The 68895-nt window shown below is 53.4% G+C and overlaps 4 protein-coding genes across 9 annotated transcripts; 1 reads left to right on the top strand and 3 right to left on the bottom strand.

Annotated features, from left to right (window-relative positions):
* Positions 1 to 1782: 1782 nt before the first annotated feature.
* MKNK1 (MAPK interacting serine/threonine kinase 1) lies at positions 1783 to 31394 on the bottom strand. 6 transcript variants are annotated; one of them, XM_029046783.2, is made up of 14 exons: positions 31324 to 31394; positions 23915 to 23997; positions 18529 to 18619; positions 18072 to 18173; positions 14240 to 14337; positions 13648 to 13727; positions 12466 to 12539; positions 10700 to 10804; positions 8436 to 8491; positions 7205 to 7300; positions 5768 to 5962; positions 5478 to 5642; positions 4277 to 4320; positions 1783 to 3170 (listed from the first exon to the last, which is right to left on the bottom strand). In XM_029046783.2, the coding sequence occupies exons 3-14, from the start codon at positions 18542 to 18544 to the stop codon at positions 2936 to 2938; spliced, it is 1266 nt and encodes a 421-aa protein (XP_028902616.1). In that variant the 5' UTR covers positions 18545 to 18619; positions 23915 to 23997; positions 31324 to 31394; the 3' UTR covers positions 1783 to 2935. The 6 variants fall into 6 exon arrangements, with proteins under 6 accessions (XP_028902616.1, XP_028902617.1, XP_028902613.1 ...); XM_029046784.2 differs by having other exon boundaries at positions 4277 to 4317; positions 18072 to 18176; XM_029046780.2 differs by having other exon boundaries at positions 18072 to 18176.
* Positions 31395 to 35321: 3927 nt separating this feature from the next.
* Positions 35322 to 53749, bottom strand: MOB3C (MOB kinase activator 3C). The gene is made up of 5 exons (XM_007661887.3): positions 53625 to 53749; positions 44428 to 44557; positions 41919 to 42411; positions 38127 to 38329; positions 35322 to 37516 (listed from the first exon to the last, which is right to left on the bottom strand). Exons 3-5 carry the CDS (start codon positions 42334 to 42336, stop codon positions 37487 to 37489), a joined length of 651 nt encoding a protein of 216 aa, XP_007660077.1. The 5' UTR covers positions 42337 to 42411; positions 44428 to 44557; positions 53625 to 53749; the 3' UTR covers positions 35322 to 37486.
* A 5001-nt stretch (positions 53750 to 58750) lies between these two features.
* ATPAF1 (ATP synthase mitochondrial F1 complex assembly factor 1) lies at positions 58751 to 65115 on the bottom strand. The gene is made up of 9 exons (XM_029083471.2): positions 64951 to 65115; positions 63806 to 63914; positions 62803 to 62853; positions 62287 to 62349; positions 62149 to 62199; positions 61909 to 61956; positions 61364 to 61459; positions 60332 to 60439; positions 58751 to 59843 (listed from the first exon to the last, which is right to left on the bottom strand). The coding sequence occupies exons 1-9, from the start codon at positions 65106 to 65108 to the stop codon at positions 59643 to 59645; spliced, it is 885 nt and encodes a 294-aa protein (XP_028939304.1). The 5' UTR covers positions 65109 to 65115; the 3' UTR covers positions 58751 to 59642.
* Positions 65116 to 67260: 2145 nt separating this feature from the next.
* On the top strand, positions 67261 to 68696 carry TEX38 (testis expressed 38). Its single transcript, XM_029083472.1, has 2 exons — positions 67261 to 67379; positions 68099 to 68696. The coding sequence occupies exons 1-2, from the start codon at positions 67364 to 67366 to the stop codon at positions 68611 to 68613; spliced, it is 531 nt and encodes a 176-aa protein (XP_028939305.1). The 5' UTR covers positions 67261 to 67363; the 3' UTR covers positions 68614 to 68696.
* The last annotated feature ends 199 nt before the right edge of the window (positions 68697 to 68895 follow it).

Consider the following 68895-nt stretch of genomic DNA (forward strand, 5'->3'; position numbering starts at 1 on the left):
GTGGAGATTGGGTTCCCTCAGAGACAAAGGTGGAGGAGGTGTCAGCAGCACTGGATTATTCATGCCGGCAACAGGAGCCCAGAGGCAAGACACCCTCCTCTCCCACCCTCCCGCCAGGCCTCTCCTCTGGCTGACCCTCGAGGATGGACTCATCCTTGGCATGGCCAGTGGGGTCCTGAGATGGTGAAGGGGTCTGCGTGCGGCAGTGCTGGACAGACATCACTGCGTGGTTTAGGTCCAGGCTGCTCTGAGGCAGGGGCATGGATCCGGTGACCTCAGGAAACCACTCTTGTCCAAGCTTGGATCCTCTGTGGCATTTAGAACAGTGCCTGACAGGTTAGTACGTGCTTAGTAAAGATGATTAAAAAGAAAAACAAAGATACACACATACATAAACTATCTCTGTATTTTGTGTTTGAAGAAGACTCCGTCGGCGGCAAAGTTCACCAACCAATAGTATTTACTGAGCTCAGAGCACCGGACTCAGCGCTTTGGAGAATATGATAGAATTCAAAAACATGGTTCTTGCCCTCAGGAAGCTTATAACGTAGCACTGAATTGCCCAGTCTCTGAATCCCAAGCTCTGACTAAGCTGTAAGCTTCTAGAGGGCAGATATCTTGTCTTTCAATCCTTACGTGTTCTCCCAAGTGCCGAGTTTGGTACTCAGCACACCAAAGGTGGTTAATCAATACTATTCGCTGACGGACCATGTCATCCCAGCAGCCAGCATTAGCATCACACGTGAAAGGATTAAGGCTCATTCTCTCATTTGTTGCTGGGATTTTTTCCCCATCTCGTTCCCATTAGAGCTATATAGTTCATGGATGCTTGTCTCTTCAGGTAAGATTGTGGGTGTGCATTTAAAACCATTACTTCACTCTCCCAGGCTATCGTCCCCTCCCAAATGCCCTGGTGCCAACCACAATTCCATCTTTCCCTCCCCACTTCCTCTTCCACCCTCCCAGGACACCCTTCCTCATGTTTGTCCCCCTCCTAGCTCCCCCAACCACCTCGCTAATGGTCAGGTTCTCTGGTTGCCGTGGCAACAGGTTGCCGTGGAAGCCAACCTAGAAACTGAGTCTGGCAGGCATCTTTGAAGGGGTCTGGGCGGCGAAGATGCTCGTGATGCTGCAAATTACTCATTATTGATCACTCTCCTTCCTCATGGAGGGAAAGGGGAAAGAATAAATAGAGGCCAGTCCCGACCTCCATCCTCCCCGGCCCCCAAATCTCCACCATCTCCATTTCTGGGTCTTTCCAGGCCCAGCCTGAGGGGAAACTCAGGGCACAGCTGGTTGCCGGACCTGTATCCTGTGACTTTGAGTCAAAAAACCACAAAAAGATAATAATAATAGTACTTGTCGAGCACCTACTATGTGCTGAGCACTGTTCTAAGGACAGGGGTAGATACAACTTAGTCAGGTTGGAAGCAGTCTCTGTCCCACCATTTTAATTCCCATTTTACAATGAGGTCACTGAGGCTTAGTGAAGTGACTCGCCCAAGGTCACAGAGCAGACAAATGGCAGAACCGAGATTAGGACCTAGGTTCTTTCCGACTCCCAGGCCCGTGCTCTATTCACGAAGCCGTCCTGCTGGGGGCCTGACCAAACAAGCCGGTCATCTGTGACCAGGATGGCACGGTCCCCTGACTAATCCCCTGGGGGTCTTGACCCCTCTGGACTGCTCCTGACGGTGCTTGACAAACAGTAAGCATTTAAATATAATAATAATAATTGTAATCATAATCATAACGGTGATAATCATAACAGAAATCCCCCAATGAGAACTTATATCATTTTTATTAAAACCAGCACGGTCTGTATTCATCCAACTGTTTCAAGGTATAAAAGTCATAAATACGTGAGGTGCACGAGAGGGCGAACTCCACCCCCAGCCCTACCGGTCACTGCCAGGTCAGCAGTGGCCGGGGCCCGGGGAAGAGGTCGGACATCAGCCCTTACGTGGACTGATGCGGTTGGGGGAGGACGCGCTCGCCCACTCTGGCTCCATCTTGCCTCTTTGAGGTCAGCAGATCCGCGACACCATGGCGGCCCAAGGCTCTGAGTCGGCCTGGACCTGCAAACCTTAAAATGGGCTGAGGTAAAATTCACGATTCCCTCTTCCAAGGTTGCGGGGGCAGGGGCGGGGGTGGGGGGGGTGCCACGACAGAGCCGCCCCCACAGCGTTCCTTCTCAGACCCTGCTTTTCCCTCCTGCGCATCTGAGTTCCGCTACCGGTTTCCTCAAGCTACATTTTAACCGGCTCGAACAGCAAGAGGGAAGCCACACGAAACGCTGGGAAGATCGGGTGCGCTCGGGGAACATTTTAGGGGTGGAAAAGTTTTGAAGTGTGAATTTTTAAAAATCTGCTCCAGATGCAGACTTCAGAGGGGGATTAAAAATTCACTCCAGCAGCGGCAACACAGAAAACGTGTCGGGAGAGACCACCCCCCACTCTCCACCCCACCTGGAAACAGCCGGCTAAATACCCGCCTCCTTCGTGGGGTCGGTCAATGGGTCTCTCCCCCGACACCTCCCGGGGGTGAGGTGGTTTCCAAGCCTCCTCCAGTCTCCCTGAGTCGGACAGGGCTGAGCCCTGAGGTGGACAGTGGACAGGTGAGGGTGGGATGGCCATTGTCCCGGGGCCAGCAGCCACTCCGCATAAGCAGCCACACCTCTGTGACAGTTCCGGAAGGAGGGAGCATAGGGGAGGGACTATGCCCTAGCAGGTGGGGGTGCATCACCCTGGCCCAAACAATTCCCGGGGTAGATGGTCACTCTCCCCGCTCCGGAGATCCCCAACTTGGTGGAGGGGGGGAATCGCAGGCCTGGGGTCCGGATGGGAAAAGAGAAACGCTCCCTCAGGCCCGCTCTCCGTTCAGACTGTCCGAAGGGGTGGAAGGTAGGGTCCCCTCACCCGAGCCAGGCCAGGGGTCAGAGGTCCGCCTGGTCGGTGGCCCCCGGGCCCCCGTTGCGACTGGCCTGGGCCAGGGCCCGACGTTTGGCTAGCCTGGACTTGGAGGGCGGGGAGAGCTTCACGGCGCAGAGCCCCGCTACGAGGAAGCTGTCCTGCTCCTCATTCTGTTCCTGTTCCTCGTGCTGAGACAGCTGCCGGTTCAGGGCAATGGCCTCGGCGGCAAACAGCGTCAGGTCTTTGGTGCTGCTGTTCCTGTGGGGCAGGGCCGGGGTGGGGGAGGGGGAGAGGAGGAGGGAAAGAAGTGTGAGGAGTTGGGAAGGGGAGGAAAAGGGGAAGGGGAGGGAAAGAGGAGAGGAAGAGGGAGGGCAGGGGGAAGAGAAAGGAGAAGGGGGAGGGAAAGGGAGGGGAAGAAAGAAGAAGAGAAGCAATGGGAGAAGAGGGAAAGAGGAGGAAATGGAGAAAATGGAGGAGGAGGAGCGGGGAGAAGGGAAAGAGGAGGAAAAGGACAGGAGAGGAGGGAATGGAGGAGGAGGGGAGGGAAGAGGGGAGACAATCTGGTTGACAGGAGCTCAACCCAAACAAGTTCCCTCCTCACTACCCCAGTAGGTACTCATGCCTTTCTACTTTGACATCATGTCTGGAAGATGCTCCACTCTAGATTTAAGTTCTTTGTGGACAGAGAACACTTCCTCCAATTCTGTTGTATTCTCTCAAGCGTTTAGTATAGTGCTCTGCACAAAGTAAGCACTCTATAAATACCATTGCTTGCTTGTGAGACCTTTCCCAGGAGAACATTAGCTAGAGGAGAGCTACTTCTCAGTTCGGGGTCCTGGAGTAGTGGGATTCCCCCTACTCCAACCGGCTCACTCTTCCATTTTTCCTTCACCCTTGGAAACCCATAAGCCCTGGGGTCACCCTGTCTCCCCACCAAAGCTCTGCAGAAACAAAGCTCCAAAGAAGCAGCGAGGCCTAGTTGAAAGAGCCCAAGCCTGAGAGTCAGAGGACCTGGGTTCTAATCCCCGTTCTGCTATTTGTCCGCTGGGTGATTTTGAGCACGTCACTTCACTTCTGTCTGCCTCAGTGACCTCATCTGTTAAATGGGGATGAAGACTGTGAGGTCTACGTGGGTCAGGGACTGTGTCTGACCCAATTATTATGTATCTACCTCAGTGTTTAGTAAACTGACTGACACAGAGTAAGCACTCAGCAAATATCACAATTATGAAAGCCATAGGTGGACAGATCTTGGGGAGATTTCTAGGGATGAGGGAGTTACTGTAGGGGTTGAGTGTGGTCCCAGGGTGTGTGGGGGGGGGGGGCGGGTGGCGGGGGAAATCGGGGGAGAAGACGGATCTTACCTTTGGAGGACTTGGGGGGTGGGTAAGCCCCGCTCAGGGGCCTGCTGCAATTGAATGGAAAAGAGTTTCGATTAGTCTTCTGGTCTCTCTATAAACCAAGATGGCTAGAGAAGCAGCATGGCTTAGTGGGTAGAGCAGAGGCCTGGGAGTCAGAAAGACCTGAGTTCTAATTCCGACTCTACCAGTGTCTGCTGTGTGACCTTGGGCAAGTCACTTCACTTCTCTGGACCTCAGCTGCCTCATCTGTAAAATGGGGATTAAGACTGTGAGCTCCATGTGGGACAGGGACCGTGTCCTACCTGATTAACCCATTTCTACCCCAGAGCTCAGAACAGTGCTCGGCATATAGTAAGCACTTAACAAGTACTATTGAGAAGCAGCGTGGCTCAGTGGAAAGAACCCAGGCTTGGGAGTCAGAGGTCATGAGTTCGAATTCCGGCTCTGCCACTTGGAAGCAGTGTTACTGTGGGCAAGTCACTTCACTTCTCTGGGCCTCAGTTACCTCATCTGTAAAATGGGGATTAACTGTGAGCCTCATGTGGGACAACCTGATTACCCTGTATCTACCCCAGCGCTTAGAACAGTGCTCGGCACATAGTAAGCACTTAACAAATACCAACATTATTATTATGATGATTATCATCATTATTATTACTAAGAGACTCCTCTACTCGGCTCACAGTTTTCGTTCCCATTTTTAAGATGAGGTCACTGAGGCAGAGAGAAGTGAAGTGACTTGGGAACCCGGGTGGAACAGGTACTGTTATGACCCAATTATCTTAGCTTGGCATCCAGTATATGCTGAGCAGATAACATACAATTATAAGGGGCACCTTCAGATTCTGAGGGGGTTTGGTTCAATCTGTCACTGGATTCCCCACTTCCTGAGAAGAGGGTGGTTCGGCCCAGAAGCGTGGCCTCCTAATAGCACCTGTTTCCTGACCTCCTGCCAAAGGTCAGCAAGGGGACAAGGAGGAGGCCCCGGGCATCCTGCCCAATGGGCCCACAGGTGCTCTGCAAAATGCAAGTGGGTGCCTCCTAGAAGCAGTTGGTCCCCCCACTCCTCTGAGGACCGGGCCCAAACCCGCTCTTGGTGGCTACCGACCGACCACTGAGGGCACCAGGCCTCGGGAAAGGCGGGGGGGGTCCAGCAGGCCAACGCTCGTGGCCGACCGTGGGACAGCGGCCCGAGACGACTTACCCCCTGGACCCAGGGGTGCAGGAGGACCTGGGCGGCACTGAGCCGTTGCTTGGCATCTCGGACGAGCAGCCGGGAGATGAGGTCCTTGGCCTCCTGGGAGATGTGTGCCCAATCTTTGTCCGGAAACTCGTACTTGCCCTCCTGGATGCTCTCAAACAGCTGGTTCTGGATTGGGGGGAGGAAGAGCGGGGTCACCCTGCATTCCCGAGTCCCTGCCCATCACACCCTGCAGGCCACCCTCCCCGCTCAGTCCTCCGCCGCTCCCCCCAGCCCACCCCGCGGGCCCTCACCTGGCACACCCTGCAGACCTCCCCCCGGTCCCAGCCACAGTCGGTGCCGCAGTTGCCCACGAAGGGCGGGTAGCCGCTAAGCATGATGTACAGGATGACGCCCAGGCTCCACAGGTCGCAGCGCTTGTCGTAGAAGGTGGCCTCCTCCGTGAAGACCTCCACCACCTCGGGGGCCATGTACTCTGCCGAGCCGCACTGGTTTGGGAGTGGGAGAGGAGGGGCCAGAAGGACAGATCCAAAGCCAGGAGAGAGGAACAGCAGTGAGGAGGGGCGATTGGAGTAGGGAGGAGGAGGAGGACAAGGCCGGAAGTCTAAAAATGAAACTTGAGTAGCCATCTCCCCCACTAGACTGGAAACTCCCCGAGGGGAGATACTATGAGCACGGGCCTGGGAGTCAGAAGGATCTGGGTTTTAATCCCGGCTTCGCCACCTGTCTGCTGTTTGACTTTGGGCAAGTCACTTAATTTCTCTGTGCCTCAGTTCCCTCATCTGCCAAATGGGGATTAAGACCTTGAGCCCGTGTGGGACAGGGACTGTGTCCAACCCGATTAGCTTGTATCCACCCCAGCGCTTAGTACAGTGCCTGGCACATAGTAAGCACTTAACAAATACCACAGTTATTATTTTTATTACTAATTCAACTGTACTCTCCCAAGCACTCAGTAGAGTGCCTTGCACACAGTGGACTCTAAGATCCCCCGAGGGCAAGGATCAGGTCTACTACTTCTGTTGGACTCTCCCAAGTGCTCCTCACAGAGTATTAAGCTCCTTGAGGGTACGGTAACTCTACTGTATTCTCCCAAGGGCCCTGTTCACGGCTCTGCCCAAGGAAGGCGCTCAGTAAATACCGTCCATCGATGGATCACACAGAAAGCACAATCTCTTGTGCTCCGCCTTTCTGTTCGGGTTTGATATTCCTTGTCTTGGGTGGGGGTGGGGCGGTGAAAACTAATGGGGGCAAAGGTGGCGATTACTCAATGCTTCCTCCGCGCCAAGAAACAAGATCAGATTGGCTCCGGTCCCACAGTCTACGATGGAGAGAGAACGAGGACGCGCCCTCCTTTTACACCTGAGGAAACTGAGGCCCGGAGGGGTTAAGCTTGCTATCTAGGGGGCATCTCATCTGTAAAATGGGAGATAGGACTGTGAGCCCCACGTGGGACAATGTGATAACCTTGCATCTACCTCAGTGCTTAGAACAGTGCTTGGTGCCAACAGTATTATTATCATCTCCCCAATAATGACCAGGGGACAGTCTGTTGTGGAGTCTAAAATCAGGGCCGGGACTCTCACACCTTCACTTGAAGGATTCCGGTTGATCCCTGGACGTAAGCCGGGTGTCCCTCAGGGCCCCCCCGCCACACTAGTGCATAACCGGGGTAATTGGGTGGTCTGGGAGGGGTGCGGCGGGGGGAAGCAGAAGTCAAGTTTCCCTACCGGTGTGGTGAGCTCGGGGGTGGTTATAGGAGTGCATGCATTGTTCAGTTTCACGCCGCTGCCTAGATCGAAGTCACAGATTTTCACCGGGGACACCTGCAAACGAAAATGAGTGGTCGCGAACGTTGCAGGCCTCGGGGCCCGCCGGCAACCGCCGAGACTGGAGAAACCACGGGCTTGGGATGGCTACCAACTCTATCGGAAATGCCCTTTCCCTACCTCTGCACGCTGTAAGCACACAATAAATACCACTAATGGATTGACTAGTTTGTGTGTGGGTGTAAGCTCGTTGAGGACGGGGAATGTGTCTGTTTATTGTTATACTGTACTCTTCCACGCGCTTAGTACAGTGCACTGCACACAGTAAGGGCTCAATAAATGTGACTAAGATCTTAGCCTGCTTCCCTGGAAGATGGCCAGGTCTAATGTAGATCTCGCCTGGATTGAAAAACACATAGGGAAGGGGCTGGAGAACAGGAGCAGAAGGAGAAAATAGGCATGAATCCAGAACCTACTTAGTGTGAAATCCCCAGCCGTAAAACTCTCAATCACTGGCATTTGTTGAACGCTTATTATGTGCGTAGTACCGTACTATTGTATATTCCAAGCGCTTAGTACAGTGCTCTGCACATAGTAAGCACTCAATAAATACTATTGAATGAATGACTGAAGCTTGGGAGAGTACAATATAACAGAATTAGCAGACATCGTCCCTGCCCGTTACAAGCTTAAAGTCTAGAGGGAGAGACAGACATTAATATGAATAAATATTTCATAATATATAAAGATATGTACATAAGTGCCATGGGGTAGGGGGTGGGGTGATTATCAAATGTCCAAAGGACACAGATCTAAGCACACAGATGACACGGAGGGAGAAGGAGCCAGGGAAAAGAAGACTTAATCAGGGAAGGCCTCTTGGAGGAGATGTGACCTTAGTAATGCTTTGAAGGTGGGGAGAATGATGGTCTGGTGTATACGGAGGAGGAGGGAGTTCCAGGTTAGGGGGAGGATGGGGGAAAGGGGTCAGAGGCGAGATGGGGGCACAGTAAATAAGCTGGCACTAGAAGGGCGGATTGTGAGGTTGAAATAGTAAGGAGCAAAATCCAGGCGGACTCCTAAATTCCTTGAGGACAGGGATCATGTTAACTGGCTCCACTGTATTGTCCTCTCCCAAGGGCTGTGCACCATGTTCTGTTTACAGCAAGCGCTCGAACAAAAGCACTGTTACCTTCTCTGGAGATTCGCACAATATGTTTTCTGGCTTCAGGTCTCGGTGAGCAATGCCTTGAAATGAGATGGAACACGAAAGGTTAAACGTGTTCAGCGCTCCACACGCAATTACATTTTTTATTTCTATTTATTTATTTATTTTAACTGCTGCGGCTCCCAGATTAATTCCCAATTATGGCGCATTTAAAAATTCATTTCAAAAATTAATGAGCTACAGGAAAGCAAAGTTCCAGGGACTGAACAGGAAAAACCCAGTCGATTCAGCATGTTATTTTCAAGGAGGGGGTGGGAAAAAGGGACTGGAAAAGTTGGGCAAGGCCAAGGAAACTAGACAACCTCACACACACATACAAACACATTCACCCAACCCCCCCGAACCAATCTGTGTGGAAGACTCAACTGGAAAACAGAACCGACCCAGATGAAGAGGACTACTGTCATCCAATCAATCAATCGTGCTCATTAAGTGCTTATTTAATGTGTGCTGGGGACTGCACTAAGCGCTCAGGAAAATACAATGTAACAGAGTCTGGAGACGTGTTCCCTGCCCACAATGGGCTTACAGTCCAAAGTGCTCAGGGGGATTCATTTCTTCACAGGAAAGACTCAGAACCACAAATATTAATCCTCACTTCCTGACCAGGAAGCCAGTTAGAAGAATATATTGGATCATCAATAGCCCATAGATAAAGGAACCAATATCAGCTCCCCCTTAGCCCTGAAAATAATAATAATAATGTTATTTGTTTAGTGCTTACCTTATGTTTTTTTTAAGCACTGGGGAAGATTCAAATTACTCAGGTTAGACACAGTTCCTGCCCCACAGGAGGATCGCAGTCTATGTAGGATGGTACTGAATCCCAATTTTACAGTTGGGGAAACTGAGATACAGAGAAGGGAAGTGACTTGCCCAAAGTCACCCAGCAGCTAAGTGGAGGCACTGGAATTAGAACCCATGTCCCCTGACTCCCAAACCCATGCTCTTTCTACTAGATCTCGCTGCTCCTTAATCCCCAATGAAGAACTTTGCTCTTTTCTAGGTGGCTGAGGGGCTGGAGAAGCAGCATGGCTTAGTGGATAGAACACAGGCCTGAAAGTCAGAAGGCCCTAGGTTCTAACCCCGGCTCTGCCACATGTCTGCTTTGTGACCTCGGCAAGTCGCTTCACTTCTCTGAGCCTCGGTTTCCTCCGCTGTAAAATAAGGGTTAAGGCTGTTTGCCCCGTATCTGCCCCAGAGCTTAAAACAGTGCCTGACACATAGTAAGCACTTAAATACCATTTAAAAAAAAAAAAGGAAACTCTCCGCACTCCACCTCAGGTTGCTGAGCGGGGCGATATCTCACTGTGCTTTGCCAAAAATACTAGCGGCAACCAGATTCTGTCAGGGCCTCGCCAATGATCTGCCCGAAATCCTGCAGGCCCGAAGCCAATCGCCCAGCTACGGGTGCGGCCACTTCCAAGGGGCAAATGTTCATAACCTTGAGCCCCTGAGTGACTTCTCCCAGGATGAGTTTGACCTGGGGCGAATGCACAGGGCTTAAAAACATAGATTCGTCTCCCAGGCTGGCTGACGCCAGCCCGATCCATCTTTTCAGCGGGAAGCCGTCTGGAGCAATTCTGCCTGCCCTCATTTGTCATCACCTGAGTTTCCCCAGCCCTCGGTGGCCTGCCTGCCGGATGGACAGACGGCGGACGGGGGTTAAATGGGCCTTCGGGATCCCTAAGGTATTTACATCTCCCGCCCCTTTCAGGGCATTTCTGGGGGAAAAAAACAACAACAATCCAACGTCCTCGGCTATCCACCTCCAGCAATGTGTGGCCCAGTTCTGAGGGCTGCTACCTCCACTCTGCCAGTGGGGGAAGGAAGGGAGGAGGGAAGGAAAGAGAGAAATGGGGGGATGAAGGGGGAAAGGGAATGGGGAAGGAGGGAAGGGAAGGAGGGAAGAAGGGAGGGAAAGAAGGAAGGAAAGAGGGAGAAAAGGAAGAAGTGAGGGAAAGGTGGAAAGAAAGGAGGGAGAGAAGGAAGGAGAAAAAGAAGGAAGGAGGAGGAAAGAAGGAGGGAGGGAAATAGGGAGGGAAGGAGGAAAGGAAGGAGGAAGGGAGGGAAGGAGAGGGGATGGAAGGGGGAAAAGGAGGAAGGTCTTGCAGGCCCATCGTCCCCGTGCCCGCTCCTCCTCGATCCGCCCCCCCGGAAGAAACCCTGCCTCTGCCTCCCCTCCAGCAGCCACAGACGGTGACTCTAAGGAAGGACCAGCCGCTCACCTTTCGTGTGAAGAAAGTTTAAGGCAGAAGCAACATCTCTGACCACCCTGCTGGCTTCCCGTTCGTTGAAGTGCTTTCGCTTTTGAATATGGGCCAAAATGGAGCCTGTGGTTGGGAGAAGAGAGGAAAGGAGAAAAGAAACTCTTTCATCAGCCAATTTATCAACAGTACCGAACACCTTCTGGGCGCAGCGAATCTAAGCGTTTGGGAAAGTACAAAAGAATTAGTAGACCAATTCCCGACTCTCAGTGAGCTAACAATCCAGTGGGAGAGTAAGTTATAGAGAGGAGGATGTAATAGAGCATGGAAGATATGTCCACGTCTACTAAATCTGTTATTTTGCACTCACCCAAGCATTTAGTACGGTGCTCTGCATGCAATAAGAACTTAATAAATACAATTGATCGAGTGATATAGGACTTTAGAGAAAGACTATCTGGGCTAAAACTCAATGAAATTTTTGAGATGGGGAATCTGAGGGAAAAGAAGAGCCCTTTAGGTTGCACGAAGTACTGACGGACTCTCATCAGGGTGACTAGACTAAAAGCTCCTTGTGGGCAAGGATATATCTACCAACTTGATTGTACCGTGCTCGCCCAAACACTTAGAAGAGTGTTTGGCATACAGTAAGCACTCAATAAACACCACTAATTGAGAGGGATATTTCCAGGAGGGGAGGATATGTTCAAGGCATCTAAAGAGGGACCACCCCGATCTTGTCAGGGGCGGGGAAATGCTTATCCTCAGGGTCCTGAAGTCCCATGACCCTTTGGGATCAGGGGGAATGGGAATACTCATGGTCCCAGCCCTGATCCTGGAGTCGCACTCCCCTCTGATCAGATGGAGGCTAGCCAACGTGCTAATGGCTAAAAGTCTCTTCCTTTTTTTTTTATGGTATTTGTTAAGCGCTTGCTACGTGTCAAAGACTGATCCAAGCACTGCAATAGATTCAAGTCAATTAGGTTGGACCCAGTCCCTGTCCCACATGGGGCTCACAGGAGGAAGAAGAGGTGAAATGAGGCACAGAAAAGTGATTTGCTTCAAGTCACACAGAAAGCAACAGGCAGATCCAGGATAGACCCTAGGTCATCAGACTCCCAGGTCCATGCTCTTTCCGCTAGGCCATGCTGCCTCCCTTTCCTAATTGACGTGGCTTTTAATGCCCACATTACCAACCCTTCCCCTAAATGAATTCAGAGGAATGGTGAACCTATCAAGGCGAGAGATGACGGCTATAAATGGAGACTTGAATTGGTCTGTGTTTTTTTTTAATGGTATTTGTTCAGTGTTTGCTATGGGCCAGGCACTGTAATAAGCGCTGGGGTAGATAGAAGCTAATCGGGCTGGACACAGTCCACGTCTCGCATGGATCACAGTCATAATCCCCCTTTTCAGATGTGGTAACTGAGGCCCAGGGATGAAAAGTGACTTGTCAAGGTCACACAGCAGACAAGTGGCAGAGCCAGGATTAGAATCCGGGTCCTCTGACTCCCAAGCCCATGTTTTAAACACTAGGCCACGCTGCTTCTTAACTATTCTGGGAAAGACACCCTCTCCAAAGGGACCTCTTTTCAGCTTCCCCTCTAACCTCCCCAGCCCAACTACTCCCGCCCCATCTCCTTAAATTAAGGCCTGGCTTTCCGGTTGTTTTTGAAAGTCCTTCAGCTTTTTGAATAGCTTAAATTTCTTAGGAGTCTTCTGGGCTCATGGCGGCTTACACATTAAATCTTAATATAGCAAACGTCAACACAGAGTTCACCCAGTACCTCCTTGCAATTTCTCAAAGACGAGGTAAAACCGCAAGTCGTCTTCAAAGAATTCTATTAACTCCAAAATGTTCCTTAGAGAGGAGAAAATGGGGAAGTATGGGGGGAAGGGGGGGATGACAAGGAGGGGGGAAATGGGTTAGCCTTTATTTATATTCATAGAAACACCCCGCGAGAGTAAAGCATTTGTCAGGAATGTATTTTGGGGGGGAGGGAGTAGCCAGGGAGGAAATCAAGGAGGGAGGTGCAGGCTCTGGAGATGTTTGAAACAGGTCACCCTTTCCAAACAGCCTCCAGAGCTTCCCATAAGGCCGTGCTGTCCAAGCCGGGCCTCAGATCCAAAGGTAGAGCTATCAAAAAAATAAAAATAAAAAAATCTGCTAATATTAAACCGAAGGGAGAATAAACCCTGCAGTCGGCTGTAACCGATTGAGGTTAATAATATGGAATAATGTGTGTATCCTGGAGGCGCGTATAAAAATAATTAGTTGCCCTCCGTTTCTCCCATAAATCAGAGGGCAGCATTTACATTGCCGGGGGGAGTGGGAACATCTGTCACAGAGACGGGAGGCCGGGCGGGTGGGTAGGAGGCCGGGTGTGAGGGAAGATCAGAGGACAGGTGAGATGGAGGCTAAGCAGGTGAGAGGGAGGGAGACCAGATGCGGGGGGGGCCAGGAAGGGCAGTGGGGGAGGCCGGGCAGCCTCCTCTGGGCAATACGACACTGCTTGGCGAACTGGGGTCTTGGCCGCTGCAAGCCCTTATGGCTTCCCCAGGTGGGACCCCCCCCAGCTTTTGCTTCTCCCCTCAACACCAGGAGACGGGGCACCCCGAGCCCCAGTCGGCCCAGAGCTTCTCAAACTCTGACGTCGGTCCCGAAGGGGGCCGCCGGTCGGCCCAGAGTGTCCTCCGAAGCGGGCCGTCGTCGCCTCGCCTCAGCTGGCATTTCCCTCAGGTGGGCTTGTAGAGCAAGGAAAGCTCGGGGGCGGCGAGCCCCAGCCCCGAGGAGGGCTTCAACAAACAGGATTTAAAGGCTACCCTACCCGTGAAACCTGTCTGCTTCCTCCTTCTTGCTAACTTGGGCCTGGGTCTCGAGGGGGCGGGGAGCGAGGAATCCCCTCACCCCCACCTGGTGGGACAAGAGTCCTCCTCTCCGAGGAAGACGGGGAACCGTCAGTACGCACTTGTTGCCCTGGCACTGGTACAACGTTTCCACCTCTCGGAACACCCGGCTCCGACTGTGCCCGGCTTGTTTCTCAATGATCTGTGGGAGGCGGGACGAGAGACAGACGGTAATTCAACCCCACCCCGAGCTGAGGACCAGCTGGGAAACAGCATGGCCTAGGGGATAATGCACGGGCCTGGGAGTCGGAAGGACCTGTGTTCTAAAATCCCAACTCTACCATCTGTCTGCTGGTGTGACCTCGGGCAAGTCACTTCACTCCTTTGTGCCTCAGTTCTCTCATCTGTAAAATGGGGAGACTGTGAGCCCCAAGTGGGGCAGGGATCGTGGACAACTGATTTACTTTTATCTACCCCAGCACTTACAACAGCGCTTGGCACATAGTAAGCCCTTAACAAGTACAATGATTATATTATTATTATTATTACTAGAGCGATCAAACACCGTCCCGGCCCAGGGCCCTCCCCGCAAGGTCACACAACAGACAAGCGGCGGAGCTCTTCTTAAGAGCCTCCCGCCTGCCAAGCACTGCGCTACACGCTGGGAGTCATCTCCAGGTGCCCATGTCGGACCCAGTCGAGACCGGTTCTCACCTTGACCGCGTATTCTCTGCCGTTGTGGAGGCTCACGGCTCCTTGAACCCTGGCGTAGGCTCCTTCCCCCAGCAGCTCCGAGGTCAGCTTGTATAAATCTATCAGAGAGAAGGACGGTGGGGAAGGCTCCATCATCCGTCCCTTCTCTGGAAACGGAGGCCCTTCCGCCCTTGTGGAACTCAGCCCCGAGAGGAGGCAGGTCGACTCCTCACATCTGGCAAGGAAACTGAGCCCCAGAGGGCAAACGGTAGCCATTAATGGGACTCACACTGGAGTTTCCAGACGCCTTCTTCCTCCCACTAATTCCGGGTGTTATCGGTGAGTAAAGTCAATAGCTGCTGGGTGGAAACAAGTACCCCGGAAACCCGGAATTCCAGTCCATCCTTTCCCAAATAAAGCCTCAATCCAGGTTGGAATCCTCAAGGAAGATTTATGGATTTGGATATCGCCCTGTCCTCTCCTCCCCTGGCGTTTAATGAAAAAATACCTCAGGCTGACATATCCCCACATTGAGAAATACTCAGATTTTTATAACTCAGGCACGAGAAACGTTGCTAAGGCACAGGCCGTTCTAGAACAGCAAACAACCAGTCGTTTACGTCGGCAGAGCAAAACCCGAACCTAGTCTAAAATCTGGGTTTTTTACCCCCCACCCCACCTTCTCTACTTCGCACAACCTGACAGTTTAGGGGGATTAAAACAATCAGTTTAAAAAGAGAAAGTTCCTAAGCTTTTCGACTTCATTACTGCCGCGTCCGTCTGTGGTTTAAGAGAATCTGTGTAATTCCCAGCAGACGTCTGGCCACGGGGAGCAAACGGGACCCATCTGACTGAGAAATTACCTGTTGCCTCATGACATCTGAGGCACCTACAATCAGCTGCTCTCCCACTACATCTGGCTCACCCACTTTCCTCCCTTCCCATGACACCCCAGCTCACACCCTTCCTTCTCCCAAGCCCTCCGACTCGCTGGGCCTCTACCTCCTTTCTCCCTCGGTCAACCTCTTGCCCTCCCTCCCGGAACTCCCTCCCCCTCCCCTTGCGGCAGACCGCGGCTCTCCCTGTCTTCAAAGCCCCTCGGAGAGCACACGTCCTCCAGGAGGCCTTCCCTGATTTAGCTCTCATCTCCCCCGGTTTCTGCCACCTCCAACACCTCCACACCACTTGAGCATTTGGGTGCTCAAACCTCACGTCAGGCAGAACTGGAGATCTGCCACGCCTGAGGGCAGACAGTCAGTCAATTGTATTTATTGAATGCTCACTGTGTGCAGAGCGCTGTACTAAGCGCTTGGGAGAGTACAATATAGCAGACATATTCCCTGCCCACAATGAGCTTCCAGTTTAGAGGGGGAGGCAGAACTCGTGCCTAAGCACGGAGAAGACTAAGTTCGTAGAGGGAAGGGAATGTGTCTATTGTTATAATGTATTCTTCCAAACCCTTAGTACAGTTCTCTGCACACAGTAAGTGCTCAATAAATATGATTGAAGATGAGCCCCCTTAAGCACGCTTTGAGAGATCTTCCTCAACTCAGACTGTGCCTGACCTGATTACCAACACCCAGCACAGAGTTCGTGCTTAACAAATTCCACAGTGATTATTATAGGTGCCACAGTTTCTGGATCCCACTATTATCCCCATTAAGAAGGTATTTCTGAAGTACTCTGGGCTAAGCACTGGGGTAGATCCCAGATGACTGGATCAAGAGGCCTTCCCTGATTAAGTCCTCGTTTTCTCTTGTCCCACTCCCTTCTGCATCTCCCTCCCACTTGGGATGCGGTCCCCTTATTCACCTCTCCCTCAGCCCCACAGTACTTCTTCAATAGTATTTATTGAGCGCTTACTGTGTGCAGAGCACTGTACAAAGCACTTGCAATGTACAGTTCGGCAACAGATAGAGACAGTCCCTGCCCATCGACGGGCTCACAGTCTAAACATCCATATCAGTCATTTAATAATAATAATAATAATGTTGGTATTTGTTAAGCGCTTACTATGTGCCGAGCACTGTTCTAAGCGCTGGGGTAGACATAGGGGAATCAGGTTGTCCCACGTGGGGCTCACAGTCTTCATCCCCATTTTACAGATGAGGGAACTGAGGCACAGAGGCACAGATTTATTTCTTTAATGTCTGTCTCCCCTTCTAGGCTATAAGTACGTTGTGGGCCGGAAACGTGTCTACCAATCTATTCTATTGGACTTCCCAAGTGTGTTAGTACAGTGCTCTGCGCACAGTCATTGCTAATAAATACAATTATTTTAATAGCATCTGTTAAGTGCTTACTATGTGCCAGGTATTGTTCCAAGCGCTGGGGTAGTTACAAGATAATCGGGTCGGACAGAGCTCCTGACCCATGTGGGACTCACAGTCTTAATCCCCGTTTTAAAGATGAGGTAACTGAGGCCCAGAGAAGCGAAGCGACTTGCCCAGGGTCACACAGCAGACGAGTGGCAGAGCTGGGACTAGAACCCAGGTCCTTCTGACTCCCGAGCTCTAACACTAGGCCAAACTGCTTCTCGTGATTGATTGACTGGACACATTCCCTGCCCCAAATCGAGCTCGCAAACTCAGGGGGTGAGGAACAGCTCTCTGTACTGTGTCAGCCTTCTCTCCGATGTCCCTTCCTCCTCTCTCGCCCCGCTCCGGTCTATTCTTCACTCCGCTGCCCAGCTCATCTTCCTGCAGAAACGCTCTGGGCCTGTCACTCCCCTTCTTAAAAACCTCCAGTGGTTGCCTATCAACCTCCGCTCAAAACAAAAACTCCTCACTCTAGGCTTCAAGGCTCTCCGTCACCTTGCCCCTTCCTACCTCTCCTCCCTTCTCTCTTTCTACCGCCCACCCCGCACGCTCCGCTCCTCCGCCGCCCACCTCCTCACCGTCCCTCGGTCTCGCCTATCCTGCCGTCGACCCCCGGGCCACGTCCTCCCGCGCTCCTGGAACGCCCTCCCTCCTCACCTCCGACAATCTAATTCTCTTCCCCTCTTCAAATCTCTACTTAAAGCTCACCTCCTCCAAGAGGCCTTCCCAGACTGAGCTCCTCCCTTTTTCCCTCTGCTCCCTCTACCACCCCCCTTCACCTCTCCGCAGCTAAACCTTCTCCCCCCTTTCCCTCTCCTCCTCCCCCTCTCCCGTCCCACCCCCTCAGCACTGTACTCGTCCGCTCAACTCTACATATCTACATCACCGTATTTATTTTGTTTAATGAGATGTACATCACTCTGATTCTATTTATTTGCCATTGTTTTTATGAGATGTTCTTCCCCTTGACTCTATTTATTGCCATTGTTCTTGTCTGCCCGTCTCCCCCGATTAGACTGTAAGCCTGTCAAAGGGCAGGGACTGTCTCTATCTATTGACGATTTGTATATTCCAAGAGCTTAGTACAGTGCTCTGCACATAGTAAGCGCTCAATAAATACTATTGAATGAATGTTCTGACAGACTGAAAAATGGGGAAACTGAGGCCCACAGAAGACCTCCCTGGCCCAGGGTGACCCAGCAAGCTGAAGGGACTAGAAGCCAGCTCCCCTAACTGGCCGCCCCAAGCGATTCTCCCAAGATGAGCCAAGCCGTTTTGCGGCATCTTGACCGTAAGCTCGTTGTGACTAGGGAATTTGTCTGCTTATTATTCTATTGCCTTTCCCAAGCGCTTAATACAGTGCTCAGCACACGACAAGTGTTCAGTAAATACAACTGAAAGAATGCTATGCTCGACTAGTTTGTGGAAGGCTCTAACTGCCCATCCCCGACACCCTCTCGCCCACGGCATGGATCCTCTCACCCACGAGACGGGACTGGCTTCTCGGGCTCCTCCTGGCCGGGGGCTTGACCAACCTTCAAACTTTCCGGGAAAGGTGTCAGCGGGCCGGGTTCGACGTTTCTTCTTCTTCCTCTTGCCGCCATCGGCGATGGACAGGGGCTGGCTGCTCCCCATATCTGATGGGGTGGGCAAACACAATGTCGGTCACCGCTCGCTGCTCCAGATGGCACCCGGGGGGGGGGGGTGTGCCCAGACCCTCACCCACCTACACACAATCCCTTGGTTTGGACCAAGAGGCAAAATAATTACGGCGGTATTTGGTAAGCACTTACTATATCCCCCCCCCAGCCCCCCATCACTTATGCCCACAGCTGTCATTTATTGATTTCTATTAATGTCTGTTTGACCCTCTAGACTGGAAAGTGGGGGAACTTGGACCCCGGCTCCCAGAAAATGGGGAGATGATGTTGCAATTCCTGGGCAGGGGAGCGCACCTGGCGGTCAGGTGACGGGGAGGGGAGGTACGGTTACCTGATCTATTTTGCATGGATTTCAACGGAGGGGAGGGGGCAGGGAACACCGAGGTGGCTGAAGATTTTCCCCCGGAAACGGACGTCTGCGGCTAGAAAGGAGAAAAGGGGAAGAGAAATTAGATGCTCCATTTGGTCAGTCGGTCGATCCTATTTATTGAGCGCTTATTGTGGGCAGAGCACTGTTCTAAGCATATGGGAGAGGCCAATACAACAATAAGACACATTTCCTGCCCACAACAAGCCTATGGTCTAGAGGGGATCTGGTGTGATCACTCTTCTTCCACACGAGACCATTTCCCACCAGCCCGATTTCTCCTTTCCTTCTCCTGCTCAAGCCGACGTAGAAGTTGTCCTCGTCATCACGTACTGAGGGCCTCTGAGTGCTACAGAAAGCAGCATGGTCTAGTGGAAAGAGCCTGGGAGTCAGAGGACGTGAGTTCTAATCCCAGCCCTGCCACATGTCCGTGGTGTGACCTTGGACAAATCACTTCACGTCTCCATGCCTCAGTTCCCCTGTCTGTAAAATGGGGAGGAAGACTGTTAGCCCCACCTGAGGCAAGGACCGTGTCCAACCTGATTAGTTTGTGTCTACCCCAGCACTTGGAACAGTAAGTGCTTAACAAATCAGTCAGGTGCTCAATAAATGCTACTGATGACCCATTAGGTGAATTGATAATAATTTATTGATTGGTGTTCCTGGTGTCAATCAATCTACTCTATTTATTGAGCACTTACTCCGTGCAGAGCACTGTAAAATGGGGAATAAGGCTTTGAGCCGAATGTGGAACAGGGACTGTGTCCAACCCGATTTGCTTGTATCTACCCCAGCGCTCTGTACAGTGCCTGGCACATAGTAAGCACTTAACAGATACCTTAGTTATTATTACTACTGCTAAGCGCTCGGGAAAATACAACAGAATTAGCAGATATGCCCCCATAAAAAAAAGAAAATTTAAAAAAATCCCAAACCAACTAGCTGAGAGAACACAAGATGAGAGAAATAATAATAACAATAATATAATAATGATAATCATAATGTTAATAATGTTGGTATTTGTTAAGCGCTTACTATGTGCCGAGCACTGTTCTAAGCGCTGGGGTAGACACAGGGGGAATCAGGTTGTCCCACGTGGGGCTCACAGTCTTCATCCCCATTTTACAGATGAGGTAACTGAGGCCCCGAGAAGTTAAGTGACTTGCCCAAAGTCACACAGCTGACAAGTGGCCGAGCTGGGATTCGAACCCATGACCTCTGACTCCAAAGCCCATGCTCTTTCCACTGAGCCACGCTGCTTCCTAATCAGGAACACATAAACAGAAAAGTGGTGACAGAGCCAAGCGAACAGGATCATAAAGGTGAGTGAACTCCTCCTTGGAGAGTCCCCAGTGCATACCATAGACCAGCCATGCGTACCTCAGGAACACTCATTAATAAATGAATGAACCTCAATCACTATCCTAGCATCCCCAGTGTACACAATGTACACACCCCAGGAACACCAATTAAAAGTAATAAACAACTATTAATCCCCTAGAGTCCCCAATGTACACGATATACTAAACAGACAGGCTCCAGGAACACCAATTAAGATGAATAAATGACAATACCCCAAGGTCCTCGGTGCCACAACATACAAAATATGCACTCTCCAGGAATATCAAATAATAAACAAATACCCACTGAACAGACCAAACACAGAAACCAAGCATACACCATGTGCACCCTTTATTCACCCCCTCTCAGCCCCACAGCACTTACGTACAGGTCCGTAATTTATTTATTTTAATATGTCTCCCCCTCTAGACTGTAAGTTTGATTTGGGCAGGGAACGTGCCTACCAACTCAGTTATAATGTACTCCCCCAAGCACTTAGAACAGTGCTCTGCACATAGTAAGTGCTCATTAAATAACATTGATGAACACCAGGAACGCCAATTAATAAATACTAATTCACTTAACTGATCATCAGTAGCATTTATCGAGCCTCTGTGTGTCGAGCACTGTGCTAAACACTTGGGAGAGTTCTCAGGGAATGACCCCTGCTCTCGAGAAGTTTACAATCTACACTCCACAGGCACCTCGGTAATATTAATCCCGGCTCCACCACGTGCCTGCTGTGTGACTCTGGGCAAGTCACTTCTCTGTGCCTCAGTTTCCTTCTCTCTGGTTTTATTTATTTGTATTCATTCAATTGTATTTATTGGGCACTTACCGTGTGTCCGTCTTCCCCTCAAGACTGTAAGCTCGTCGTGGGCAGGGAATGTGTCTTAGTACGTTGCTCTGTACACAGTAAATGCTAAATAAATACGACTGATTTACATCTGTAAAATGGGGATGAAGACTTGAAGCCCCATCTGGAACATGGACTGCGTCCAACTTGATTAGCTTGTATCCACCCCAGTGCTTAGTACAGTGTCTGGCACATGGTAAGTGCTTAACAAAGGCCATTAAAAAAATACTATTGGCTTGGCTGGAAAACCTCTTGTTCTGCAAATACTTGGGCTCAAAAGGCTAATGGATTACCCCAGAGAAAAGGCCAGTGTTCAAGCCACAGAGCAATACAAAAACTCATTTCAGAGGAAAAAATAGCTCTCTCCTAATAATAATAGTAACAGTATTGTTAAATGCTTACTATGTGCCGAGTACTGTTCTAAGCACTGGGGTAAATAATAATAATAATGTTGGTATTTGTTAAGCACTTACTATGTGCCAAGCACTGTTCTAAGCGCTGGAGTAGATAATAATGTTGGTATTTGTTAAGCGCTTACTATGTGCAGAGCACTGTTCTAAGCACTGGGGTAGATACAGGGTAATCAGGTTGTCCCATGTGAGGCTCACAGTTAATCCCCATTTTACAGATGAGGTAACTGAGGCCCAGAGAAGTGAAGTGACTTGCCCACAGTCACCCAGCTGACAAGTGGCGGAGTTGGGATTTGAACCCATGACCTCTGACTCCCAAGCCCGGGATCTTTCCACTGAGCCACGCTGCTTCTCTATCACTATTATTATTATATTTGCTATTTTATATTTATTATAAATATATTAAAATGAAAGTTAATCATGTCGCAGAGCCAGAATTAGAATCCAGGTCCTTCTGACTACCAGGCCCTGGTCCTATCCAGTAAGCCTCACTGCTTTCCTCTCCCTTTAGGGCACCATCACACGACTCCAGACCACAAACGGTTGGTTTAGAGGGGGAACGGGGAGCTGCTATTTCATCACTGAAGGAGCACTTCTCTGGCTATTTTCTGGGGAAATGTGAAATCTCTGGCCAACTGCCTATCCCCAGCCGGGGTCAGAAGGACTGAAATCCACTAGGTCACCCTGTTTTTCTAATCTTGAATCTCCCCCGGCTGTTAGTATGGTGCTTGGTTCACAGTAAACGCTTATTGGTGGTTGGAGCACCGATCTGGGAGTCAGAAGGACCTGGGTTCTGCAACTTGTCTGCCATGTGATCTTGGGTAAGTCATTTCATTTCTCTGGACCTCAGTTACCTCATCTGTAAAATGGGGATTAAGACTGTGAGCCCCGAGTGGGACCACCTGATTACCTTGTATCTACCCTAGCACTTAGAACAGTGCTTGGCACATAGTAAGCGTTTAACAAATACCATCATCATCATCATCTACCCCAGCACTTAGAACAGCGCCTGGCACAATGGAAGTGCTTAACAAATACCTTAAAAAGAAAAACCTGCTCTCCTTTCTGCTTAGACTGTGAACTTGGTATGGGACATGGACTGCATCCCAACTGCTTCAGGGAACATACCAACTCTGTTGCATTGTACTCTTCCAAGCGCTTAGCACACTGCTCTGCACACAGTAAATACCACTGATCGACTGTATCTGCCCCCAGAGCTTACTGCAATGCTTGGCACATAGTAAATCCTTAACAAATACCACAATTATCCTTATTATTATTATAATAATTACCCAAGGATGTCCTAATGCCCTGGGAGACTTAATGAGAGGGTTGTTTATTCTGGGAAGGGTTTTCTTCCTCTTGATTCACCATATTCCTGGTTGGTAATTCTAGGCCTGGGTGTTCCCTTTAATTAGCCGTACAGCGATTGGCACATAGTGAGCACTTAAATACCATTTTGAATTTTTTTTTCTAATGGCATTTGTTAAGTGCTTACTATGTGTCAGATGCTGTTCTAAGCACTGGGGCAGGAAAAACTGTACTAGGTTGCACACAGTCCCTCTCCCACATGGGGCTTACAGTCTAATAAGAGGGAGACCAAGTGACCCCATTTTACAGTTGAGGTAACTGAGCCCCAGAGAAGTGAAATGGGTGGAGCTGGGATTAGAACCCAGGTCCTTCTAACCTCCAGGACCATGCTCTCTCCACTGGGCCATGCTGTCTCCCAAGATCGAACATGCCCCAATGACCGATATAATGTCGGCAACTTCAGCCTGCCTTTTTGACTTCGAAAGCTTTAGACTTGAAAAGGCAAGGAGTTTTCGGCTCAGACCGCTAAAGTTGCCTGCCTGGGCTTTAGAAGAGCCGGTCATTTACTCCAATCATTCCAAATCTGAATTTTAGCCGGGGACTAAAAGACAGAGCAGAATCTGTTGAGTGAAGAGGAGCTGCCACATACTGTAGAGAAAAATAAAATCCCTGCAGAGGTGATGAATGTTGGCCTTCGGGCTTGTAAGCTGCTGAAAGGCAAGAATCCCAAGTACGGCGCTTGGCATCCAGTGGGTGCTCTAAAAATACTGCTGATGCTAGAAGCTAAATTAAGTTCTGAGGAAAATCAAAATTATGGAAAGAAGTAACATCGTCTGTTGACTGTAAGATCCCCTGTAGACTATGATTAAATACCGTTTATAGATTGATTGATTGATGACTTCTAGAGCTACTCATACCTTTACCGAATCTCAAAGCCCATCGAAACCCTGCAAGACGCCCCCAAATTCAATAATAAAACACATTTTCTGCTCCGATTTTTCTCATTCCCCCGCCAAACATACAACCGGCCACGCCGGTTGAGATCACAGAACAACTTTTCCTGGAACAAAATGAACTAGATGTTTCAAACAGGAAAAAAAAACTTCAAGATTGTCATGACCCAGATATTACGATCCAAAAGTCAGGGTTTTCAGGGAAATTACGAAAAACAATAATAACAATACAAACAACTAACCTTCCCTAGAGTTTCCAGCTAGAAGAAAAAGCCAAGCAATAACAAGAATTCTTTTCCAAGTCGAGAGACGGAAGCAACAGGGTGTGTCTATTCCCTGTCTATCTCTTCTTCCCCGTCTCCCTCCCTCTTTTGCTCCTTTTCCCTTCCTCTCCCGTTTGATCCTCCTCCCTTCCTCTCCGTCTCCCTCCAGCCCGTCTTCCAGAGTCAGGGTAGGTTCCAGTGGTTTAGATATTTTACCTTCAAAGCCCAGCAGACAATCTTAGTTCTGCAATTTGGTCTTGCTTCACCCAGACTGGCATCTGAATGTGATAAAGCATTTCCTGGAACAGAAAGACAACGTCAGTCGTATTTACTGAGCGCTTACTGGGTGCAGAGCACTGTCTTAAGAGCTTGGGAGAGCACAATATAACAATAAACAGACTCATTCCCTGCCCACAACAGGCTCACAGTCAACATGTTCCCCTCTGTTGAATGACCGGAGCCGCTTGGGCTAGGACGATCCTCCCACCTTCCCTGCCCATGCTTCTACATTCAATGTGGCTTAGTGGCTAGAACCCGGGCCTGGGAGTCAGAAGGACCTGGGTTCTAATCCTGGGCCCGTCACCTGTCTGCTGTGTGACCTCGGGCAAAGTCACTTAACATCTCTGGGCCTCGGTGACCTCATCTATAAAATGGGGATTAAGAGTGTGAGCCCCATGGGGAACAGGGACTGTGTCCAACCTGATTAATTTCTATCTACCGCAGCGCTTAGAACAGGGTTGGACACACAGTAAGCGCTTAGCAAGTACCATAATTATTATTATTTGCCAGAGCACGTCTAAGAGGTCCCATTTCAGCAGAGCAGAGGGAGGAAAGGAAGTTGGATTTCAGCCTCGGCTGAAACAGGGCTAAGTTTTGTAACCACCAGCCAAGTTCTGCTCAGTTGTTCATCTTGTGACATCCGCTGTCCCGGGTCATAAAGCCGCTACCCAGCCGGAGATGATCAGGCTAAAAAGCCTCTTGACCCTTGGCTTCTCTCAAAAACCCACACGCTTGCAATCAATCATTTGTATTTACTGAGCACTTACTGTGTGCAGAGCACGATACTAAGCACTTGGGAGAGTACAACATAATGGAGTTGGCAGACACATTCCCTGCCCACAACGTGCTTACAATTAGTCGGTGGTATTTATTGAGTACTTACCATGTGCAGAGCATGGTACTAAGCGCCTGAGAGAGTACAAAGAGAGTTTGTAGACATGTTCCCTGCCCTTAATGAGCTTACAATCAATGAGTGGGTGGTATTGAGTGCTTACTGGGTGCAGACCACTGTACTAAGTGCTTGGGAGAGTACAAGTTTAGACACCGCTCCCTGCCCATGATGAGTTGACAATCCAAAAGTTGGTGGTATTTATTGAGCACATATTGTGTGCAGAGCACTGTTATATGCTCCTGGGAGAGTACAATACATCCAAGGTGGTAGACACATTCTCTGCCCGCAGCTTGCTAGGATTTTTTTCTTTTACTTTTGAATCAGTCCAAGGGCTTTTCATTTCCAACTGCTCAGGAAACAAGCTTTCCTACAAGCTTGGATTCTCTCTAGCGCAGGAGGAAGGCTTTATATTAAAAAAAACCAAACCACATACACACAACAAAAAACCCCGTAATTCTTCTTGTTTTTCAATGGCTGATTTGCAATATACTGCCTTTGCGTTGGTCTAGTCAGAGTCCCTGCCCAGAGTGTGGTACGCCTGTTCTCTCCGCCTCAGGAACAACCTCCCTCCTCATATCCGACAGACAGTGACTCTCCTCCCCCTCAAAGCCTCACTGAAGTGACACCTCCTCCAAGAGGCCTTCCCTAAGCCCCCCATTTCCTCTTCTCCCACTCCCTTCTGTGACACCCGACTCACTCCCTTTATTCATCCCCCCCTTCCAGTCTCACAGCACTTACGTCTCTTTACGCCATTTATTTATTTCTATTAATGTCTGCCTCCCCCTCTAGACTCTAAGCTCATTGCAACCAGGGAATGAGTCTGTTCAGTGTTTTATTGTATTCTCCCAAGTGCTTAGTACAGTGCTCTGCACACAGTAAGTGCTCAATAAATCTGATTGAATGAATGAATGAACCAGTTGACTAAGTAAGGGTCCATGGGAGATGAATTTAATTCAAGACCGTAGAGCTTCAGAGAAGACGTACATCCATTAATAACCTTCTGTGTCAGCTGCATTTTACCCTGAAGTGACACTGAGCTTTCTGGTTTTGAAAAGAGAGTCAGTAAATTGATTGATTTACGGAGCACTTACTGTGTGCAGAGCACTGTACTAAGCACCTGGTACACTAGAATATAACAGACACATTCCTTGTCCATAACGAGCTTCCAGTCTAGAGGGGGAGGGCGGCATTAATATAAATCAATAAATGACAGATATGGACAGAAGTGCTGTGGAGCTGCGAGGGAGGATGAGTAAAGGGAAAGAGTCAGGGTGACGAGGAAGGGAGTGGAAGAAGAGGAAAAGAGGGCTTAGCCGGGGCAGGCCTGTTGGAGGAGATGTACCTTCAATAAGGCTTTGAAGGGTGGAAGAGTAATTGTTTATCCATTCATTCAATCGTATTTATTGAGTGCTTACTGGTGTGCAAAGCACTGTACTAAGCGCTTGAATACTGTACTAATCGTCAAGAGTAAACGAAAACTCCTTCCACTGACAAGCGGGAACAGGTATATCATGAAGCCTTCCTGCTGACAGAGAAATTCCAAGGCCATCGGCACTACCACCTCCCTAGGATATCTTCGAGAGGAAACTGATTCATCTTCTTTCATACAGCTTAATGCTAAATTACGCACACAGAAATGTGTTGAAATGATATATCTGACCTCATTTTGGGCAGGAAACGTTTCTGCCAATTCTGCTGCGGTGTACTCTCCCGAGGGCTGAGCAGGGTGCTCTGTAATAATAATAATAATGTTGGTATTTGTTAAGCACTTACTATGTGCAGAGCACTGTTCTAAGGGCTGGGGTAGACACAGGGGAATCAGGTTGTCCCACGTGGGGCTCCCAGTCTTAATCCCCATTTTACAGATGAGGTCACTGAGGCACAGAGAAGTTAAGTGACTTGCCCAAAGTCACACAGCTGACAAGTGGCAGAGCTGGGATTCGAACTCATGACCTCTGACTCCAAAGCCCGGGCTCTTTCCACTGAGCCACGCTGCTTCTCATAGTACATAGTACATAGTACATAGTACTGAACATAGTACGCGTTCAATAAATACCGTTGATCGAGTCCAGGCTGCTCGGGGCGGTGGTTGGCGAGGCCGAGGGGCTCAGCCACGACAGCTATCGGTGGCCTGGGGCTGGCCAGGTGACCCTGTATCCCTGTCCTGCGGCCCCTCCCTCCACACCAAGTTAATTCCCAAATACCCCTCGATCCCACTTCACCCTGCTTCTCCCTCCCGCGACAGATCGGCCAAACCAGACGCCCGTCGCCATCATCCAAATCCTCTTAAGAAGCCGACTCCTCCGGGAGGCCTTCCCTGATTAACCCTCCTCCTCCCCGTCACACCTCATCATATTAGCCAGGTGATTAGTGCTCAGGAGAAGATGCATCTACCCAGTGGCTTACTTAATTCACTAATCCATGGTGAGCTTACTGTGTGCAGATCACTTACTAAGAGCTTGGGTGAGTGCAATAAAACACATGTTCCCTGCCCACAAGGAGTCAGGGGGCGAGGAATAGATACTAAAATAAATCAATTAGGGATACGTACAAAAGTGCGGGCTGAGGGGGGCCAGCAAATATCAGGTGCTTAAAGGGCTCAGATCCAAGTAAATAGGCGACATGGAATGGGGAGGGAATATGGGAAATTAGGGCTTAGTCAGGGAAGGCCTCTTGGAGGAGATGGGATTTTATCGGTTGAATCTAATTTTTCCTCCTTAACCTAATGCCTGCTTGTCTCCCTCATCAGCTCCTTGAAGGCAGAGGCTGTTTTTGACTTGAAGTAGCATGGTCTAGTGGGTGGAGCAAGTGCCTGAAAGTCAGAAGGACCTAGGTTCTAATTCCAGCTCCGCCACTTGTCCGCTGTGTGACCTTGGGCAAGTCACTTCGCTTCTCTGTGCCTCAGGTCCCTCATCTATAGAACGGGGATTGAAGCTGTGAGCCCCACGTGGGACCGTGCCCAACCTGATTAGCTTTCATCTACCCCAGCGCTTAGTTGAGTGCCTGGTACATTGTAAGAACAAATACCACTAAAAAAAACCAGCATCAAGCGCCTAGGCACTTCTGTTCACTCCTCCAGGGAATCTGACAGTTTAAATTTGGAGCCTGAGCTCAAAATAGGACGGCAGCAAGGAGCGAAGTGCAAGGGTGCCGATTTCCAGGAGCACAGGCAGCTGACTGACTCCCAAAGAAATTGGAACAGGCCGGCCCCGGCTTCCAAAGAAACCGAGCTTCAGAAAAAGCAGGCTCCGGTTCGCCCTCGGTGAGGTACTGCAAGAGGGTTGAGCCCATATTGACCCTCGAGATCAGGGTCACGAGGGAGAGAAAGTCTTGCCGTTCCTAAGATAGAAGCAGCATGGTTCAGTGGAAAGAGCCCAGGCTTGGGAGTCAGAGGTCGTGGGTTCGAATGCCGGCTCTGCCACTTGGCAGCTGTGTGACTGTGGGCAAGTCATTTCACTTCTCTGTGCCTCAGTGACCTCATCTGTAAAATGGGGATTAAGACTGTGAGCCTCACATGGGACAACCTGATCACCCTGTATCCACCCCAGCGCTTAGAACAGTGCTCTGCACATAGTAAGCGCTTAACAAATACCAACATTATTATTATTACTCTGGCCTTGCTTGTGGCTCCAGCCTGGAAGGATCAGGTCTTCCCTCAAACTGCACATCTCCCCCGACCTCGATAAAGACCACTTCCTCCCTCACCCTGACGAACGGTGGGTAACCTCCTCTAGGGTCCTGGTTCTTAGATGTGCTAAGATGGAGCAGGAAGTGGGGTTTGGTTATGTCAAACCCCCATACCGCAGGTCGTCTTGGGCCCTGCATCTGAGGGCGAAGGAGGCCAAGCTGGAGCAGAGACAGAGAAGAACAGACGTGCCCATGCCAATCAGTTCTATTTTTTTTATGGCATTTGTTAAGCACTTACTATGTGCCAAACACTGTTCTAAATGCTGAGGTAGATACAAGTGAATTCAATAGGACACAGTCCCTGTCCCGCAGTCTAAGTAGGGGGGACAACAAGAGAACTGAGGCCCAGAGAGGTGACTTACCCAAGGTCACACGCAAGCATTTGGCAGAGCCGGAATTAGAACCCAGATTCTCTGACCCCCACCCAGGCGTTTGCTCTTTCCACTAGGCAAAGCTGCTCTTTGAACTCTTACCGTGTGCAGAGCACTGTACTAAGTGCTCTGCTAGTCACCTTCTTCATTAACCTGAAGAGTTCTCCCTCCCTTTTAGGCTGTGAGCCTAATGGGTGAGGAGCGGGGCTGACTCGGATCAGAAAATCGTCCCTGCCTCCCCAGTGCTAGGGGAGGCAGGGAGGTCCGGCTGAAGAACCCAGACCCGGGAGTCAGGCGACGCAGGTTCCAGGTCCGATCCCGCCTGCCCATCACCCCGGTGCCTCCATTTCCTCACCTGTTAAATGGGGATTAACTTCCTGTCCTTCCTGCCCCTTAAACAGCCCCATGGCAGACAGGGACTGTGTCCAACCTGTTTATCTGCTCTTTTCTGCAGCGCTTGACACCTAGTAACCACTGATTAAATACATTAACCCAGTACAAAGAGCCTGAAGCCTGGTTTCCTTTAACTCTTGAAGAAACTGCCCCGAGGGGCATTACTGAACCCCAGGAAAATATTTGTTGATGTCGGGGACGCTGATGAAGCAGGGGGGAATAAAGAATAAGGACCTGGGCACTAGACGAGAGGACGCTCACCAGCTTGGTCTTCAATGAGAACATCTGACTCACTGCTCACCAAAGAAGAGGGTCAAACCTCACACTTGGCTAGCTTTGAAGTGGAATTGGGGACCTGGGGGCCACTTGGTACCTGGTACTGGATTAACTAGGATAAATGTGGTACTTGTTAAGCGCTTACTCTATGCCAAGCGCTGTACTACACGCTGGGGCAGATTCCAGGAATCAGGTTCCACCTGGGGCTCACGGAGGGAGAACAGGTATTGAATCCCCATTTGGCAGAATGAGAGAATTGAGGCTCAGAGAAGTTAAGTGACTTGCCCAAGGCCACACAGCAGATAAGTGGAGGAGCCGGGATCAGAATCCAGGTCCTTCTGGGTCTATCCAATAGGCCACACTGCTTCTATTGATCTAGATACACTGTCCCAGTGGAAAGGGCCTGGGATTGGGAATTAGGAGACTGCGCCTCAGTGACCTCAACTGTAAAATGGGAATTAAGGCCGTGAACCTTAAAGGACAAGGACTCTGTCCCCCCCTAATGAGCTGGTATCTACCCCAGCATTTAGTAGAATGCCTAGCATATATTAAGTGTTTAATACCACGAAAAAACAGGATGTTCAGGGCCACTCCTGGGTAGAATAGTGTCCTAGGCACCATACTATGTACTAGTCAGAAGGAAAAGATAAAAACTCTGCCCATTTAGGGCTTGCAATCTAATGGGGTTAGTCAGTGGACACAACCAGTGTCCCATTGCTGAGGTGAATGCCCCAGTCCTGCCCCCGACCCACCTACCAAGGTGAATGTGGCCTAAGGGAAAGTGCACTTGTTTCCCTCCACACTTTTTTAATGGTATTTGTTAAGCACTTACTATGTGCCAGGCACTGTTCAAAGCACTGGGGCAGATACAATATAATCAGGGTTGACACATCCCGAATCCCACATGGGACTCAGTCTAAAGAGGAGGGAAGAGAGGCATCAAATTCCCATTTTACAGATGAGAAAACAGAGGCCCAATGAAGTCACTCGCCCAAGGTCACACAGCAGGCAAGTGGCAGAACGGAATTAGAACCCAGGTCCCCTTGAGTGCCAGGCACTGTACTAAGCACGGGGATAGATATAAGCTAATCAGGTTGGACACTGTCCTTGTTCCACATGGGGCTCACAGTCTCAATCCCCATTTAGCAGATGGGGTAAGTGGGGCACAGAGAAGTGAAGTGACTTGCCCGAGGTCACACGGCAGCAAGTGGTGGAGCTACAAGTATAGCCTAGTGGATAGAGTATGGGCCTGGGAGTCAGAAGATCATGGGTTCTAATCCCTCCTCCACCACTTGTTTGCTGTGTGGCTTTGGGCAAGTCACTTGCCTTCTCTGTGCCTCAGTTACCTCATCTGTAAAATGGGGATGAAGCTCATGAGCCCTCTGCGGGACAGGAACCGTGTCTTGTATCCACCCCAGTGCTTAGTACAGTGCCTGACATGTAGTAAGTGCTTAATAATAATTATTATGTTAGAATTAGAACCCAGTTCCTCCTGAAACCCAGGCCTTGGCTCTAACCATTAGGCCTGCTGCTCCACCAAATAAAGAGTCCCCCTCCCCACCATGGGGGGAAGAAGACATTGCTTCACCCTCCCCTCTTTGGAGGTCACTGCCAGGAGTAAGGGGCCTTGGCAACCCCCATCCCTCCCCCAGGAGCAGGGCCGAGATGCGGGAGAATCACCCGCCCAGCGCGGAAGGATACGAATGGTGGCCTCAGCGCCCCTTTACCTCAGTGACAGCTCGACCGACTGGACCGCATCACCAGCCTCCCGGATCGCTCCGCCGACAACGCGGAAGCGGCCGGGAGGGAAGGAGATGGAGGGGGGAGGGGGCGGAGGGGGCGGAGGGAGGAGGGGCCGCGCCTGCGCCGTGCGTCCCGCACGCGCCTCCCCGAAGGGCGGGAGAGGGCGCTCGGAGCTTCGCGCAGGCGCGGTAGCGTCCTCCAGAGACGATGATGCTAAAATGGAGGGGGCTGGGAAATGTGGCCTAGTGGTGACTGACACTTTCATCTCCCTTCAGTTCAAACCCAGCCCAGACTGAGGGAGACGGGCGGGCCAGGAAACCCAGGGAACTTCCAAGCCACTTCCCCCAATATAAGGGGGAATCCAGCAGGACCGATTTTTAAGTGGCCCTATCAAATTTTCTCTCATCTCACCCTAGTTTTGGGGGGCTTATTAAGCAGGTACTATGTCCCAGACACTGTATTAAGCGCTGGGGTAGAGAGAAGCAACGTGGCTCAGTGGAAAGAGCCCGGGCTTGGGAGTCAGAGGTCATGGGTTTGAAACCCCGCTCTGCCACTTAGCTGTGTGACTGTGGGCAAGTCACTTCTCTGAGCCTCAGTTCCTTCATCTGTAAAATGGGCATTAAGACTTTTAACCCCTGTACCCCCCCCAGTGCTTAGAACAGTGCTTTGCACATAGTAAGCACTTAACAAATACCATTATTATTATGATTACAAGCTAATCAGATTGGACACAAGCCATATCACACCTGGGGCTCACAGCGATAATCCCCATTTTACAGGGAACTGAGGCCCATAGAAGTGAAGTGACTTGCCCAGTGACACACAGGATTAGGGGCCCATGTCCCTCTGACTTCCAGGTCTGTGCTCTGGCTCTGCCACTTGTTTTCTGCATGACCTTGGGCAAGTCACTTAATTCCTTTGTGCCTCAGTTACCTCATCTGTAAAATGGGGATTAAGACTTCGAGCCCCATATGGGACCTGGACTGTGTCTGATCTGATTAGCTTATATCTACCCTAGCGTTTATTACACAGTACCTGGCACATAGTAAACATTTAACAGATACCATTAAAAAAAAAAAAGTTCAAGTGACTTGCCCAAGGTCACACAGCGGGCCAGGAGCACAATTGGGGTTAAAAAGTCAGGCCTCCAAATCCTGTATTCTTTCTACTAGACCACACTGCCTGTTCCAGCTGTGTGACCTCCAGCAAATCACTTAACATCTCTGAGCCTAAATCTACTCATTTGTAGATGGAGATAATAAAGCTGCCTCTCCCCAACTCACAGTGATGTTGTGAGAACAAAAATGAGATAAGTGCTTTGGGAATAAAAGTGCTGTGTACAAATCAGAGTATTATTTAAGGGAGAGTGAATCTGCTACCTTCAAATGAAATCAAGAAATCCCTTCTGAAACTCCCTTTACTTTCCCGGGCTTGACACTAACCGAACAATTAACTGTCATTTGACAAGGTGCTAACTCTGAAGTGTGGAGGGAGAACTCTATTTTGCAATCAGCTTCATGACCTGATTGATTCCTTTAATGACTCCTAAGTTCCTTAGCTCTCCCGAGGCATCAGAGAAATCAACATTTCTCTCAACTTGGGGCAGAAATTGAATTAGACAGAAGGAACAGGTAATTAGCGAAATTAGGTTTGTTTTTCAGGCACTTGTTCTCATTGTCCTTGCTGTTGAGCTCATTGTTTTCTGTTTTTGTTTTCCTTCTGGATCTTTGCCTCCAGCTGAGAAACCAGAATCAACTCAGCTGAGACCGCTTTGGTTTTTCATTCATTCAATAGTATTTATTGAGCGCTTACTATGTGCAGAGCACTGTACTAAGCTCTTGGAATGTACAATTCGGCAAAGATAGAGATAATCCCTGCCCAATGATGGGTTCACAGTCTATTATTTTGTTTCGATGGCATTTCTTAAGCACATACTATGTGCCAGGGACTGTTCTAAGCGCTGGGGTAGATACAAGGATATCAGGTCAGACAGAGTCCATGTCCCACATAGGGCTCACAGTCTTAATCCCCATTTTCCAGATGAGGTAACTGAGGCACAGAGAAGTGAAGTAATGTGCCCAAGGCCACACAGCAGACAAGTGGGGTAGATGAGATTAGAAATTAGGTTTTTCTGACCCCCGGAGCCTGTGCTCTAGCCACTAGGCAGCAAGGATTGAGAAAAGTGACAAGCTGTTTGGTTTATCATGATCCTTTTAATGCCACAGCACCCCCAAATCTCCAGGGTTATTTCTTCTCTCTAATGACCCCTCCCCATTCTCCCAAGCACCTTTGCAGCTCAAATCTTTTTAACCCCAAATTCTCAGATGTGTTCCCCCCACCCGTCTTTGACTCCTACATCCTTCTCCCCTCCTTCATCTCTCTCCCTCGTACCCAATCCTGGAAAAACAGTTGGAAAGACTTGGGAGGCAAAGGGCCTTTGGTTTTCATCCCTCAGACACCTGTTTCCACAGTCCAATCAATCTGATATTTACGGAGCATCTCCTTTGGGCAAAAAAGTGCTGTTTGGGGTACCTACTGTGTGCCGAGTGCTGTACTGGATGCCTCCTGTTTGCAGAGTACTCTAGAGGGTGCAAAACCCTGGACTGAATGCCAATTGTGAGCAGAGAACTATACTAAGCTAATAGGAGACGGCAAGTAGTTGACAGATGTGATCCCTTTCCTCAAGGAATTTACAGTCTAGCCGGGGAGACAGTCATGGCATAATTTACAGACAGGAGGAGGAAGGCCGGGACATGTAGTGAACGACATAATCCCAATGTGATCTGGATTCCCGCGGTCGCTTTCATCTACGCTTCTCCAAGCGCTTCTCCAAAGGTAATTAAAGCGCATTTGTCTTTCAGCCTCATGGTTAGTCATCATTATTATAATTGTACTCCCCACATCAACCCCTAAATGTGGGAGAGGAAACCAAAAGCTGGAAAATTCCCTCCCTGGAGAATTTTCAGTGAACATCCTGACCACATTCCTCAACCCACAGGGGAAACTAAGGTACGGGGGAAGAGACTTTATGCTCCCAGAAATGTGGATTCTGGACAGGCATCTTTGCAGAGATGAAAGCCGGGGGTGGGGATGGTCAAGGCGAGGGAGAGATGAACCCAAGATGTTTTTTCCCCTCTTGTCCTTCCCTCAGGGTCTCCCTCCTATGTGGGCCGAGGCCACAGAATTTTTTTTGTCTCCTCGGGCTACTTGCACATTAATAATCAATTGTATTTACTGAGTGCTTACTGGGTGCAGAACACGGTACTAAGTGCTTGGGAGAGTCCAAGAACAATGCTTGATGCGTAGTAAGCGCTTAATAAATACCATTATTATTATTATTACAACAGAGTGGGTAGACATGTACCCTGCCTACAAGGAGTTGGCAGTCTAGAGGGGGAGATGGACTTTAAAATAAATTACAGATATGTACACAAATGCCAGGGGGCCGAAGGTGGGTTGACTAAAAGGTACGAATCAAAGTGTTAGGGAGGCGCAAAAGGGAGAGAGAATAGGGGCAAAGAGGGTTTAATTTGGGAGAGCTCTTGGAGGAGATGTGATTTTAAGTTTATGATACTCTCCCAAGTGCTCAGGACAGTTCTCTGCACTTAATAGACTATAAACCCCTGAGAGCAGAGATCACGTCTACTAACTGTAGTACTAACTCAGTGGTACTCTAAGTGCTCAGTACAGTGCTCTGCCGTCAGGAGGCCCTCAATAAATATGACCCGTGAGTCAGTTGTCTGCCGTGGAAGGCGTTGGGCAAGGTGTTTCTCTTCTCTGGACCTCAGTTTACCCATCTGTAAAAGGGGAATAGGATAGCTATTCCCTCCCTGCCACGACCAGTCGCTCCATAAACGCTATCTGCTAAAAATCTACCCTGCCCAGAACACTGTTCTAAGTGCTTGGGAGAGGAGAACAGAGGCAAAAGACAGGTTCCCTGCCCTCAAAGAGTTTACCATGGAATGGATTTTCGAATCGAGGGAGCAGGGAGAAGGACAAGGATATAAAAAGAGTAGGGCAAGTGGGTCAGGATAAAGTGACAGAATCAACAACTGAATATACATCCTACCCCATGGCCGAAAGTGGGTGTATTTACCTGTCGGGGGTGAGGGTGGCTGCAGGCCCCAGGGGATACACTCTGCCTGGACCCCACTGAAATCAGAACCCATCCATCGACCCCGCCCTCCGCATCCCCACCCCTGGGACTTTAATCGGACAGCACCCAAAAACCTACCCACGCCTTCGACTCCGCCAAGGGCAGCATGGGGCCTCACCTCGTCTGTTCTCTGGCTTTAAAAAAATACATCTCAGCATAATCAAAATAGATTCTCCCTCCTGCCCCCCACCCCCAACCCGGAATAAGTCCTGGAGCACCAATCAGAGCCGCGACACAGTGGGGCAGGGACGGCACAGTCAAAAGAACGTGGACCCTGCACTGGCTGCCAGAGGGATCGCCACACGGGTGCCACGGTGGCTCAGAAACAAGGCCGTCGGCTCAGCCCGAGTCTTGAGGCTCAGAAGGGTTTGGCTTCCATCACTTCTCCAGAGGGACGCGTCTCCGGGCCGAGTCCTGAGGAAGACTACGTAGCCACGGTGGGGCAGGTGTCGCCGGAAGGAGGAGTGGGAGGCCTGGTGGTGGTATGGGCAGGGATGGGCCGGGGACCGAGGCCCCAGAGCGAAAGGGGAGTCCTGTCTAGGTTATCATGGTACCGCTGTAGTTCTGCTGCACTGCAGCTGCAGACTCTTGCTGGCTTCTAGAATAAGCGTGCATGCGGCCTGTGGGAACCGAGGCCGGACGTGTGTCCCGTGCTCCTGCCGGTCCACCTACGGCCGGGGCCCAACACCCAGCGGTCTCCCCTTCCCCGATTCGGTCAGTCAGCCAGCCCAGAGCCAGGCAGGGACCCAGTCCTTGCCACAGGAATGGATCGAGATGGCAATTCCTTCCTCAGGGCCGGCTTTGATTCTGGAATCTGCCGATCCCAGGATCCAGAGGGAACACTCCCGAGGGCGGGATCGGTCCTGGGGGGAAGGTAGACGGAGGTCTCTTGTGAGGGAAACGGGGATCCCTTCTCTCGGCCTCGAGATATCTTCACGCAGCCCTGAAATCGAGGACCAGGGAGGAACCACTTGGCCAGGGGGCGGCCCAACAGTCACTGCTTTATCCGGTGGCGTCTCAACAGCCCACAGGGGGGACTGTTGGAGTGTAGTCTCATCAATGCCAAGTGGTTTTTCCTCCCTCCACAGACGTTCAGGTGGCAAAACAGGAGCCAGAGAGGTTTGGGCCAAGCCTGACCTCTTCCCTGACGCTCAGATGGAAGATTGAACTCTCTCTGGGAGACGGGTGACTCAGGAAGCCAAGGCACTGTCTTCCCAGAGTTACAAGAAACAGGAGAGATTCTTCCTCTGGCTGGAGATGGTTAGGGGCAACTCTGACTGGAGGCAGGGGGAGATACAAAATGACCTCTCTAAGGTCCCCACCCGCCCCAGGATTTGGCAAGTTGCTCGGAGCTCGGCTCCAGGGGATGGAGCTGGACCGTTCAGAAACCACCCCATTGGGCTGGGGGAGGTGGCTCTTAGCCCTGGCTCTGTCCCCTGGCCTGGTTTCCGCAGCAACGGGTCAGGGGTTCACAGCATCACTAGTGGCTCAGTGCAGGGAAGTAGGACAGGCCTGGGTGGTCCTTGGGGAAACTGGGGGGAAGACGGGGCCCCGGTCTCAGGCTGGAAACCCAGGCTCTCCCCAAATCACTACTGTTGGTCCAAACAACCAGGGCCGCCAGGCTCCCGTCTCCCACTGCTTCCACAAACCTTGGAAAAGGGAAGATTGCCCAGGGAAGGAAGAAGCCCCATGATGTCTGTCCTCAGCGACCCCCTTGCTGCTTCACTGAGGGCTGGGGGATGGTGGTCCAGGGCCCTGAGGCTCAGGGTGACCCTGACTGGGGCGGGGAGAAGCTCCGGCGGGGTATCCCGACTGCCCCCGGCCCCCAACCGCTCTTGGTCCTGAGGGAGGCTGGGCCGAAGCCGATGGCAGTGGTGGGAGGAGTCCCAAGGCTCTGTCCACGTCCAGGACGGCCCCCCTACCCTCCTCCGGGTTGGCAGGGGGTGCTGAGGTCCAGGACCCACTCTGGATGCTCCACAGATACCACTGCATCAGTGGCAGATCCTTTCAGTCATTTCTCTCTGCAAGGAGGGAGACCAGCAGCTTGTCAGGTGGGCACCCGGCCGGCCAGAGGTCCGAATCTGCCCGCCACCCCCGACCCCGGCCGAGACCGTTCCCCTCTAGGGTGTCCCAATCTTCCACCCCAGGCCCAGAAACATTTCAGAAACACCAGCTCAGAGAGCAGAAGGAAGAGCGCCCTGCCCTGTCCACTTCAGGGAGCTGGAAACCAGAGCTGCTGTGAGCTCAATGTGGGCAGGAAATGTGTTTGTTGTTCTATTGTACTCTCTGAAGCGCTTAGTATAGTGCTTTGCACACAGTAAGGGCTCAATAAATATGACTGAACGAAGGAATGAATGCTGCTCCCACCCCTCTGCTCCCCCAGCCTTCACAGGGCTCCGGGCGGGGGGCAGGACCCCAGAGGAGATGTTTGTGGGGGTGGGGATGGCATCCTGGAGGGGAAGGGACCCAGGGTGGAGTTCGATCCCCGGCTGCTACGGCTTCCCCGACAGAGCCCTGGCCTCACAGCACCGATGTCGGGACGGGACAAACCCGGCTCCTGCCCCGTGACCCAAGGGAGGAACCCCGAATTCCATGGGCTCGGGTCTCACGACGGGAGGGGGGGGGTCTCACCAGCGGCTCCAGCTCGCGGTGGTCCACCAGGCTGAACTCGCGGATGAAGTAGTAGAAGTGCTTGTAGCAGGTGTTGACGTGGGCCTCGGCCCCCAAGGAGATGATGCTGTCGAAGTGGTGGATGTAGACGTGGACGAAGACGCGGAAGAGGCGGGTGAGGATCTTGGTGCACACCTGCTGGAAGTTCTTGGGGAAGGGCACACCTGCGAGAGGGCAGCACCCGTCAGGAGTCCCCTCCGCCTCCTGACGCCCCCTCCCCAAGATCTTCTGCACACCTTGGTCCCGACTGAGCCCCCTCAAAAGACTGTAAAGCTCGTCGTGGGCAGGGAATGTGTCTGTTTATTGTTCTATTGTACTTTCCCAAGCGCTTGGCACAGTGCTCTGCCCACAGTAAGCGCTCAATAAATACGACTGAACGAACTGGAGGCAACCCAACCTTCAGCCACCTGGGCCTCCCACCGTCTGGCTCCCGGGACCGGAACCCTTGGCCGAAAATCGTCAGCTCCCAGAGGGCGGGGGCTGCCCCCTCTCTGACCTGCCTTGGCTACGGCCACCACGGAGTACAGGCTCGGCCCAAATTACTTCCTCCTTCCTGTTGATCGTTCCGCCTCCTGAGCTCCGTGAGCCGCCCCTTAATGAGGATAACGACCTCTTGAGTTTATGGCGCTTCTTTAGGCCTCCACATCAATGAGTTCACAACAACACGGAGAGGTGGGGAGGAGCCCGACTTGTTTTCCCCATTTCACACATGAGGAAACGGAGGCTCAGAGAAGTTGAGCGATTTGCCTGAGGATACCCAGCAGGCGAGTGGCAGAGCCAGGACTAGAACCGGGTCTCCTAACTCCAGGCCTATGCTCTCCCCACTAGACCACACTGCCCCTTGGCCCTTGGGTCTCACTGCCCACCAGAAAGCTCCTCTGAAGGGGAATGCTTAAATTAACAGTGTGAAGAGCATTGTTCTAAGGGCTTGGGAGAATCCGATACAATAGACCTGACGGACATGACTTCTGCCCACAAGTATCCGACTTCCTTATCCTCCTTCCTTCCTCTCACCTCTTCCCCCGCCCAGTCCTGATAATCCAGTGCTTAGAACAGGGCCCAGCGCTTACGACAGTGCTTGGTACATAGTAAGTGCTTAACAAATACCATCATTATTATCATCATAATAACTGTGGTATTTAAGTGCTATGTGCCAAGCACGTTACTAAGCACTGGGGCAGATACAGAATCATCAGGTCAGGCAGAGTCGCTTCTCGACTTGGGGCTCACGGTCTAAGGAGGAGAGAGAACGGGTGTTCATTCATTCATTCAATAGTATAACTGTCTATATCTTCATTACCCTATTTATTTTGTTAATGAGATGTACATCACCTTGATTCTATTTATTTGCTATTGTTTTAATTAGATGTTCTTCCCCTTGATTCTATTTATTGCCATTGTTCTTATCTATCTGTCTCCCCCAATTAGACTGTAAGCCCGTCAAAGGGCAGGGACTGTCTCTTAGCGATTTGTACATTCCAAGCGCTTAGTACAGTGCTCTGCACATAGTAAGCGCTCAGTAAATACTATTGAATATTTATATTACAGACGAGGAAACAGACCCAGAAGAGTGAAATGACTTGCCCAAAGTCACACAGCAGATGGTTGGTGGAGCCAGGAATAGAACCCAGGTCCTTTGACTCCCTGCCCTCTCACTCTTGGCCTGTGATAGCTGCTTTGCCGAGACCCAGATCCAGCTTATCCCGGGGCCTCTATCTCCCAGCAGGTTAAACTCAAGCTCTATCAACTTAGCCTTGCTGCTTCTCTAATGGATAGAACACGGGCCTGGGAGTCAGAAGAAGGTCATGGGTTCTAATCCTGGCTCCGCCATTTTGCTGCGTGACCTTGGGCAAATCATTTCACTTCTCTGTGCCTCCGTTACCTCGTCTGTAAAATGGGGATGGAGACTGGGAGGCCCATGTGGGACAAGGACTGGGTCCGACCCGATTTGCTTGTATCCAATCCTAGCGCTTAACAAATACCATCATTATTATTATTAATTATTATTATTATTATTGTTATTACCCAGCTATTCGCCTTGTTTTCAGCCTGGAAATAGTGTCCTAAACGAGGTGGACAGCAGAGGTCGCTACAGAACGCACAACCATCAAAGCCAGGGGACGACCCTGAAGAGGTCATCTGGTCCATCCCCCTGCCTCCACACAATCCTTCCCAGGCAGAAAGGGCTCCCTCGATGGTTGGAATCCCCTTTAGAGAAGAATGGTGCGCAGGCCACGCATTCCTCAGGAGCCAGAAAAGGGCTATGGGGGCGTGTTGGCTAAAGGGAAGGAGTTCAGCATAAAGGTGGAAAGTTTGGGGGGTTTTTAAATGGTATTTGTTAAGCTTTCTATGGGCCAGGCACTGTACTGAGCGCTGGAGTGGATGCAAGCTAATCGGGTTGGACACAGTCCCTTTCCCACGTGCGGCTCATCGTCTTAATCCCCGTTTTGCAGATGAGGGAAACTGAGGCACGGGGAATTTAAGTGACTTGCCCAAGGTCACACGGCAGTCCAGTGGCTGCTTGACAATAATATCACTAATAATAATTGTACCACCTGACAGACACTGCACTAAGCGCTGGGGTGAATACAAGCTAAGCGGGTTGTACGCGGTCCCCACATGGGGCTCACAGTCTTAATCCCCGTTTTACAGATGGGGGACCTGAGGTCCAGAGAAGTGAAGTGACTTGCCCGTGCTCACGCAGCAGACACGTGGCGGAGCTGGGATTAGAACTCAGGAGCTTCGACTGCCAGGCCCGTGCTCTAACCACTAGGCCACGCTGCATCTCAAGCGGCCACACAGCCTGGCGGGTTATGAAAAGTACCATCTCCGCCGACCTGCCTGGCCTCCTCCCCAAGCGAGGCCGGAGAGCTGGGGCCCAGCCAAGCCTTATCGGAGACGGAGATGAGCGCTCCCACAGAAAATCGGGTGGAGGTGGGGGGGGGAGGAGGGCAGGGAAGGCTGTGGGCCTCTGATAAGATAAAGGGGGTGGGTGGGGGGAAGGGAGAAGGAGAGAAACTTTTCCCTGATCCAGCCCCTCTCCCCTGCCTCTTCCCAAATCACTTGTCAGCAGCTGCGCTCTGCGGTGACACTTCTGGGGGAGGGGAGGCAAAAGGAGTGCTCTCCCCCCTTTCAAAGCCTTCCCGAAGGCCCATCTCCTCCAAGAGGCCTTCCCTGACGAAGCCCCTTTTTCCTCTTCTCCCGCTCCCTTCTGCGTCACCCTGACTCGCTCCTCTTATTCACCCCCCTCCCAGCCCCATAGCACGCATGTCCTTATCTCTAATTTCTTTCTTTCTATTAATGTCCGTCTATCACTTTAGACCATACAGTCACTGCGGGCAGGGAATGAGTCCTGTTTATTGTTATATTGGACTCTCCCGAGTGCTTAATACGGTGCTCTGCACACGGTCAGCACTCAATAAATACGACTGAATGAATGAATGAGAAACGGTAGGATTTTTAGGGAGAGATTGGGGCGGGGCTGGGGCCGACAGCCTTCAGAAACCCGATGTGGCGTCTCTCCTCTAGACCGTAAGCTCCTTGAAGTCAGGATCAGGTCTACCACTTGGGTTGTGCGTTGCGCTCTCCCAAGCGCTCAGCACACAGTAACTGCTCAATAAATTCCACTGATTGATCGATCGACCCTACCCTCTCGGAGCCTCCCGGGTCCTGGCCGGGCTTCGCACCCCCCACGATTGGATCCGGGACAACGTCGTCACCACCCCGCTCCGCTCCCCCCGGGGGACCCCTCACCGACGCGGGTGGGAAAGATCTCCTCGTTGTTGATGAGGGTCTCGATCCAGTCCATGAGCATGGCCATGTACTGGGGGGCCGGTAGCTTGGCGGGTCGCCGGTAGCGGTGCTCGTCCTGCCAGCGGTACTCGTACCGGAGCCCTCCGGCCATGACCGGACAGCTGAGGGCGGTGCAGAACTCCGCCATGGTGCCGTAGATGAGGTTGATGCGGTTAAAGAAGTCCACCACGTGCACGGCGATCCAGTCGTTGATGTTCTCGCCCGGGGGCAGCTGGACGGCGGTCCTGAGGTCCAGCCCGGATTTGAGGGAGGCCTGGGCCTTCTTGTAGAGCTCGAAGCGCTGGGTGCCCGGCTCGAACTTCTTGCGAGGGCGGAAGGTCTTGTCTTTGTTGAACACCTGCTTCAGGCAGAGGGCCATGGTGGGGCGGGGAGGGGGAGGGTCCTCGGGGGCCGGAGCGAGGGGCGCCTAGGCTGGGGTGGACATGAGGCCTGCCTGGAAGACAAAGAAGTCATCGGGGGGTTGGTTATTCGTTTTTCTATCGTATTTGTTAAGCGTTTACTAAGTGTCCTGACTGCTGGGGTCTTGTCTTGCGCCGTTGAGTCGCTTCCGACCCAGAGCGACACCACGGACATATCTCTCCCAGAACGCCCTGCTCTCCATCTGCGATCGTTCTGGTGGTGTATCCGAAGAGTTTTGGGGTGGATACAAGTTAATTAGATCAGACGAAGTCCCTGTCCCGCATGAGGCTCACAGTCTAAGGAGGAGGGAGACTAGGAGAACAGAGGCACATAGCAGTTAAGTGACTTGCCCAAGGTCATGCAGGAAGCAATTGGCAGAGCCAGGATTATTAATAAAAATAATAATTTTGGTATTGTTAAGCACTTATTGTGTGCCAGGCACTGCACTAGGCGCTGGGGTGGATACAAGCAAACCGGATCGGACACGGCCCCTGCCCCACGTGGGGCTCACAGTCTCATTCCCCATTTTACAAATGAGGGAACTAAGGCACAGAGAAGTGAAGTGACTCGCTGAAGGACACACAGCAGACAAGTGGCGGAGTTGGGATTAGAACCCAGATCCTCGGATTCCCGGGCCCTTTCCACGGCTTCTCATGACCAGGTTAGCCGGTCGGGGCCAGGAGCGGGTTGGGAGGGGGTGGGTCGGGGCAAGATGCTAGGGTGGGGATGGGGAGGAGAGGGAGCGGGGAGGACAGCGCAACCCTCCTCATTCTCCCCGACTGCCCCTCCCCAGGCTCCCAGCTCGGCAGGTGCAGACGAACTGCGTCCCGCAGAAAAAAGAAACCGGAATGAGGGGCCGGAGCCTCACCATCACTTTCCACCACGGCCTGATTTCACTTTGGCTTTCCGCCCGATGTTCTTTCTCCTTCCCTCACTCCCCACCCCCATCGGGGATCGGGGCCAGGGGGTCCCTATGGGTCCGCGGGGCAGGGCTGGGGCGGCGGCAAGTCAAACCCGGGCTCGGGAATCCCACCGGGACCGAGATAAACACGATAAGGAGACCGGAGGAAAGCCCATGGCAACAGGAATAACAAGAGTAATAATAATTATGGTATTTGTTAAGCGCTTTCTCTGTGCCACACACTGTACTAAGCGCTGGGGTGGATACAAGCAAATCGGGTTAGAGACGTTTCCTGTCTCTGGGGTTCCCGGTCTCAATCTCCATTTTCTAGATGAGGTCTGAGGCCCAGAGAAGTGAAGTCACTTGACCCAAGTCACACAGCAGAGGAGTGGCGGGGCCGGGATTAGAACCCGTGATCTTCTGACTCCCAGGCCCGGGCTGCAGGAGGGTCCAGGAGGGGAAGCCAGGGTCGGAGGGGGCTTCTCTGGACACGAGGTTCGTGTTTCCCCTTCCAACCCTGCTCCCCGTTTCTCGACCTTCTCAGCCCTTGTTCGACACGGCCCCCGGCTATCCGACCTGGGTCCGGAGGCCTGCAGCCCTGAGCCCTTCCCCAGCTCATCCCCCTTCATCTCCGACTCCCCCCCACTCCAGTAAAATTAGCTACGTCTCCTCATGCTCAAATAATAATGATAATTAATAATAACTGTGCTGTTTTAGCGCCCATCCACTTCCACTTCTAGACCGCTCCCCCTTCTAGACTGTGAGCCCATTGCTGGGTAGGGATCGTCTCTATTTCTTTGCTGAATTGTGCTTTCCAAGCGCTTAGTACAGTACTCTGTCCACAGTAAGCGCTCAATAAATGAATGAAAGAAAGCGCTTACTATGTGCCAGGAACTGTACTAAGCACTGGGGTGGATATAAGCTAGTCAGGTTGAACACAGTCCCTGTCTCACATGGGGCTCGCAGTCTTCATCTCCATTTTACAGATGAGGGAACTGAGGCACAGAGAAGTGAAGTGACTTGCCCGAGGTCACACAACAGTCAAGAGGTGGAGCCGGGATCTCCCCCAGTGACCCAGCCCGGAACATCAGACACCCCCGACCCTCACCCAGTGACCCCACGTGGATATTCATCCATGAATCTGCCCACCTTCCTCTGGTGCTGGTGTTCCTGGCGGCGCAGCTCCCTCTACGACGGGCTCCCCGGTGCTCCCCTCACAGGGGAAGAAGTGCTCCCTTCCTCCAGCAGGCCCCTGAGCGTCGGCGATCGGCCGGTGTCTCTGTTGGGAAGGTCCGAGCCTATCGCAGATCCGCCCCCACGAGCCCAACGGCGAGGGCCGAGGGCCCAGGGACAGATCTACCCATTTCTCGGACGAGAAAACCGAGTCCGCGGAGGTGTCGGCGGGGCCGCTCGCAAGGCCGTGGACTGACTGCGGGGGTGTTTCCTCTTCCTCAGAGGCTGGGGGAGGGGACGGACGAAGTGGGGGAGGCTGGGGGGGAGGCAGGGGGAGGGGAGGCCTGGGGGGACCGGAGGTGGGAATTTCCAGTTCGGCGCTTAAAGCACAAGCGATCTGCACTTCGCCCTTCCTTCTCCCCCAGGGCCGGAGAAAAGTCCCTTCCTCAGGGAGACCCCACGTTCTCACGTGTGGGTGGGGAGAATCCTCAGCACTGGGGAAGTCAGGGCCTCCCCGCACCAGACCATCAATAATATTGCCTGAAGGCGCAGAGCGCTGTACTAAACGCTTGAGAGGGCACGGTGCTGCATTGCCTCCATGGTGGGCTGGCCCCGGGGGTCCCCCGGAGAGAGGGGGCACCCAGCCCCGCCCAAGCACCGGGGCCAGGAAGCTAATCTAAATCCGTCCCGCTGCAGTGTCAGCCCACTTCCTATGCCGTCCTCGGTCGGGAGGCCGTGGATCCTAGGCGGCTGTTTTCCTCTGGAAAATGATTTTAACTCTCACGGCCAGAGGCGTCTGGTGGTCTACCTGTGTGGCCCCACCTGGATCTGCCCTCCACACCCCCCCGCACCCTTTCTCTGTCTCTCTCCGCAGCCAAAGATTTTCCACTTGGGGACCCCATTATCCACAGAGCTCTGAGGAGACCCCCTACAATAATGATAATCATTCTGGTATTTGCGAAGCGCTCGCTATGAGTCGGGCACTGTACTAAATGCTGCGAGGGGAATACAAGCAAATCAGATTGGACACAGTCCCTGTCCCACATCCGGCTCACACCCTTAATCCCCATTTTACAGAGGAGGTCACTAAGGCCCGGAGAAGTGAAGTGACTTGCCCAGGGTCACACAGCAAACAAGTGGCGGAGCCAGGATTAGAACCCAGGTCCGTCTGACGCCCGGGCCCGTGCTTTTCCTACTAGGCAATGCTGCTTCTCTTGTCTCTAGTCTCCTCTGAAATCCCAGAGGGACCTAAGCCAAGGTGTCAGGACTCGGTTTCCTCATCCGTAGAAGGGACACAAGTGGCGGCCAGCCGGCTGCCCAAGGGACGTGGGGAGATCCCTCGGGAATGTTGGGACATCGGTGCTTCCTGCCCATCTGGGATTACCTCCGGCCTTCCGGCCCTAGCCGAGGGCCACATCTAGCAGGCAGCGTGGCTCAGTGGAAAGAGCCCGGGCTTGGGAGTCAGAGGTCATGGGTTCGAATCCCGCTCCGCCACTTGTCAGCTGTGTGACTGTGGGCAAGTCACTTCACTTCTCTGGGCCTCAGTTCCCTCATCTGTAAAATGAGGATTAACTGTGAGCCTCACGAGGGACAACCCGATGACCCTGTATCTACCCCAGCGCTTAGAACAGTGCCCGGCACATAGTAAGCGCTTAACAAATACCAACATTATTATTATTATTATCATTATTACCAGGCAGGAGCCCGTGTGGGCGTTTTTTGTCCTGATTCAGAAGGACAGTCCAGCCGGGGATCAAGGACCGCAGCCGCAACGGGAAAAGTCAAAACACACCTGGCAGAGACTGTGCAAACTTGCCCTGTAACTGAACCCCACCCCCTCACCGCCACATCTGATAGTCCTTTCTCTGCTTCGTTTTTATGTTTTTATTAAGGACTTAGTACATGCCAGGCACTGTATTAAGCCCTGGGATAGAAGCAAGCTAATCAGGTTGGACACAGTCCACGTCCCCCGTGGGGCTCCCAGTCTTGATCCCCCTTTTACAGATGAGGGAACTGAGGCCCAGAGACGTGAAGTGATTTGCCCAAGGTCACTCAGCAGACAAGTGGCGGAGCTGGGATTAGAACCCAGGTCCTTCTGACTCCCAGGCCTGGGCTCTATCAAGTAGGCCCGCTGCTTGGAGCAAGGACTTATCCAAGGTGACGCAGCCCAAGTCTCTGGACGAGCCATCGGTTTGCACTTTCTGTTCCTGTGAGGGTACAGTGCTCCCTGGCACTTACTCTCTCCCGCAGGCGGGTTTGTGGGGAGAGAGTGGGGTCCCTGGTTGAGGGAAAAAGCCACATTAGACTGGGAGCTCCTTGAGGAGTATTAGTATTCACCCTCCTCCCAGTATTTACTACAGTGCTTAGCTCTCGGGAAGCACTCAATTCATAATAATAATGATAATAGTGATACTTGCGGTATTTGTTAAACACTTACTGTGTGCCAAGCACTGAACCGAGCCCCGAGGTAGATAGAGGATAACCAGGTCGGACTCCGTCCCTGTCCCACGTGGGGCTCGCAGTCTAAGGAGGAGGGGGTTCAGGTATGGAATCCCCATTTTCTAGATGAGGAAAGTGAGGCCCAGAGAAGCAGAGTCACTTAACCAAAGTCGCACAGCAGGCAGGTGGTGGAGCCGGCATTAGAACCCAGGTCTCCCCCCTCTAGGCTGTAAGTTCTTTGCGGGCGGGGGATGCGTCCGTTTATTGTCGTACTGTGCTCTCCCAAGAGCTTAGCAAAGTGCTCTGCACACAAGTAAGTGCTCAATAAATCCGATTAACTGACTCCCGGGCCCGAGCTCTTTCCCCAAGACCACGCTACTTCTCGTGGTTGAACAGAAAGGTCACCGGTTGATTGGAAAGTTGGCCCCGGGCCTCCTCTAGCCCAAAAGGCTAGGACATATGACTGGTCAGTGCACCACAGGGCCTCCCACCTCCCGCCCAGGAGGAGGGAGGGAGCGGGTGACCAGAGACCATCCTCGGGGGGTGGGGCGGGGGTCGCTCCGGCCGTCGCCAGGGCCGATTGGGTTGAGCTGCCTGGGCGGTGATGGTGGCGGGAGGGTTAATTCCCCTTGGCGCAGAGCCTGGAGGCCTGGGGCTGGGGGGGTGTGGGGGGGTATTTCCTCTCCAGCAGCGCAATCAGCTTGGCGGGGGCAGGGGCCGGGGTCACGAGGAAGGCAGAAAAAACTGGACGGCTCACTCTAGGTTGGGAGGTGGCCTGATGCTTTCTATCCCACTTCCTCCTGGACTTTTGAAGAGAAACTCTGATTTCCTCTGCCAAAAACACCCGCGTGGGAACCCCGTGGGCGCCCCCCGACCGCAGCCCCACCACCACCCTTCCCCCCGTTTCCCATCGGAGCACGCCCGCCCCCCAACACCCTCCTCCCCGAGCGTCCGCCCACTGCTGGACTGGGGCCGGGGAGGGGTCTGCCAGGCCCAGCACCTGCTCCATCCCCAGCTCTGGATGGGAGAAATCCCTCCAGAGGAATTTTGGGAATTCCCAGGGGATTCTGGAAATCGACGCCTCCTTCCTGCCCCCAACAAGACCGAGGAACGGCATGGAAAGAGCTCAGGGTGGGGTGGCCAGGAGGCTTGGCGACCAATCCCACCTATGATAATAATAATAATAATGATGGTCTTTGTTAAGCGCTCAGTACGTACCAGGCACCGTACTAAGTGAAGGGGTGGTTACAAGCAAATCGAGTCGGACACAGTCCCTGTCCTATGTGAGGCTCAAAGTCTCAATTCCCATTTTACAGATCAGATAACTGAGGCACAGAGAAATGAAGTGAGTCGTCCAAGGTCACAAAGCAGACACGTGGCGGACCCGGGACCCGGGACCCTGGCCTGCCGGTTGACCCACGGACAAATGACTTCCCCTCTCTGGGCCTCGGTTTCTTCATCTGTGAAATGGGGATAATGCTCCTGTATCCCTGCCTTCCCTACCACCTTGTGGGTCGGGGGCTGCGTCCGATCTGATTACCTTGTAGTCATCCCAGTGCTTAGGTCGGAGGAAACGATTAATCAGAACTATTATCATCGTTGTCTGGCAAGGTGGCAGGGGTGAAGGGAGAGCTGGTGTGTGGAGCAGCGTGGCCTAGTTGCTAGACCCTAGAGCTTAGGACGGTGTCTGGCACATAGTCAACGCTTGACAAATACCTTAAAAAAAAAAATTAGTAGACAAGTTCCCTGACAATAACAAACAAAGCCAGGTGGGGACGTGGGAAGTCGTAGGAAAACAGAGGCGATTCCAACATCCCCTCCTTATACACATATACACACACACGCACAGATACACACAGATGCACAAACACACACAGAGGCAGACACTCACTTCCACTCCGTCTTTCCCACCATTGTTCCCTGCCGGCCGGCCTTCCCCCGTTCACGATCCGGGATGGATGAATGAGTGTTGTGAGCCCGGGTTCAGTCCTCGGCTCCTTTCTTCCGGGCGGAACTGAGGTCCCTGGACACCCTCATTTGTGCCTCGGACGTTACCCCTCCGGCTGCCCGCCCCCCACCCCGACGTACGGCTCCCTGCCGCCTCCTGGTTCTCCCTCCACCTTCCGCCTTCGACTGCGAGCTCCCGGCGGGCAGGGAAGGCGGTTGCTCTCCCAAGTGTTTAGTGAGGTGCTCTGCACATGGGAGGTGCTCAATAAATAGGGCTAATTGCCAATAAGGCAATAGAAGCGCCTTATTGAAGCCTTCCCTAAGCCCTCTTTTCCTTCGCTCCCCTTCTCTTCTGCGTCGCCCTGACTTGTCCCTTTATTCATCCCCCCTCCCCCACAGCACTTATGACCATATCTTTAATTTAGTGATTTCTACTAATGTCTGTTTTCCCCTCTAGTCTGTAAGCTCGTTGTGAGTAGGGACTGTGTCCGTTATATTTTTCTATTGTACCCTCCCAAGTACTTAGCCCAGTGCTCTGTACTCAGTAAGCTCTCATTAGATAAGACTGACTGACTGCGAGCCACTTGGGGAATACCAATCCAGCCAAACTGCGTCCAAACCGATTTGCTTGTTTCCACCTCAGCGCTTAGTACAGGGCTTGGCGCATAGTAAGCGCTTAACGGACCATCGTTATTATTTCTTATCCACAAGGAGCCTGCCACACCGCTGATGGATTGATTGATCGACTGATCTCCTTGTCTGATCCTTCGGCCGGAGGAAGGCCCGCCTGGGAGACATCCTCTGCGTTGGGTTTTTTTTTCGTTTAGTTGGGTTTTTTTACGGTACTTGTTTAGCACTTAGTATGTGTCAAACACTGTTCTAAGCGCTGCAGTAGATACAAGTTAAATAGGTTGGGCACAACCCCTGTCCCTCATGAGTCACAGGTTCGAATCCCGCTCTGCCACCTGTCAGCTGTGTGACTGTGAACAAGTCACTTAACCTCTCTGGGCCTCAGTTCCCTTATCTGGAAAATGGGGATTATGACTGTGAGCCTCGTGTGGGACAACCTGATTACCCTGTATCTACCCCAGCACTTAGAATAGTGCTTTGCACATAGTAAGCGCTTAACAAATACCAACATTATTATTATTACGGGGCTTACAGTCTAAGTAGGAAGGGGAACAGAAGAACTGAGGCCCAGAGAAGTGAAATGACTTGTCCAAGGTCACGTAGCAAGCAATTGGCAGAGGTGGGAATAGAACCCAGCTCCTCTGACTCCCAGGTCCGGGCTCGTTCCACGGGGCCATGCGGCTTCTCAAGGTTGAGGAGGGAGGGGTTGTGAGCAAGCATGGGGGGGGGGTGCACATATGTGTGTGCACGCATGTTCCTGTGTACATGCTGTGTGGGTGCATGCATTCAGAAATGCGTTCCCTTGGGCACAACTGGACTCTCCAGGCCAGGCCCTGCCCGCCCCCCAGCCCTGAGGGGCGGCTGCCAGAGACCCCAGACCCTCAGGCTGACTGAGGGTGAAGGGTGAGTGGTGCTTCGGGCTGGCCTTTTGAAGAGAAAATATTTATTTTTGCTTTCCCTTTTCTGTTCCCCTCATGGTCTCACTAGCCCCGGCCGCTCCCAGGCCACAGGAGCCATGGCCTCAGGCGGGAGCCGGCAACCTCCACTCCCATGTTGAAGTCAGTCGGTCAGTCGTATTTATTGAGCTCCTTCTGGATGCGGAGCACTGTACTAAGCAGTGGGGAGAGTACACTATACCAGACACATTCCCTGCCCATAATGAGCTTACAGTCTAGAGGGGAGAGAGAAGCCTAAGCTTCCTCCTCTTCGACTTGACCCTTGCCGCCCAGCTCTACCCCAGACCGTTCCTGCTTCTCTCCATCCCAGACCCTCCTTCTGGCTAGGACATCCCCCTTTCCCAGCCTGCTCCTTCGGTGGCAAGAGCCCCAAGAAGTCCTAGGAAGCAGCGTGACCCAGTGGAAAGAGCACAGGCCTGGGTCTCAGGAGGACCTGGATTCTAATTCCGGCCACGCCACAAGCCTCAGTTTCGTCATCTGTCAAATGGGGATTCAATACCTGTTGGCCCTCCTTCTTAGACACCTGGGATAGGGTCTGTGTCTGACCTGATTATTTTATACTTACCCCAGGTCTTAGTACAGTGGTAGGCACACAGTACGTGCTTAAGTATTATTACTATCACTGTTATTATTATGTACCCAGGTGAGGGGTGGTGGGAAATCGCTGTGGGATCTCTCTGACTGGACTGGCTCCCCCTCCACCACCCCGCTCAGACCCAGAGAGAAACTGCGGCCTTGAGAGATGAATGACTTGCCCAAGGCTACCCAGCTGGCCAGTGACAGAAGAGGGGGCTGGGGGATTTAGATCCCAGAGAGATTTGATTGCTCTTCCATCCCTAACCAACCGTCCCTCTCTTTGGACCTAGGTTTCTCTTGACCGCGAGCCTTTGAATTTTGCAGCAAAGGCCGAGGAAACGCTCACCATCTGGCCACCTGGCCTTAGGGCTGGGACGGAGGGCCAATCAATCAGTTGATGATCTTTATCGAGCACTTACTGTGTGCAGACCATGTACTAAGTGCTTGGGTGAGTACAATATAACAATATAATAGAGTTGGTAGACACGTGCTCTGCCTACGAGGAGCATAACCTTGGCATTATCCTTGTCTCCTCTCTCATTCAACCACATAATAATAATGTTGGTATTTGTTAAGCGCTTACTATGTGCAGAGCACTGTTCTAAGCGCTGGGGTAGACACAGGGGAATCGGGTTGTCCCACGTGGGGCTCACAGTCTTAATCCCCATTTTACAGATGAGGTCACTGAGGCACAGAGAAGTTAAGTGACTTGCCCACAGTCACACAGCTGACAAGTGGCAGAGCCGGGAGCCGAACCCATGACCTCTGACTCCGAAGCCCAGGCTCTTTCCACTGAGCCACGCTGCTTCCCAACCACATATTCAATCTCTGCCTTCTCCTCTCCCGCCTCGATCACCGTATCAGCCTCCTGGCTGACGTCCCAGCCTCCCGTCTCTTCCCACTCCGGTCCGTACTTCACTCTCCTCCCTGGATCATGTTACCCCACTCCTCAAGAACCTCCAGTGGTTGCCAATCCACCTCTGCATCGAACAGAAACTCCTCACCATCAACTTTAAAGCAATCAACCTTCCCCCTCCTACCTCACCTCGCTACTCTCCTACTACAACCCAGCCCGCAAACTTTGCTCCTCTAATGCCACCTACTCACTGTACCTCGATCTCATCTATGTCACCACTGACCTTTCACCCATGTCCTGACTCTGGCCTGGAAACCCGTCCCTCTTCATTTCCCGCAGACGGTGACTCTCCCTGACTTCAAAGCCTTATCGAAGGTCCAACTCCTCCGAGAGGCCTTCCCTGACTAAGCCCTCCTTTCCTCTTCTCCCACTCCCTTCTGCCTCACTTTGACCTGCCCCCCTCAGGCCCACGGCCCTTATTCGAATATCTGTGATTTATTTATTTATTTATTTATATTAGCGCCTGTCTCTCCGTCTAGACGGTAGACTCATTACGGGCAGGGAATATGCCTGTTATATCGTTACGTTGCACTCTCCCAAGCGCTTAGCGTGGTGCTCTGCGCACAGTAAGCGCTCAATAATTACGATTGACACATGATAATAATGATAATGGCATCTGTTCAGTGCTTACTAAGGGTCAAGCACTGGTCTAAGGGCTGGGATAGATAAGAGATCATCAGTTGAAGGGCCTGGGAGGGCTGAGGAGGGGAGGAGGAGGAGGGATGGAGAGGGGCAGGGGGATTGGGAGGGTGGGGGCTCTGTGGCCACTTCTGGAGGCCCACGGGATCCCGTACCAACAGGGACCCCCCCTTGTTTTGGGCCCCCTGATCCTTCTCCCTCCTTTCTCCCCACCCTGAAGCCCCGGTCTCGACAGGTCAGTCAGTCAATCCTATTTCTTGAGTGCTTACGGTGTGCACAGCATTGTACTAAGCGCTTGGGAGAGTACGATATAACAGGCGTATTCCCTTGCAGGTCCTGGTTAGGTCCCCCGCCGCCTCGCCCCCCTGCCACTCCAGGATGGAAAGGAGGACTTGGCAAACCCCTCCCTGAACAGTGGCCCCCAGGAGGAGGTGGGGACAGGTGCCCTCGCCCCCATTCTACAGGTGGAGAGAGCAGGGCCAGGGGCGACTTTATAAAGCGCCCTGGATGGCTACAGAGGTAGCTCTGCTCAGCGGTCAGAGCCCCGGACCAGAAACGGGGGCCGGGGATTGGAGTCCCTGTTCTCCCCCTCCCCTCAACTGATCCATGAGGGAGCCCGGGGAGGGTCACAGTCCTCGAGGCCTCAGTTTCCCCACTTGGGTGTGGACGGAGGGGGCATGGCCAGGGACCCCCTCCACCCAGAGGCCCTCGGGTGGGGAAGCGGCGGACTTCCCCCCCGAAATCCCGAGGCCTCGAGTTGAGACGCGCCAGTCCCATCCCTCCAGAACCGAGACACCCAGGGTAACCCCTCATCCCCGCCCCCTGGTCTCCGGACCCTCTGGACCCACCCCTGAGACCCTCCCCACCCTCCCGAACCCGGCGGCCCAGGGGGCAACAAGAGGGACCGCCCCCCTTGGGGTGGGGGTAGAAGCAATCTCTGACCCTAGACCCCCGTTTCCATCTCCACCTCCCCGGATGGAAGGCACAGCTTTGACCCCCAGAAAATGTCTGAGGGAAGGGGGTCCCCCCACCCTCGGGGACCACCCGAGAGCCGGACCAGAAACTCTTACCTTGTCTTAGGGGGTCCTCCGGGGCCGGTGGGCACAGCGGATGGCCAAGGGGCCCGGGGGCTGGAAGGGGGAGAGTGGAGGGGCAGAACGGGGTGGAGAGGTTGGATGGGGGGAGAGTAGATGGGCAGAGAGGTGGGTGGGAGGGCAGAGAGGTTGGGTAGGGGGCAGGGAGGTTGGATAGGGGGAGAGTGGATGGGCAGGGAGGTTGCGTGGGGGGCAGAGAGGCTGGGTGGGGGAGAGTGGCTGGGCAGGGGGGCAAAGAGGTTGGGCAGGGGGCAGAGAGGTCGGATGGGGGGAGAGCGGATGGGCAGAGAGGTTGGGTGGGGGGCAGAGAGGTCGGATGGGGGGAGAGCGGATGGGCAGAGAGGTTGGGTAGGGGGGCAGAGAGGTCGGATGGGGGGAGAGCAGATGGGCAGAGAGGTCGGACGGGGGGAGCGCCGTTGGGCAGGGGGACAAAGAGGTGGGACAGGGGGCAGAGCGCAGGGAGCAGAGCTGGGCCTGGGGGCGGGCCGGGCAGGGAGCCGGGCGGCGAGGAGGGGGCGGGCGGGGTGTCCGTGGGTCGGTCCGTCCCGGGTGGTGTCCGTGGCCGGTTCCGGGAGGCTGGGGCGGGCGGAGCCGGTGGTTTTCCAGCTCCCCGGTGGGTGATGTCACATCCTGACGGCGGCGCGGCTCGGCCGGTCCCGGGCTCGGCCCCGGCCAGCCGGACCCTCCCCCTTCCAGCCCCCCATCTCCCCACCCATCCCCGGTCGCCATGGCAACGCCGGGGAAAACAGGCCCGGCCCGCACCCGAACGAGGTACACAGTGGGAGAAGCAACGTGGCCTAGGGGGGAAGTAACCATCATTCATTCCCTCGCTCCTTCAATCGCACTTCCCCAGCGCCGACCGTGCGCGAAGCGCTGCACTGTGCGCTCGGGAGAGGAAAATCTGACACGAAAGAGGCACCTTCCCCGCCCACGAAGAGCATGGTAATCACTGTGGTATCTGTTAAGCGCTCCGTGCCAAGCCCCTACGCCTGGGTAGGTTCCTTCAATCGTATCCCTTGAGCGCAGAGCACTCGATGAAAGCGCTCGATGAAAGGTAATCAGGTTGGACACGGTCCCCTCCCCTCGTTCATTCGTTCGATAGTATTTATTGAGCGCTTACTCTGTGCTGAGCACTGGATTAAGCGCTTGGAATGGACAAATCGGTAACAGCTAGAGACAATCCCTGCCCATGGACGGGCTTCAGGTCTAATCGCGGGAGGCGGACAAAAACAATAGCAATAAATAAAATCAAGGGGATGTACACCTCATTAGCAAAATAAATAGGGTGATAAAGATATATACAAACGAGCAGATGAGCACAGTGCTGAGGGGAGGGGGAGGAGCGGAGGGAAAGGGGGCTTAGCAGAGGGGAGGTGAAGTCGGGGGGCTCGTGATTTGCTTGTATCCATCCCAGTGCTTAGTACAGTGCCTGGCACATGGGCACTGTGACGGTGTTACGGCATTAACGTTGCCAAGCGCTTAACAAAATACCATCATCATTCTTATTCATCCTCATTTTACAGATGAGATACTCGAGGCGTGGCTCAGTGGAAAGAGCACGGGCTTTGGAGTCAGGGCTCATGAGTTCGAATCCCAGCTCTGCCACTTGTCAGCTGTGTGACTGTGGGCAAGTCACTTAACTTCTCTGTGCCTCAGTTCCCTCATCTGTAAAATGGGGATGAAGACTGTGAGCCCCACGTGGGACAACTCGATTCCCCTGTGTCTACCCCAGCGCTTAGAACGGCGCTCGGCACACAGTAAGCGCTTAACAAATACCAACATTATTATTATTTAAGTGAAGTGGCCCTTCCAAGGTCACACAGCAGAGCCAGGATGAGGACCCAGGTCCTTTTGACTCCCAGGCCCGGGCTGTGTCCTCTGAGCCACGCTGCTTCTCCCAAAGTCTCCCTCCAAGGGCCCGGAATTCCCTGGAACATCTGGGGTCCGATCTCATGTTTTCACGGAGGGAGGTGGCTCCTGTCTGTCACCAGTCCGGCCCCCGCCGGCACAGCTGAGTTAACTGACCTCTCACCTCTGGCCAGCTGCAGGGATGGGGGCCACCCTCACGGCCCACCCAAATCTTTACTCCGAGCCACGTTCTGCCTCCCTGGGCTCGCTGCCAAAACGAGAAGGGTCAGAGCTCGGGGACTGACCCCCGACCAGAGAAGCAGCGGGGCCCAGCGGCTAGAGCACGGGCCTGGGAGTCGGAAGGACCTGGGTTCTGATCCCGGCTCCGCCACTTGTCTGCGAGGTGACCTCGGGCAAGTCATTTCTCTGAGCCTCAGCTACCTCATCTGTAAAAGGGGGATGAGGACTGTGAGCCCCACGTGGGACAACCGGATCGCCGTGTATCCCTCCAGCGCTTAGAACACTGCTTTGCACATAGTAACCGCTTAACAAATGCCATCGTTATTATTATTAATAATAATAATGTTATTATTATTCTCTGAGCCTCAGTTCCCTCATCCGTAAAGTGGGGATTAAAGCCGTGAGCCCCGTGTGGGACATGGACTGTGTCCAACCTGATTAGCTTAAAACGGTGCCTGGCATATACCATTAAACAGTGTTTACCAAATACCATTAAACCACCCCCCCCCCAACTCCCCAAAACCAGAAGTCTCCCACAACCCAACTGAGCACGGTCTGGACACCCCCTGGAATTCTGGAAGGGTTCAAGTCGTCGGCCCAGCGATCATGATGATGCCCAGAGTGGGACGTCCAGAGCGGGCTCCGAAAGGAAACTTGTGCCATCAACGGGCTGCTCTCCCTCCGTTTAGGTCCTGTACTGAATGCCTGCTGAGCACTGTTCTGAGCCTCCGCCGTTGGCATGATCCTTTACTCATGGCCTGGTGGAAAGAGCACGGGCCCGGGAGTCAGAAAGGCCTGGGTTCTAATCTCTGCTCCTCCACTTGTCTGCTGGATGATGTCACTTCACTTCTCCGTGCCTCAGTTCCCTCCTCTGAAAAATGGGGATTAAGATTGCGAGCCCTGTATCCGATCTACCTTGTATCTATCTTGGTGTTTAGTCCTAGCCCATAGGAAGCACTTAAATACTACTTAAAAAATAACCCTTCATTAGGTGCCAACTAGGTGCGAGGCGAGGGAATGGGGGTCAATCGGTCAGTCATATTTATTGAGCACCTACTGTGTGCTGAGCACTGTGCTAAGGGCTTGGGAGTGTACAATATAGGTATAGGTCGGGGAGTCCTTCCACACCAAGCTACCAAATGACACATTTGACCACAAGTCGAACTGTAGACCTGATGCCCCGCCTGTAATCTCATGCGCATCTTTCTGTCTGGGGGACAGCAGGATCTGGTCCCCATCTCTCCAGGGAACCCAAGCCTCTCAGCTGCCCTCCCTCAAGTCTTCTCTATATCCCTCCTACTGTTCTCTGGAAGGGGAGAATCCCGCTCAGAAATAGACTCTGCTGCCCAGCGGGCCGGGGAGGGGAAGACATCCGGATGATAGCCTTTATCAGACAGAAACAGGGCAGGGAAGCATCCGTTCCTTTGAGGCTTCTTGGATAGGTTCCGACCTATCGTTTCCACCCTCGAACCCGGGTCCGGAAGCCTGAGTGGGGTGGAAGGCCCCCCCCCGTCAGCCTTCTTCCTGGGTCTCCTCACGGAGCTGAAGGGTGCCGGGGGTCCCCCAGAGGAAGCGGGGAGATGACTCTCCATTTCTGGGAGCTGGTTCCTTCCAGAAATAGTGTTGACCAGGTTGACTTCTGCCCTTCCGGCGCGGCTGGTGCTGGTTGAACTCGGGCCTCCTCCGGAGGGTCCCAAGAGCAGAGCTGGGAGGCTTCCTCACCTGAAATTCCGAGCACCAGAGAGGGTGAGGGTCTGGCCCAATCACACACAGCGTTTACGGGAGCTGAAGTCCAACCTCAAAAGGCTTCTGCCACTTGATCCCGAGGGAGACGCGCAAGTTGGCCGGGGGCAAGAGGAACCACCAGCTGTGTGGCGTTGGTCAAGGGATTGTCTCTGTCTCTAATAACAATAAACGTGGTATTTGTTAAGCACGTACTACGTGCCAGGCACCGTACTGAGCCCTTGGATGGATACAAGCAAGTGGGGTTGGGTGAAATCCCTATCCCACGTGAGGCACACGGTCTCAATCCCCATTTTACAGATGAGGTAACTGAGGTCCAGAGAAGTGAAGGGACTTGCCCCAGGTCACAGAGCAGACAAGCGACAGAGCTGGAATTAGAACCCATGACCTTCTGACTCCCAGGCCCGGGCTCTATCCATTACACCATGCTGTTTTGTCCATCTTCGGGGTGGTTGGGGGTTGGCAAATGGAAAGAGCTCTCTTGCGGGGGGGTCTGACGGTCTGGCGTCCCGAAGAAACCCAGTGGCGGGCCTCGCGGAAACCAGGCCGAGGAGTTAATTGAAATCGAGGGGTGGATGCCACCCACCCCTGGCTGTGCCGAAGGCCCAGGGGAGGGTCCATCCTCTTGGCCCCCGTCAAGACTCCCACGCTTATAGGAGGGGAAGGGTGTGAGCGTGGCTTCTGCCCCTCCTTTCCCATCTCTAGCCCGCCCGCTTCATTTCCACGGCAACGGGCCCCGCCTCTAGGTACCACATCGAGTCTCTGCTTCTCCATGGCACTTGAGTGACGACGGCCGCTTATCTCCACCCACCCCCACGGGGGCTACGGAAACAGGCCTCTCCAGGGTCTGCGGGACCCCTGGATGAGGGAGAGTTCGGAGGACCGGGGGGGTGGACGAGACACCTCTCCCGGTGCTGAAGACGCCACGGGAAAGTGGGCCGCGGGTTGGGTCCCGCGAGGGGCCGGGCAGACCGAAGGGGGTGTGGGGATGATGTCCCCGGGGGCAAGCTCACTCCCTGGGGGGTGGTGCACGCCAGGGTGGCACTTTCCTGGTCAAGTCAGGAAATTTTCCTGATCCAGGGAGTGGAGGTACAGGAAAGGCAAACCGGAGACCCTGCTCAGGGAGGGAACTGTTCTCCCGTAGACCACCCAACCCACCCTTTGTAGCCGCCCCCTCGGGTCAGGCTGCGAAAACTCCGGTGCTCCGGCTCCAAAGCAAATATGTCAGAGACAGGTGGCAGGCGGGCAAGAAATAGAAGGGAAAGGCCGGCTGAGGGACAATTCCAATAATAGCCAAAGTATTTATTCCGTGCCGAGCGTGTGCCCAGCACTGCACTGAACACTGGGGTGGCTTCCGGGTGAATAGGCTCGGACAGGATCTCTGCCCCAGTGGGGCTCAGAGCCTAAGGGGAGGGAGAACTGGGATCTTCATCCCATTTGACAGGGGAGAGCACCGAGGCCCAGGGAGGTTCGGTGAATTGTCCCAAGTCACCCAGCAGGCCTGTGGCAGAGCGGGGACGAGGGCCCTGACCTCCTGACTCCCAGCCGGCAGCTGCTTCCCCTGGGCCACTCTGCCCCGAGGCCCTAAGAGTCCACCTGTGCTGACGGACACCTCCTCTGGACTTGAACGTGCCCCTGCCTCGGTTTGGCCGGCCCCGGCGGGTTCCGAAGCTGGGAAGACTGAGGAGTGCTCCCCGCCGGGACCACCCCCACATCCTGGGTGTCACCCCCCAGGGCCCGGCAGACCGATTCTCCGGCAACCCGGGCCCGGACGGTGCCCAGATCGCTTTCCTTACCCCTCCTGAGAGATCTGGCGGAAGCGGCCCGAGCTCCATCATCGGGGACGGGAAGGTTCCCGGCTGGAGAGCCGAGTGTTCCGTCCACCCACCCACCCACCCAACCCTCCGGGGTGGTCCTTGGTGAGGGCTCGCGGGTTCGCCTGCCGATGCCGGGCACGGCCTGCAGGACCGCGGGCCTAGGGCGGGCGGTGGGGGTGAGGCCCGGAGAGCCCCCCGAGGCCTGCCTCCCTCAGCTGCTTAACAGATGGGAAGAAAGCCTCATCCTTGGGGTGGCGGGCTGGGGGGCGGAGGCCACGCAGGGCTGGAGCCAGGGGGCCCAAGGAACTGTCCCTCTCCAGGGCTGGGCTCCCGCCGCCCCGTGGTCTCAGTTGGAGGGCCGGTCCGGACCCGGCGGGAGCTTCAGGTCGGCCCCGAGGCCGCTCTGCTGGAGCGCGGTGATGACCGCCATGTGTTTGAACTCGCCGGGCCGGTGGTTGAAGGTTTCCACCAGCGCGAAGGTCTGCTGGCAGTCCGTGGCGTAGAAGAGTTGCACCTGGCTGGCTAGGCACTGGGCTTCTGGGACCGTCTGAGAGGGAGAAAGTGGCCAGCCGTCACCCCCGACCCCACTCTTGGCTCGCGTCCTCCCCCTGCGAGGCGTCCCGAGAAGCCGCCTCCTCCGGAGGACCTTCCCTGCTTGACCCCAGTCTTCCCAGTCCAGCCCATCCCCCGTCAGCAGTCGCCACTCGCCTAAATGTTACTATTATTTAACGGCATTTAAGCGCTTACTATGTGCCAGGCACTGAACTAAGCCCCGGGTAGATACGAGAGTATCAAGTTGGACACTGTCCACGTCCCATGTGAGGCTCAGTCTTAATCCCCATTTTTCAGATGAGGGGATTGAGGTCCAGAGAAGTAAAGTGTCCTGCCCGAGGTCACGCACAGAAGACGGGTGGCAGACCCGGAATTAGAACCCAGGTCCTCCTGACCCCCGGGCCTATGCTCTAACGGCCAGGCCACGCTGGCCACGGGGTGACCGGCGGCCACGGCCCCCTCGTCCCTCGCCCGGGTCCTCACCAGAAAAGTGGGCTCCAGCTCCGCCGTGACCAGGACGATGCCCTTCTCCGCCTTGAGCTCCGGGAAATGGTAGAGCACCAGCTGGCTGGCCGCCGCATCGCCTCGGGTCTGTGGGACGGGATGCCCAGGTCGCTCACCGGGGGAAAACCCAGGGCTGCCCCCTCCCGCCACCCCACCCCTCCCGGATCTGACCGCCCTGACCTCCCCCGACCCACCGCCCCCGACCTGCCCCCGGGGCCGCACACTTCGCCCCTCTGTTCTTCAGACGGGCTCTCATCCCCGTCGCAGACCCGATTTGACGCCTCCTCGGTCAGGGGGGGGAGAGACGCCGGCCGGCCCTCCCCCTTAGGTGTGTCCGCGTCTGGCCGCCCGGCCTTCTGTCTCCACCTCGGCGCTCAGCGCAGCGCCCGGCACCGGCCGCGACGGTCCAACGGCGTGACGTGGAGTTAAACGGTCAGCTGGTGAATTTGGGCTACTTCTCTCCAGCCGCCAACAAGCCGTTGGGGTTTTTTCCGTTGATTATCAGAAATAGGAGGGGTGTTCTGTGGCTGCGTCATGGATTTCACCCTCACAGTGGAAAACCGAAACCTCAAGATGCAAAGGGCCCCCCTGGACCGTCGGCTCGGTATGGGCAGGGAACGTTACCGCTAATTCTGTTGTATCGTACTCTCCCGAGCGCTTCATAGAGTGCACTCCCCATAGTACGCGCTCAATACATACCATCGATTGACTGGGAGTTTTTAGCTCCCTAAGGACACACTGATCCACCGCCAAACACCCTTCACTTTTCTAACAATCAACAGAAATTGATCGCCCGTCGCCGCTTAACTCCATCTTCCTTCGTTTGATCACCGCGGTACGTGCCGAGCCCCGTGCCGAGCGCTGGGGTGGAGACAGCCAGGCAGGCGGTCAGACCCAGTGGCCGCCCCGCCCGGGGCTCGCCATCTAAGGGGGAGGACCGGCTGACGCTTTTGACCCCTCTGACGGAGGAGACCGAGTCCGGAGGGGTTCAGGGACCTGCCGGGCGCCTACCTGGATGTTGATGAGGGCGGTGAAGTGCAGCTCGGTGCCCGACCACTGGCCCACGAAGAACTCGTATCCTTCCCTCCTGGGCAGGGCGCACAGAAACTGCAGAACGCGGAGGCGGCACCCGCGGGCTGGTCAACACCCCGGCGGCCACGGGGCAACCGGTCCGGCTTCTCCTGCCCACACCGACCCCCCGCCCTCCCCCCGGGAAGGGTGGAACGGCCCCGGGAGGCGGGAACCGGCCCACCTCATTCATTCGTTCATCTGTATTTGCTGAGCGCTTCCTGTGTGCGCAGCACTGTACTAAGCGCCTGGGAGAGGACGATATAACAATAGACAGATACGTTCCCTGCCCACAATGAGCTTCCGGTTTGGAAGCCGGGGGTTCGATGAGGAGGGGAAGGGGAGCTTTCCCCTTCGGGTCTTGGCACCCACAGACGGGGCTGTTTGTGGTTACGGTCTGCTGGAGGGGAGGAGGAAGAAAGGGAGGAAGAAGGGAGGGAGGGGAGAGGTGGAGGGGCAGAGGGGAGGTGGGGAATGCAGGTGCTCACCGACGGACACGCCTGGGCCCGGGTCCAGATCAGGTCAAACGTCTTGGCCTGCAAACGGGGGGAGGGGGGGACACGAACGCACGGGCCGTCACCCTGAGCCTCAGCCGCCCACCTCCCCCAGCCCGCAGCCGCCCCGGGCACGGCCACGAGCGGGGCCGAGCGCGTGCCAGCCCCGGGCCCTCCGGCGGGCACGCCTTCCCCGCGGCACCGCCACCCACCCCCGGCGGGGGGAAGACGTACGGGAATGACGGCAAACACCGTGTCCTTCGCGGAAAAATACCGCTGCCAGATCTGGGAGGATTAAAGCGGAGGGAGGCGAATGAGGTCTGGAGGCCCGACCCCCGGCTCCCTCTCCCCGCCCGGGGCCCCCCCCGGCACCTGTCCGATCTCCTCGGCCGTCTTGTCTTTCACCAGGTCGAGGTTGAGGATCGAGTCGAGGGTCTGGAATAGAGAAGTCGAGACTCTCAGCAGCTGCCCAACATGGGGAGCGGGGGGGGGGGGGGGGGTCGGGCCAGTGGCCGGGGGGACGAGGTCACGGAGCGGGGAGACCCTCACGACCCCCCTCCTCATTTTGACAATGACCTCCCGGCCCGGCCGGTCCCATCCCCACGCTTAGCCCCCTCGTGAAGTCATATTTATTGAGCTGTGTGCAAAGCACTGCCCTAAGCACTCGTAGAATGGCCCAGGAGGCGGAGAGCGGACTATCTGCAGGAGGTCGAACGACGAGGGGACAACCCTCTTCGGTCCTACCCATCTTATTCCCTTCTCTCGTCTCTCCTGGTGACACCGTGGGCAGCCCCCTCCCCTTACTAGCTAGAAGGGCTGATTCTCAACTTCTAAGTCTCGCCCAGTGCTTGCGATTAACGAGATTTTTCAGGTCTCTTTGAACTCTACCTTGTTTCTGGTGAAACCTTTGCTCAGTGGTTGCCTGTCCACAGCTCCTGCCTGCAATAAACAATAAAAATGGATTTATCCCTGACGGAAAGGGCTACTCGTCCACGTGGGCGGCCAGGAAAATCTGAGAGACAACCTCGTGCACGCAGAATGTTGGTGGCCCAGCCGTCAGAGTGGACACTTCTTGGAGGCAGGTAAATGGATCTCTTGCACTGGCCCATGCGCTCAGCACAGTGTCTCGCACCCGGGGGACAGTCAGTACACCCAGGTAGAAATACTAGCACTTCCCCAAGCCCCTGGGACGGTGCATTACACCAGGGAGAGCTCGGTATTTCCTGTCCCTACCCCTACAAGAGAAGCGGCAGGGCGTAGCGGATAGAGCACAGGCCTGGGACTCAGAAGGACCTGGGTTCTAATCCCGGCTCCGCCACTCGTCTGCCGTGTGACCTGGGGCAAGTCACTTCACTCCTCTGGGTCTCAAGAAGCAGCGTGGCTCCGTGGAAACAGCCCGGGCTTGGGAGTCAGAGGTCGGGGGTTCTAATCCCGGCTCCGCCGCTTGCCAGCTGTGTGACTTTGGGCCAGTCACTTCACTTCTCTGTGCCTCAGTTCCCTCCTCTGGAAAATGGGGATGAAGACTGTGAGCCCCACGGGGGACAACCTGATCACCTTGTAACCCCCAGCGCTTAGAACAGTGCTTTGCACATAGTAAGCGCTTAACAAATACCACCATTTATTTTTATTTTTTATTTCAAGTTACCTCATCTGTAAAACGGGGATTGGGGCCGCAAGCCCCACAGGGGACAGGGACTGTGTCCAACCCGATTTGCTTGTAACCATCCCGGTGCTTTTTTCGGTGCCTGGCACCCGGTAAGCACCTAGATACGACGATAATTATTATCCCCGAGCGCTTAGTACGGAGTCTCGCAACCCTCAACAGTTAGGGGCGGCACTTTTGGGGGCTTCGGGGAGGCTGAGAGATCAGAACTGCATAAGCGGGCCTTGCCTTTTCCTCCACGTACTGGACGAACTCCGCTTGCTTCGACTGACCCAGGGGCTGCTTCCGGAGTGCGCCCCGCTCCTCCAATCGCGACTCGAAGGCCGCCGGGTCGGACCTGGATGCGAGACGACATTATCGGGTGGAGGCCACTCGTGTTCTCCCACCCCGCCCTCGACGTCCTCTCCCCATCTCGCCCCAGACACCCCGAGCTACCGCTGCCGGAAACAATCAGTCGTATTTAGGGGAAGCTGCGTGGCTCAGTGGAAAGAGCGCGGGCTTGGGAGTCTGAGGGCACGGGTTCGAATCCCGGCTCTGCCACTTGGCAGCTGGGTGACCATGGGCAAGTCACTTTACTGGGCCTCAGTGACACCTCATCTGGAAAAGGGGGATGAAGACTGTGAGCCTCATGTGGGACAACCTGATGACCCTGTATCTCCCCCAGGGCTTAGAACAGTGCTCTGCACATAGTAAGCGCTTAACAAATCCCAACATTATTATTTGCATCCCCTTGATTCTATTTATTGCTATTAAGTTGTCTTGTTTTTGTCCGTCTCCCCCGATTAGACTGTAAGCCCGTCATTGGGCAGGGATGGTCTCTATCTGTTGCCGAACTGTCCATTCCAAGCGCTTAGTACGGTGTTCTGCAGAGTAAGCGCTCAATAAATACTGATGAATATTATTATTTCAATAAATACTATTGAAATACTACTATTGTGGGAAGCAGCGTGGCTCAGTGGAAAGAGCCTGGGCTTCGGAGTCAGAGGTCATGAGTTTGACTCCCGGCTCCGCCACTCGTCAGCTGGGTGACTGTGGGCAAGTCACTTCACTTCTCTGTGCCTCAGTGACCTCATCTGTAAAATGGGGGTTAACTGTGAGCCTCCCGTGGAACAACCTGATGACCCTGGATCTCCCCCAGCGCTTAGAACAGTGCTCTGCACCTAGTAAGCGCTTAACAAATACCAACATTATTATTATGATTGAATATTCTTATTGTTCCGTGGGAAAGGGGTTGTCCCACGCGGCCATGGGGATGAGGTCACTGAGGCCTAGGGAAGGGACCTGCTCGAGGTCAGGCAGCAGACGGGGGGGCGGGATTAGAACCCAGGTCCTCCGGCTCCCGGGTTTCTCCCCGCCGTGGCCCAGCCCGCCACCTGCGCAGCTGCTGGATCTTCTGTCGGTATCGGGCGTAGAAGGGGTTGTCCTCCAGCGCGGAGCCGGGGGGCCGCATGGAGAAAAAGCGCGGAAGGACCGGCAGGGCCCAGCGGGCCCGGGACAGGCCTGCCGGCTGCACGGCCGTCCGCCACGCCATGGCCGCCCTGCCGTACACCAATATGGCCGCCCCCTATGGTGGCCGCCATCGCCGCCAACATGGCCGCCGCCCCGTCATGGCCGCCGCCAACGCCAACATGGCCGCCCCCAATGGCGGCCGCCATGAACGCCCCTCTTTTCCCCCCCCCCCGGCCTCCATCCGGTCCGCCGCGCCCCCTCCCCGGACTCCCGCCCCCGCGTCCAACGTTCCGGGAAACAACGTTCCGGGGCCCGCGACGGACAAGGGCCGCCGTCTCTTCTCCTGTCAGAGTCGTGATCAGTGTTCATTATAGTAATTAGTATTGTAATTATAGTAATATTACATTATATATTATATCCTGTTATTGTATTATATATTATCATATATTGTACACTAATGTATTGTATGTTACTTTACACATAACACAGTATATTAAGTTCTATTATCATATATAATTATATAATATACAATTACAACACAATATAATTGTTTTGCGATTAACTATGATGATGATGATGATTACAGCTAATAATAGTGGTCATTATTATTATTATTATTGTTATTATCACCCCCAACTCACCCTGGCTTGGGCCTTTCCCCTGAAGCCCAGCCTCTGTTTAATGTTGGTATTTGTTAAGCGCTGACTATGTGCCGAGCACTGTTCTAAGCGCTGGGGTAGACACAAGGGAATCCTCTGTTTCTCTGTTCTACCCCAGCCTACAGTCCTACTCACACCCCTGGATGCCACCTCTCAGCTGTGTGACTTTGGGCAAGTCACTTAACTTCTCTGTGCCTGTCACCTCATCTGTAAAATGAGGGTGAAAACTGCGAGCCCTACGTGGGACAACCTGATGACCTTGTATTTACCCCAGCGCTTAGAACAGTGCTTGGCACAAAGTAAGCCCTTAACAAACACCAACATTATCATTATTATTATTAATGGACGTGGGTTCTAAGCCACTTGTCTGCTGTGTGACCTTGGGCAAGCCCCTTAACTTCTCTGGGCCTCCGTTACCTCATCTGTAAAATGAGGATTAAGATTATGAGCCCCACATGGGACAACCTGATTACATTGCATCTCCCCCAGCGCTTAGAACAGTGCCTCAACAAATACAATTACTAATAATTATAATTATTATGGTACTTATTAAGCGCTTACTATGTGCCAAGCACTGTTCTAAGTGCTGGGGTACATGCAAGTTAGTCAGGTCGGACCCAGTCCCTGTCCCACCTACTTGTATTGAAGTCTGTCTTCCCAACTCTGGACTATGAGCAGGGAACGTCACCGTTTATTATTGTATTGTCCTCCCCCAAATCGTTCGTTCGTTCATATTTGAGTGCTTACTGTATGCAGAGCACTGTACTAAGCGCTTGGGAGAGTACGAAATAACAGACACAACGAGCTAACATTCTAGAGGGGGAGACGGACATTAATATTTTTATTAAGGGCCGTCGAGTCGTTTCCGATTCATAGCGACTCCGTGGATGTACTTTCTCCAGAACGTCCCGTCTTCTGCCGTAAACCACAACCTAACGGTTCTTCCGTTACCGTTGTTTTGGTCTCTAGCCATGTAGCTGCCGGTCTGCCTCTTCCCCCTTTTTTCCTGGACTTTCCCATTAGTGCCTCATAACTGTGGTATTTGTTAAGCACTTACTATGTGCCAGGCACTGTCCTGAGGACCAAGGTGGATACAAGCAAATCAGATGAGACCCAATCCCTGTCCCATGTGGGCCTCACAGTCTCAATCTCCATTTTCCAGATGAGGAAACTGAGGCCTGGAAAAGCGACTTGCCCTAGATCACACAGCAGACGAGCGGCAAAGCCGGGATAAGGGCTTAGTACAGTGCTCTGCACGTGGTCAGCGCTCAATAAATACGATTGAATGAATGAATAAGGTCCCAGGTCCATGCTCTATTACGCCATGGTTTTGTAGATATCCTTGGTTTATTTCAACGTCTATCTCGGTCTCCCCCTCTAGACTGTACCCTCCTTTTGGGGACACAGTGTGCCCGTGAACGTTGGGACATGCAGTTCTCTGCCCCGGGGGTCACTGTCTCCCTAGAGAATTTATCCGTAAAGACGCAGGCGGTTTCGACCACCAGTTTTTCCCAGATTTTTGCCTCTCTGCTCTTCCTCCAACCCGGTGACATCACAATCCTCAGCCCTGACTGAGATTCCGACACCCCTTCTTTCCCCCGACACAAAACGCCTCCATCCCCAGGTGGGTCCACGACCCCCCGACACTCCGTCCTGCTCAGACCCTCCCTGGGGAGAAATGAATATACCTGGAAGTAAGTACCCTCCCCCATCCCTGAGGTTGGCGAGGGTGGGGCAGATCCAGCCATCATTTTGGGGGGGGCGGTCTGGTCTCTGGGGGCTAAAATAATAATAATAATGATGGTATTTGTTAAGCGCTTACTCTGTGCCAAGCACTGTTTTAAGCTATGTGACTGTGGGCAAGTCACTTCACTTCTCGGTGCCTCAGTTATCTCATCTGTAAAATGGGGATTAACTGTGAGCCTCTCGTGGGACAACCTGATGACCCTGGATCTACCCCAGCGCTTAGAACAGTGCTCTGCACATAGTAAGCCCTTAACAAATACCAACAGCATCATTATTATTAATAAGCACTGATCGTTGTTATGGTATTTGTTATGCACTTACTATGTGCCAGGCACTGTTCTAAGCGCTGGGGTAGATAACAAGGGTGGGTTCTAATCCTGGCTCCGCCAGTGGTCTGCTCTGTGACCTTGGACAAGTCACTTCACTTCTCTGTGCCTCAGTTACTTTGTCTGTAAAAAGGGGATCGAGACTGTGACGCCCACATGGGACAGGGACTGTGGCCGGATCAAGCGCTCAGTACAGTGCTCTGCACATAGTAAGCGCTCAATAAATACTATTGAATGAATCTGTATGTATCCACCCCAGCGCTGAGGATAGTGCCTGGCACCAGCAACTACCATTATGATTATTATTAATAAATACGTTCGATCGGTTGCTGATTACTCAGGTGCCGCCCGTCAGCACTCGGCCCACGCGGCCTCGGCCGTGCCAGCCTGGTCGTCCCTGTGCTTCTCGCTCCTGGGCCTGCTGACCTTGGCGACGGGCGGCTGCGTCTTCTTCCTCCACTGGAGGAAGAAAGTGCGGCGGGAGGCGAGGGCCCGGGCCTGGGCGGCGACCATGCGGGTGGCCACCCTCTCCTACAGCCCGCTCGTGTACTGGATCAACAAGAGGCAGCGCTACGGGCTGGACGCCAGGCTCGGCGCCCAGCGGCACGGCGGGGGCGGCCGGGCCCGGGGCCCTCGGGAGGGGAGGAGCCCGGCCCCCCGGCCCAGCGCCCCCCACGTGGCACCCCCGTTCACGCCCATCTTCGAGGAGATCCCGTCTGCCCCGTCGCTCTGCACCCTCCCTTCCGTGGTGGACCACTCCGTGTCCTTCCCCATGGACGCCGTCGGCCCCGACAAGGACCCCTGCTTCCATTCGCTCCCCAACCTGGCTCGGGGGGACTGGCATCCGCCCCCGTGAAGCCCCTCCGGGAGGGGATGGGGGCAGGGGCGTGGACTTTGGAGGCAGGTGCTGGGCTGAAAAATAAAGCCTCCATCTCCGGCCTCTGCTCTCCGTCTCTGGCTGCGGGGCAGGGGGCTAAAAAAAATAAATGATGGTATTCGTTAAGCGCTTACTATGTGCAAAGCACCGTTCTAAGCGCTGGGGGATACAAGGTGATCGCGTTGTCCCACGTTGGGCTCACAGTTTTAATCCCCATTTTACGGATGAGGGAACTGAGGCCCAGGGAATAATAATAATAAT

The sequence above is a fragment of the Ornithorhynchus anatinus genome, chromosome 18 (assembly GCF_004115215.2).
Source record: "Ornithorhynchus anatinus isolate Pmale09 chromosome 18, mOrnAna1.pri.v4, whole genome shotgun sequence".
NCBI lineage: Eukaryota > Metazoa > Chordata > Mammalia > Monotremata > Ornithorhynchidae > Ornithorhynchus > Ornithorhynchus anatinus.

What these genes read in the sequence shown, in the direction of transcription:
- MKNK1 (XM_029046780.2), bottom strand. An exon ending in TACCAGTGCCAGGGCAACAA is followed by an intron (nt 12,540 to 13,647) that starts GTGCGTACTGAC and finishes CTCCTCTCTAAG; the next exon opens with GAACATTTTGGAGTTAATAG. An exon ending in TGTGCGAATCTCCAGAGAAG is followed by an intron (nt 7,301 to 8,435) that starts GTAACAGTGCTT and finishes TTTCGTTTGCAG; the next exon opens with GTGTCCCCGGTGAAAATCTG.
- MOB3C (XM_007661887.3), bottom strand. Translation starts at nt 42,336, where the DNA reads ATGGCCCTCTGCCTGAAGCAGGTGTTCAACAAAGACAAGACCTTCCGC. An exon ending in GATCTTTCCCACCCGCGTCG is followed by an intron (nt 38,330 to 41,918) that starts GTGAGGGGTCCC and finishes GCCCTCTCGCAG; the next exon opens with GTGTGCCCTTCCCCAAGAAC. An exon ending in ACCGCGAGCTGGAGCCGCTG is followed by an intron (nt 37,517 to 38,126) that starts GTGAGACCCCCC and finishes CCCTCCTTGCAG; the next exon opens with AGAGAAATGACTGAAAGGAT.
- ATPAF1 (XM_029083471.2), bottom strand. Translation starts at nt 65,108, where the DNA reads ATGGCGTGGCGGACGGCCGTGCAGCCGGCAGGCCTGTCCCGGGCCCGC. An exon ending in AAGATCCAGCAGCTGCGCAG is followed by an intron (nt 63,915 to 64,950) that starts GTGGCGGGCTGG and finishes TCTCGCATCCAG; the next exon opens with GTCCGACCCGGCGGCCTTCG. An exon ending in TCCAGTACGTGGAGGAAAAG is followed by an intron (nt 62,854 to 63,805) that starts GCAAGGCCCGCT and finishes TGTTTATTGCAG; the next exon opens with GCAGGAGCTGTGGACAGGCA.